The 72,089-nt window shown below is 34.6% G+C and overlaps 3 protein-coding genes, 1 long non-coding RNA gene and 1 pseudogene across 6 annotated transcripts; 3 read left to right on the forward strand and 2 right to left on the reverse strand.

Annotated features, from left to right (window-relative positions):
* The first annotated feature begins 11,778 nt into the window (after positions 1-11,778).
* Positions 11,779-13,472, forward strand: LOC121986069 (BTB/POZ and TAZ domain-containing protein 2-like). Of its 2 annotated transcripts, none has more exons than XM_042539864.1 (5): positions 11,779-12,017; positions 12,108-12,244; positions 12,332-12,662; positions 12,742-13,058; positions 13,153-13,472. In XM_042539864.1, the coding sequence occupies exons 1-5, from the start codon at positions 11,880-11,882 to the stop codon at positions 13,307-13,309; spliced, it is 1,080 nt and encodes a 359-aa protein (XP_042395798.1). In that variant the 5' UTR covers positions 11,779-11,879; the 3' UTR covers positions 13,310-13,472. The 2 variants fall into 2 exon arrangements, with proteins under 2 accessions (XP_042395798.1, XP_042395799.1); XM_042539865.1 differs by having other exon boundaries at positions 12,335-12,662.
* Positions 13,473-18,501: 5,029 nt separating this feature from the next.
* Positions 18,502-36,977, reverse strand: LOC121987058 (annotated as a pseudogene).
* A 3,999-nt stretch (positions 36,978-40,976) lies between these two features.
* LOC121986071 (trihelix transcription factor GT-1-like) lies at positions 40,977-53,098 on the forward strand. Of its 2 annotated transcripts, none has more exons than XM_042539866.1 (5): positions 40,977-41,655; positions 43,686-43,724; positions 50,044-50,172; positions 50,384-50,605; positions 52,673-53,098. In XM_042539866.1, the coding sequence occupies exons 1-5, from the start codon at positions 41,079-41,081 to the stop codon at positions 52,879-52,881; spliced, it is 1,176 nt and encodes a 391-aa protein (XP_042395800.1). In that variant the 5' UTR covers positions 40,977-41,078; the 3' UTR covers positions 52,882-53,098. The 2 variants fall into 2 exon arrangements, with proteins under 2 accessions (XP_042395800.1, XP_042395801.1); XM_042539867.1 differs by having other exon boundaries at positions 50,047-50,172.
* Positions 53,099-58,280: 5,182 nt separating this feature from the next.
* LOC121987890 lies at positions 58,281-59,175 on the reverse strand. Its single transcript, XM_042541597.1, has 2 exons — positions 58,858-59,175; positions 58,281-58,736 (listed from the first exon to the last, which is right to left on the reverse strand). Exons 1-2 carry the CDS (start codon positions 59,029-59,031, stop codon positions 58,425-58,427), a joined length of 486 nt encoding a protein of 161 aa, XP_042397531.1. The 5' UTR covers positions 59,032-59,175; the 3' UTR covers positions 58,281-58,424.
* Positions 59,176-68,119: 8,944 nt separating this feature from the next.
* LOC121987891 lies at positions 68,120-68,764 on the forward strand. Its single transcript, XR_006113758.1, has 3 exons — positions 68,120-68,242; positions 68,314-68,413; positions 68,708-68,764. It is a non-coding gene; the product is annotated as an uncharacterized LOC121987891 (long non-coding RNA).
* Positions 68,765-72,089: the final 3,325 nt, after the last annotated feature.

Genomic DNA, 72,089 nt, shown 5'->3' on the forward strand with positions numbered 1-72,089 from the left:
TCGGTCACGTGCTCGGCTAACTGTTCACAGCATTGCCGCTCTAAGCCTCGGTCCGAGCAGGCTGCCCGCTCGGCCTGGCTATCCTATTCCCTATGAGCGTCAGAAACCCGAGTCTCAGTCGGGTTGTCTTTGATTCCGCTTAAACCCCGTTCGGCCAATCGGTCCCCCCTTTTTCTAGTCGGATGTTTGACCTTTGACCTCCACGTGATGTTGACTCCCATCCAGAGGGTCCCCCGTCCAAACGGCCGGATCAATAGGTAAAGAGGTTGTCTCAATTCTAACACTAATAAATTGTGGAAAGACCAAAATACCACTTAGCCTCTTTATTTTAATTAAAAACGATTAGTTTGGAAGTATTTTGATCAACTTTAACCTAAAATTATCAAATTGGCCCTAAAAATTCAGAAAAAACTCTATAAATACTCTCAATCTCACTTCTCATTCATCATCCAAACAACTCACGTTTTCTTACTCTCAGCCTCTCAACTTGTATTCCCTCATCTCTGATTCTCTCAAGTACTCTCAACTTGCATTTGCTTAATTTTCTTACTCATCCCTCTATTTTAATTATTTACTTTATAATATCCTTAATCTTTAATCCTAATAATTCATCATTGGGATATCACTGACTTTGTAAGCATATCACCACCTAATAACCATTTCTTAGCATTGAGGTAAATTTTAATTTTAATTTTAAATTTTTATTTAAAATTTTATATCATATAAATAATTGTTAATATTTGTAAATTTTACATTAGGATATAATGGAAGGTTATAGTCGTGCTAGTGTTGGACAACATAGACACTCCAACTCTAGAATTGAAAATGTGAGATCCTCTTAGATGCATGAGTATGAATTTCAACCTATTCCCCTTTTGCCCAAATTGTTGCTCAAGTTGGTATTGGGGCAACACTCGAAGGCTAATATTACCTATTAGGGCACATGGATCGTGAGGACAATCAATATAGACAGGGTGAGTATCATTTGTGTCTGTGAATATAAAACTAATACTTCTGTTGTGATTGTAGCAAGGTCACAATAAAAATATGCAAATTTGACTTTGATCATCGACCTACTGAAACTTCTTTTGCATTTCTTCTAGTTCTCAATTCGCGATGAACTTCTTCTACCAAATATTTACTTGGCTTACCTTTCAAAGAGTTTCTAATTAGACTTTCTTTGTTGCTCTTGCAACTCATATCAAGTTCTTCTTAGAGCATCTCCAATACAATTTTTTTAACAGGTTTATAGAGTTAAAAAAGTTCAACAAAAAAACTCTAATGAATGGAGACATAAGCTTTGAGGTTTTTATTTTAAGAGCAGGTTTGATATTTCAAACCTGCTTTTTTCTCTTGAAGATGGAGCCATTAATCATTGGAAAATTAATATTGCATTTGATTTTTTTTAAAATCATTAAATATTTTATTTAATAGTTAAATTATACACTTTTCTTTTGAAAATAAATATATTTGATAAGTTAAAAAAAATACAAATGACTATAATTAAATTAAAATTCATAAGTTAATTAAATATTAAATAAAAATTATAAATTAAATTAAATTAAAAATCATAAGTTTATTAATTTATTAATTAAAAATTACAAATAAATTAATTTAAAGATGACAATTAAATAAAATATTAAGTAAAAATTATATAGAGATATTAAATGAAAAAAAAAAATAAAGATGTATTATTTGTAATGTATGATCCATAAAAAAAAGTTGTATGGAGGTTTTTTGATTGTGGAGAGAATAGTAGATTTTTCTATTTTTGATGTGACATTGATATGACATATTAAAAATTTAAAAAAAAATTATGAAGAAATTTAACTATTGAAGATGTCCTTAGCTGACACACTTGACATTAATGTGAGATACATAACAATTCCTAACTTAAATATTGTCCCAGCATTAAAACCACATGCATGCACACATGTTAGGATATGATTGTACTGATAAATATGATGGGAAGGACAAATTAAGACAACTAAATAACTCATATGTGTCTCATATGCCAATCATACATGCAAATTAAATAAATTAGGTCGATAAAAAATTTAAATTAGTTGAATGAACCTGGTGTCAAATAGGCTAGTTGGTAGCGTTAGTATTAGATTAAAATTAAATTGACTGAATTAATTAAAATTGAATAAATTAAATTTTTTTGGATTAATTGAATCGATTGAATTTTTTAATAAAAATTGAATAAATTGAATCGATAAAATATTGATTAATTTGATTAATTTAATCAAAAATTAAATTAATCAAATTTTTCAACAATGATGGGTATGATTTATCGATTAAATTAGAAATTTATATGTTCACTTATTTAAAAATTGTTTGATTAGATTTTTTATTTTGGGTTATTCGATTTATTCATGTTAACCGAATGGAGATTTTAAAATTAAAATTGAAACAAATTAATCGATATAATAAAAAAAATTAAAAATAAAATTCTAAAATAATCAAATCAAAATTTTAAATTCAGGAAAGAAAAAAAAGGAGAGTATAAATTATATAACTCAATAGAGTTGTAACTTAGAAAATAAATGTAGGCTTACTTATCAGATCTGATGTTATTTAAACGTTCCAAAACAAAAGAGAATTGGCATAATATGTCCTCCATTATTACATTATTTACTCATTATTTGCATGTGCCATCCTTTTTTAATTTTTGTTTTGATTCTATTGCACTTTCTTACCTCTTTCCTTCCTCTTGACAACAAGACAAGGGGACGCCATTATTATTTATTATTTGATATGGACGTGCAACTTTATGATGCACCACACCTTTATTTCTTATTCATTAATTACTTAATTTGTTTTATTTTATTTTCTAATAAATGATAAATTAGTGGGCATCATAATTAACAAACCGAAACAATGTAGCTAAATGTCAAGTAAAACACAAAAAAAAAAAAAAAATGGCCAAAGGGGAGATTATGGTACATTCCATCTCGAGTTAAAATTGACCAAAATTATTTTGGAATTCAATATTTGTTGCTTGAGCTAAAAATTAAATAGGCCAAATTGGTCAAATCCTTGACAAATAGTGAAGTACAATTTGGTCATAGTTGATCAAACAAAGGTTGAATATTCAATAGAGAATTATCTAAATAGGTCATAATTGATCGAATGAAGTCCAATAAAAAAAATTGACAAGAATAAATCCAAATAAATCATAGATAAATGAATCATTGGATATTTGATAATAAAAAAGTCATAATAAATCATGAAGAATGTTAGAAATATGAATTGTTAAGATCATACTTATTAGAGGGGATGAATAACCCTTTCTCATTTCATGGCATTCTTATCTACATAGCTACTATGCAATAGAATAGAAAAATATAACAAACGTAAATAAATAAGAACGCACATAGCAGTTTTAACATGTTCGGTACCCCCAGGTTCTTACTTCCTTTTCGAAGATCTTTTGACGATGGAGATACCACTTATAGATTATCACAAGCATAATAACAAAACATAAATCGATAACTAATAATAAAGAATCAAATAAATTATTGATCCTTATCCCCTATAGAAATCTTGAAAGTAAATTAAAGCACTCATCAGGAAACTTCATCGATCGCTTTAGATGGCACGGAATGACAACACTGAGTTGCATATGAGTTGATGTGATGTGTCGAACATCTCCTTTTATAATATTTTGTCCAGCTGCTGATGTCTCACCTTTTCAGTCGCTTCTGGGCACCGGAGACTATTGATTTAGCTATCGATTAAAAGTGTTAAAAAAAAATTAACAAAATTAATCGGTTCAAATCATCCAATTAAATTAAATTAGTATTTAGATTATTTTAATAATTTTATTATAATTATTAAAATATTTTTTAAAATTATTCTTAGAATTATTTATTAATTGATGAATTGACCAAGTCCTTTTTAAATATTACATATTGTATTATCCTTAGAATAAATATCAATGAACAATAGATTTCACTGCTCTCATATTATTTCTTGCTCTCTCCCTATTCTTCTTACATGGTATTAGAGTCATCTCTTTTTATCTTCCCTCAACTTCTGGAGGCAGAGATCCAATAAACGGTGAACCTTTTTTTTAGAGCAAGTCTCTTCTTCTTTCCTACGTATTTTAATTTTCTTATTTTTCTCTGTTTTCTTCCACCGCCAACCCCTTTGTTTCTCTTTCCTCTTCCTTAATATCTGTGTTTCTCTTCCAAAAAAAAAAAAGTTTCCTTAACGATTCCGTCTCTATGATTTTTCTCCACGGTCGTCGATCACAAGGTAGAAGTTCTTTCTTGTGACATCGTCCAACAACTGTCGCCGGACAAGTTATTTTTTATTTAGATGTCAAATACTCAACTACATCAAAGAGACCAAAAGCAAAGTTCAGACTGATGTCAGATTTGTCATATCATTGGTCATACTGGAAATATATGTATACCCTAAAAGATTTGATTGGTCTCGGGTAAAATATAAAATTTGTCTTGGAATTGGACATTTTAATATTCAATGTCCTAGCCCATTTGACTCAAATTTCATTGGTGGTCTTACCGCCTCAAGGCAACCATCTATTTCACAAATATATCCTAAAGTCCTCTCATCCTTGCCTACTTGTGGTAAAACCCCAGAGTCTTCATCTACTGATTGGTATATTGACACTGGAGCAACTCATCATGTCACATCAGATTATAATATCCTTACAGACGTAATGTCATATTATGACTCAAATATGGTTCAAGTAGGCGATGATTCAGGTTTACAAATTGCTAATCTTGGAAACACATATGTTTATTTATCTAATCGAACTTTTCACATGTGCAATGTCTTTTATGTTCCATCTATCACTAAAAATTTACTTTCTACACGTAAATTTTATCTTGATAACAATGTTATTTTTGAGTTTCATTATAATCATTATCTTATAAAGGATAGAGGAATAAATGATATTGTGTTTTATTGGAGAATCAAAAATGACCTCTACTATCTTTAGAGTTCTTCAATCAAAGTTTTTGTTGGTGAATGCACAAATAAATCAGCTTGGTATGCTCGACTTGGTCATCCTTCCCTTCGTATTATTTAGTCAATCATCAATAGGTATGATTTACCTACTTCCATTACCTCCTCTCCATCTCATTCATAGAGGGCCTGCATGGAATCTAAAAGTCATAAACTACCTTTCTCTTTATCTGGTCATGTTTCTAATTTTCCACTTGAAATAATTAATTCTGATGTTTGGAACCCTGCACCTATTTTGTCTAATCAAAGTTTCCAATATTATGTTACCTTCATTGATAATTTTAGTAAATATATTTGGCTCAATCTTATGAGAAAGAAATCTGATTTATTTGATATATTCTATAATTTTCAAATTCAAGTTGAACGATATTTTAATCGTAAACTACTCTCTTTTCATTCTGATTAGGGAGGCGAATATCAAGCTCTCCATCGTCATCTTGTCTCTTGTGGAATTGTTCATCGAATTTCTTAACCTCACACTCCAGAACAAAATGACTTTGCTGAGAGAAAACATAGATATATAGTTGAAACTGCCTTAGCTCTTCTTCATCATGCATTGGTTCCACGTAAATTTTGAGATGAAGCTATTAGCACTGCAGTATATCTCATAAATCGACTTCCTACTCCATTGCTCAATCATAAGTGTCCTTTTGAAAAACTTTATAATCAAACCCTTGATTACACTTTCCTTCGAATTTTTGGTTGTGCATGTTATCCATGGTTACACCCTTATTCTAAACACAAACTTGACTCTTGTTCACTACAATGTGTTTTTCTTGGTTATAACAATTTGCACCATGGTTATTGTTGCTTACATATACCAACAGGACGAATTTATATTTCACGACATGTTACTTTTGATGAGTCTCTATTCCCTTTTTCGGTAGGTTCTTCGATCTCTCCTCCAGATACAAGTAGCACCTTCATGATGTCACATAATATTGTCAGAAGTGATGACATCCTAGGTCCTGCTCTAGAACTCTCTAATAACTCCCCTATACCATCAAAATCATCTCAGGTTGCTGCTCCAATCTTGGAAGCCTCGCCGATCGAAGATAATATGCTCTCTAGTTCTGGATCCCTGGATAATGTAAGTCTGTCATCTACATCACCATGTCAGCCTACTTCCTTATATCCATCAACAAGTGATTCAAATGATAATGCTCCTCGTCGCATGCTTTCCATTAGTGACATTTATGAGTGTTGCACACCAAATGCAACTCGATATCCCCTTCCACGAGCTCTAGTGGTCTCTTCAAAATCTATTGAACCAACTTGTTTTACACAAGCAAGCAAGGATCTAAACTGGCGCAGTGCAATGGCTATAGAATTTGATGCACTTCTTCGAAATGGAACATGGAGTTTAGTTCCGTGCACTCCCTCAATGAATGTTGTGGGCTCTAAATGGGTATTCCGTCTTAAGCATCGAGTTGATGGTTCTCTTGAACGACACACAGCTTGACTTGTAGCTAAAGGATTTAGTCAACAATCAAGTATTGACTTTAATGACACTTTTAGTCCAGTCATCAAAATTACATCTGTCAGACTATTATTATCAATAGTTGTTAGTTCTAATTGGTCTGTACGACACTTGGATATTTCAAATGTGTTTCTCCATGGTCATCTTGAGGAAACTGTATTTATGGAGCAACCACCTGGTTCATTCATCTATAATTTCCATCTCATGTTTGCCAACTTAAGAAATCTTTATATGGTCTTCGACAAACTCCTCGTGCATGATTTCATCGACTATCTAATTGGTTACAAGTTCAATGATTTTCTGGATCAAAGACTGACTCGTCTCTATTTCACAAATATAATGATGGATCTATGATATTTTTTTATTTATGTGGATCACATTCTGATAACTGGCAATGATCACAAGGGTATCACAACTTTATTAAGTCTTCTCAAACAAGAATTTCCTACTCGAGATTTGGGCATTGCTCATTTTTTTCTTGGCATTGAGCTTATTCCACATGAGGATGACTATCTTCTCTCTCAGAGCAAATACATTACTGGACTTCTTCAAAGAGCCAAAATAGATGGAGCACGTCCGATCTCTACACCAACTGCTATAAACAACTCTCCAACTTCATCCTCTGCTGCTCTGTCTGATCCACAGATTTATCGAAGTATTGTTGGAGTCTTACAATATATCACTATCACATGCCCTGATATTACTTTTGCGGTAAATCGTGCTTGTCAATTCATGCATGCTCCAACTGAACAAAATTGGGATAATGTAAAAAGAATACTTCGCTATCTCAAATGTACTATTCTACATGAACTTCTTTTATATCATCAATCGTCTCGAGATTTACATGCATATAGTGATGTGGATTTGACAAGTTCTCCTGAAGATAGATGCTCTAATAGTGGATATGCAATATTTCTTGGACGAAATCTTATCTCATGGAATTCGAAAAAGCAACCTATAGTATCTCGTTCAAGCACTGAGGCAGAATATAAAGTTATAGCAAATACAACGTCAAAAATTATTTGGCTTCAATCACTTCTCTCTGAACTTCATCTTGCATCAAATATTGCACCAAAAATTTGGTGCGACAATATTGGAGCAACATATCTCACAGCAAATCCAATCTTTCATTCTCGTACAAAACATGTGGAAATTGATTTTCATTTTGTTCGTGAATATGTGGCAACTCAGCAGTTATCCGTCTCTTATATTTCTGCTGAAGATCAAATCGTTAATATCTTTACTGAGCCATTATCCAGACAATGTTTCAACATGTTAGCAAGCAAACTCAACGTCAAAGATCTCCCGTTAAGTTTGTCGGGGGGTAAAAAAGATAAAAAAATTAGCAGAATTGATCGGATTAAATCATCAAATCAAATCAAATTAGTATTTGGATTATTCTAATAATTCTGTTATAATTATTAGAATAATTTTTAGAATTATTTTTAGAATAATTCTGTTATTTATTAATTGGTAAATTGACCAAGTATGTTTTGAACATTATATATTGTATTATCCTTATGGCAAATATCAATGAACAATAGATTTTATTGCTCTCATATTATTTCTTGCTCTCTCTCTATTCTTCTTACACCGATCTTATCGTTGCAAACTTTTGATCTCACTGACTTGGTGATTCCCGGTCGCCTAAACCATCTTTGGTTGTTTAGAGGTTAGTCAACTCTGATATGTTGACTCTTATGATTAAACAATTTAAGTATCGTCCTAATGATAGGATAGTGCCCATTTTATATTTAAGGTTTGATAGATTTATTTTTAAGTTTTATCCTAAAGATCTCATACTAAAATAAATTGTTAGGATTACAAAATTAAAATATCTCTATAATAGTATAATATTATCCACTTTAGATCTAAGCTCTTATGATTTTATTTTTAGATTATATTCAAAAGGTCTCATATCAATGGAGATATCTTTCTCTTATAAGTATATGATCCTTTCTATGTGTTTTTAATCTAGGACTTTATTTGCAACCATTGCAACCCAACAGAGATATCCTTTATTTTTTAAAAGGATGATTTTTTTCATGTATTTCCAATATGAGACTTTAATTGTATTCCTAATAATCCTCCTCTCAAACGAATGACCACCATTATTCTTCTACTTCAGGCCTCTCCTTGAGCATTTGGTCACTCTTGACATACTCCGGGCCTCCCCTCAAGTATCCGGTCACTATTGACCTACTTCGAATCTCCCTTCAAGTATCTTATCACTATTGACATGCTTCTGTTCTTTAAGACTTTTTCACCACCTAGGGTTCGCTTCCCCAAGATTTCCACTAAGCATTTGGTCACTATTGTTCTACTTGGACTTTTTATTGCAATACAATGAAAATCCTACATTGAAAATACATGAAAAAAATTATGGGTTTAATTTTGAAAGATATCTGCATTGGAATAAAACTTTTTGAGTAAAACCTAAAAATAAATCATGAGGGTTTATGCCTAAAGTAAATAATATCATATCATTATGGAAATATGTGAATTCTTTTGGTTCTAACAGGTGGTATCAAAGTCATAATCCAGACCAGATGTTATGTAGGGTGGCCTTGAACATGGTCCGGGTCATGAGAGTAATGGTGATCCTTCGTTCGAAGAGACAATTGTTGGGAATTCAATCAAAGTTTCACATTAGAAATATATAAAAAAGATAATAGATTTAAAAGATGAAAATAAAAAAGATAATAGATTTAAAAGATGAAAGATATCTCCATTAAAATGATACATTTTGGTTAAAGCCCAAAAATAAATCCATAAAGGCTAAGACCCAAAATTAATTAACAATATTATATCATTGTGGAGATATATGAATTCTTTTGGTCCTAATACTTTTCATCACCTAGGGTCCACTCCCCAAGATTTCCACCAAACGCCCTTGATTTGCTTAGACTTTCACTAAGAGTTCACTCTTCTAGGAGCCCCTATCCTCGTTCGAGGTACTATTATACCCACATGGCTTAATCTAGACCATGACTCTGATGTCATTTGTTAGGACAAAAAAATTACATATCTTCATAATGGTATGATATTGTCTACTTTGGCTCTAAATCCTAATGGATATATTTTTAAGTTTTATCAAAAAGATCTTATACCAATGTAGATATCTTTCATTTTATAAACTCATAATCTTTTCTATGTGTTTTCAATTTGGGACTTTGATTATATTCCTAACATTGGCTGCCTCGCTCGAATCTTTAGATCTGGACTTAAACTTGTCTGGACCTCTATCAATCACTTGCACCTTTAGGTTAAACAGATCCCTTTCGGTCGATCATACCTTTAGGTTGACCGGACCACTTCCAGTTGCCCAATCCTTTAGGTTGACTGGACCACTTCTAGTCGCTCGAACCCTTGAATCCATGTCATTAACTCCAACTTCCTACAATACAACTTTAAACACAAACAACATACATGATATATTACCTAGTATATGATTTACTTGACCTACTAGGCTTTCTCACTTACTCTTCAATTCTAATCGCATCATTTGATCCTACCATTAATAAACAAGCATTATGTAATATAAAAAGACACCTCTCCCGCAATAGTGAAATGCTTCCATAGTTAACCAAACATTCACAGTCAATTCCTAGCAGTAGCACACTGTAGAATTAATATCCTCTTATGGAAAGACAATTCTAGAACGTCGAATGTTGAGTGACAACCTATTCGCGCTTACGGATTTATCCTAGTAATTGATGGAAAAATTTCATAGAATTAGATCAGTCATTTTTAGGATTAGTCACTTTAAAAAGATGGATACCTTATTATTTAAAAAAACAAAAAGGAAAAATCATTTAACACGAATAATACCTTAGTCTATTTATCTCATTTTTTTAAAATTTTAAACCCTTGAAACCATCCAATACTTTTGGGTGATAATTTTGAATGACAATTCAACTTCTACATGTGTCTTGAAAAGGGCGTTTAGTATGTCTATTCAGCTAGTGCGGTGATTAAAATATGGAGTATTACTATATGAGCTATTGAGGTTGAACTTTGGTGCATTCGAGCATGCTTTTCTTCATGCATTGACCACCTATACTGATGACTAGTAGTCACCTGAGATTTATCTTCTTCGTGTTAATTTAGGGACAGATTGATAGGATGTTGAGGCCAACGAGTCATCTTTTACCACTTGAAAAGGGTGCTTAGTATCCTGGTCCATGGTGTAGTAATGGGTGCCCATGTAATTTTTTAAATATTTATGGTTCGGTTTTTGTCTAGTATTTTTTTAATGAAATGATAAATATTAAATTGTTAGGCTCTTTTAAATTTAATTTAATTTCATATTTTTGAATTACCATAATTAATCGACCCAAAACGGTTGAGTGCCAATTAAAATAGAAACGAAAAGAAACGAAAGTGCGTACCAGGTGAGCGAAAAGTGGAACAGCATGAAAATATATCCGCTACATTAATTAGGGAATATAATTAATGAGAAAATAAGAATAAATATTTGGTTTAAATGGGAAGTAGAATCAGCTTAGATCATTAATTAATATTTGATGATAACATTAAAATTAATGGCTCAAATATTAAAAATAATAAGCCCCAATTAAATTAGGGGTCTGAGCATCAGCCTTGACGGTAATGTATCATATTTTTCATTCTTCATTCTGAAAATATCTTTATTTCAGTGGCTATGATATAGCTGCAGGTTTAAAAAATGAAAATAATAATTAACGGTCTTTTAATTTCTCACCAACATAAAATATCCAGCAAATTAGATAAGATAGAATATACATGATGTGACATCAGCCATTCGAAAATGTACCCCTCTAATAATAATAATAATAATAATAATAATTTATTAAAGAGCCTTAATTATTATATATGACCTCTACCTTCCACCAGAATTTTAAAAACATCAGACACGTGAGACACGTTCCGCCACCCACCGACGAAATATATATTTCTTTTTCCATTTTCAACGGCAAGGCAATATTAAATAATTCAAAAAATATATATATTTCAAAAGCACAAAGTAATATTTTTTAAAAAACATGTTTTTTTTTAATTTTATTCACCATGCCTTTTTAACGCTTCCTTAAACGCGTAAAAAAAATAAAAAAATAGAAGAAACCAAATCAAATTTGTTGTCGCTGACGAGGCACCACGTCAATCCCCTTATCATACCGCTAACTTTAGTATAAAATATTTGCACTTATTTTATTAATTTTTTAAAAAAGTATTAATTTGTGGTTATCCATTCCACTCGTTCCCAAATGCCAATGAGACTTTCCATCCATCTCGTCTATAAATAGTCAAATGCGACCTCCTTCCATCCTCTCTCCTTCCTTCCCACCTTCTTTCTCAATAATCTCCGATCCAAATTGTTTGATTAGAATTTACAGGTTGAAATAGGTTGGGGGAGATCAAAATGGGAGCTTCATCGGTTGACCAGTACGGAGTCGGAGGATTCCGGCCTCAGGCCGCCGAAAGCCGTTTCTTGCCGCCGGCCGACGTCAAGATCGTGACCTCCGACGGCCGGAGCATCCCTGCTCATTCCAGCGTATTGGTAACTATCTGTTTATATCTCTCGAGTTCTTCGAATAAATTCCTAGTTGATTGTGGAGATCATGCGGATGATTGATTGATTGTTGATCAGGCTTCGGCGTCGCCGGTGTTGGAGCGGATGCTGGACCGGTCGCGTAAAGGCGGCGACGGCGCCGGAAGGGTCATCCACATCCTCGGCGCCCCTCACGACGCCGTCCTCGTCTTTGTTCAATGCCTTTACTCTTCCAGGTGCGACGACATCTCGATCTGTGAATAGATGAAATTTGCTGCCTTTTTTATTAAACTAATTAATTGAATGCGCCGGTGTTGATTTAGAAGGCGCGGGGAGAGTTGGCGGAGGGAGGCGGCGGAGGAGGTGGCGCGGCAGGGGGTGGCGCTGCTGGCGCTGGCGCACGCGTACAGGGTCCGGTGGCTGAAGCAGCAGATCGAGGCGGCGGTGGCGGCGCGGTGGGTGAGCGCGGCGACGGCCGTGGACGGGCTGAAGCTGGCCAGGCTCTGCGACGCGCCGCGCCTCTTCCAGCGCTGCCTGGCAGTGGCGACCAAGGACTTCGCCACCCTGCAGCAGACCGAAGGGTGGCGCTTCCTGCAGAAGCACGACCCCGCCATGGAGCTCGAGATTCTCCAATTCGTCCATGAATCGGCGCGGGTAATTTCAATTTCGGAACAATCAATCAATCAATCAATTGGATCGATTAATTTGGGATCTGATGTCGCTGGATCGGCAGAGAAGGAAGCGATGGAGGAGAGAGCGGACGCACCAAGAGATGTACATGCAGTTGGCGGAAGCCATGGACAGCCTACAGCACATCTGCACGGAGGGCTGCACCGACGTCGGGCCGCGCTGCAGCGCGCCGGCGAGCAACCCCTGCACGAGTTTTAGTACGTGCGAGGGGCTGCAGCTACTCCTCCGGCACGCTGCCGCCTGCGGCGATCGGAAGGTGACTCCCAAGGGCTGCAACCACTGCAAGAGACTGTGGCAGCTCTTTCGCCTCCACTCCTCTCTCTGCGAAGACTCTGTCTCTTGCAGAGTCCCTCTCTGCAGGTACCGTGCAATCTGAAATTAAACAATCGTCAATCGAACTTATTAACGATCTATTTGTAGTTTGGTTTGATTTGGTTTGGTTTGATTTGATTAGGCAATTCAAGAAGAAGATGGAGGAGGAGAAAGAGGACAAGACGTGGAGGCGGCTGGTGGAGAAGGTGGCCACGGCTAGAGTTATGGCTACCTTGGCCAACCGGAAGGTGCCTCAGCTGGTGCAGAAATCATGGGTGAGATATAGAGGAAGAAGATAGGTCGTTGAAAATTATTGTTTGCTCATTTGTTGATTGCTCATTCTTTTTCATATACATCAAAAAAAAAAATGTATGCTTAATTAATACATCTCACTGTCTCAGTTCTAATTAAGCTCCGTATGAAGGTCTGTCTTTTTAATGTAAGGCCTGCCTGAAGTTTTAAGTTCATGGTCATGGTCATGCACGAGGACAAGTTAGTAGTCCAAGAAAAAACTTGGTAAATTTATATGTGGTCAAAATTTTTATTCATTTTCTACAATAAAAGTTGAATTTGGGGAGACTTTCAATTCTTATGCCATGAGATTTGAAAATTATAGAGAATGTTGTGTTTTTCTGGGTTGTAGATGGTACTCGAGAATCTATCACTTTAACAAATAATCATAGTCAAATTAATGGCAAATGTAGTTTTATTGAGGTATGATAACTAATAAAAATGTCGCCACTGGGTTTTTTAGGTTGGGCAAAACTGAAAGGGCAACCCAAAAAAAACAGTGCCATATTTTAATTTATTATCAAAGGGTTGTCGGGACCATAGTTTGTAAAATCGCAATCCGGATCATAGGATCGTACGATCCTACGATCCGGAAACCCAAAATCGATCTAGGATCATGCAGAATCATTTTTGCGGTAGGATCGCAGCAGGATCGGTAGGATCGGAATAGAATCGGTAGGATCGGAATAGAATCGGTAGGATCGAAGCAGGATCGGTGGAAGCTTTGAGATATCATAACTTTTGACTTGTATTGAACCACAGGGCCTATAATATATCAAATCAAAGCTCGTTCAGAGATCTTTAATAAATTTCAAAGTTTATCCTTAACCACCCTATTTCAAACCCAAAAATATCATTTAAATCATTTTCGAATGTCTAGAAGATTTTATCTTTTTTTATTATCTTTTTTCATCTTATTAGGATTTTAAATTATTTAAACATATGTTTAATTATTGTTGAGTTAGTTTTTTTTATCAATAATATTATGTCATTTCCTCCCAAAATAATGAGCTTTTGGATGCGTATTGTATGACATCAACCAGTCTTTAGAAGATTATTTCCAGCGTTCATATTTTAATCAAAGGATTCAATAGCTTATGTGTCAGGTGCTTTGTTGACTGTTAAATTGAATTATCTTATAAACCAAGGAAATATTTTCGACATTGAATGTGTTATTATTATTGTGTTAATAGAAATTTTATATTCTTTCATTTTATGATATGAAAATATAAATATTATTATTATACGAGAATGATAGTTGAATTACAAGTTAATTTAAATTTATACATGTAGTAATGTAATTTGAGGTATTGAGTGTACATGATTGCATATATATACAAAATTAATTAGTAATTTATATATAAATGAGTTTTTTAGGTATTTTTTCTAATTATTAATCATATATGTAAGATTTTAAGAGTTTTTGGTAGGATCGTACGATTCTACGATCCGATCCTGACCCTAAATCAATTCTGTGTAGGATCACGATTTTGTAAACTATGATTGGGACTATGGTACGATGATAAGTATGCAACTGGTTCCCTAAGTAATGAGAGTTTGAATCTTACTAAGGACATATTAGATCTAAGAAATTTAAATTATTTGTGATGTTGGACTATCCGCCATGACTCATCTGTGCTTTCTGTTTTATCCTAATGAACAGTAAGAAATTTTCGTGAGATAAGATTGATTATCAAAAAAATAATGATAACAATAATCATAAATTAATTTAAATTAATAAAGACCTACTATATTCAATCTATATCACAACTATAATTATTATTCTTTTATAATTATTTTATAATTACTGATATTGCATATCATATTTATTATTAGTATATGTGATAAAAAATTTTTAAATACTTGGTGACTTGGGAAATTGATGAAGTTCTTATGTAGAAAAGTCATTTTGAAAAACATAATCTCTTTATGACTACGTGGAGAAGTACAATTCAATTTTGACTTAATGAGAAATGAGAGATTAGAACATAAGATCACTTCAAAATTATAAATAGATTTTGAAATCTAATCTTGTGTTATTCAATATTGAGTGCAGAAAGAATCAAAGAGAAAGAGGGAGAGTATTAGAGACAAAAGGATTAGATTCTACTTTAGAAACAAAGGGAGTCAAATCCTCTTAATATCCTAATTTGAATCTAAAATAATAAATGAGACACTACTATCAATGCTAGAGAGAAGTTCACTTGTTTGAACCAACCAAAACAAGCACTGATATCATATCAATTATAAGATCAAGGTGAGCACTTAAGAGGGTGAAATAACGCTTTTAAAAAAAAATAAAGCTTATCAGAGATATGCAGTGGAAATAAGCTTTAGATTTTTCTAGGTTAAAATTGAATAATAATTCAAATGAGGTGCAAGAATAAAATAGACAAAAGAATTTAAAGTGACTCCATAAGCCTCAGGATCCTACTCCACAACCTAATGATTCATTAGGTAAATCACTCCTTGTTAAAATCGTTATATTTTCTCTTTTCTGGAGCCTTTCAAAGATGAATAAAACTTTTATACAATTATAGTTTAAGTAAAATGATGTAAAGTCGGATATTTAACTATCATAAAACAATAATGACAAGTTAAATAAATTATACCAAATGAAGAATTCCAAGCTGTCTGAAATTTGAGCAGTTTAATACATACAAAATGCTTTTGAACACTAAAATGGGTGCTTAAATTACTTGTATTGATTGCGATTGATGTTGTAGTGATGTTCTGGACGAGCAAGTCTCCTATTTATAAATAATTAGGAAACGTTGCATTCTTGTGGACCAACCTTATCTAAAACCAAGTTGATCTCTTTGTCATTTTATCGACTGATCCGTCTGATTAGCTACCACATGTACCGCAACATCTGAATCAGTTTGTCGACCTTGTTATCTGATAGATCAATATTGTGATCGCGTTATCGATAAATCCAGATAAAATTTATTAATTTGAGCTTATCTTCTTACTTCGTCCTCTTATCAACAAGCATTTCTTGTGGCCACATCAACACCTAATCGAGCTATTCTGGTCGACCATTGTTGTTCATGTGATCGACCAACTATGCACAACTTTTATCTGTTTGTTAGTCATTAACCTCTAGTTGACCACCTATCATCATCGGGTTAATTAACTCTGGTTGAATTTGAGTTAATAGATAGCAAACAAGCTCCTTATGAATTTGACTAAATTCTACAATTTTCTCAACTAAAAAACTATATTTTGAAATAAAACAAGTACAAAATAATATATAATTCAGTAGTAATCGAAAACTAAATTATTGTCATTTTACTAATTCAAAAGCCAAATCTAATAAAATATTTGTTATGGCTCAATTAACACTAGTGAACTGTTTAACTTTGATTTCAAAATAATTCTTGATTACTTAGTCAAGTCAATCTCCAAGATGGAAGAAACTACTCAAGTATTTTTTACCAAAAAACCATATCTTAGACTTCTTACTTTGGTTAGATACATATCATCCTTAAGAAATTAAGGTGACATTTGATTTAGAAGTTTGAGAATGAGGGAATAGATTCATTCCTAAATCTTATGTTTGGTTGATGGAAATAGAATCAAGATTTTGGAATGAAACTCAAAAATTTAGGTATGGATGAAACCCACCTCCTCCCTTGGATTTTGATAGAATGGGAATAAAAATTAAGTTTTGGACGAAAATACCCTTAGTATATTTGTTCAATTTTTCTTTCATTTCACTCTCTCTCCTTATTCTCTCTCATCATACTTTCTCTCTCCTCTTTCTATCATCACATTTTCTCTCTCAACATACTTTCTCTCTCCTTATTCTCTCTCATCACACATTCTCTACCATTTTCTCTCTATATTCTCTCTTATCACACACACTCTCATATTTTCTCTCTCTTCATTCTCTCCACATTTTTCATCATATTTTCTCTCTCATCATTCTTTCTCTCTCTTCAATCTCTCTTACCATACTCTCTCTCCATATTTTATCTCATCACACTTTCTCTCTTTTCATTCTCTTTCATCACACACTCTCTCCTCATTCTCTTTCATCACACATTCTCTACCATTTTCTCTCTATATTCTCTTTCATCACACACACTCTCTCATTATTTTCTCTCTCTTCATTCTCTCCTCATTCTCTCATCATACTTTCTCTCTCCTCAAACTCTCTTACCATACTCTCTCTCTCTCCATATTTTCCCTCATCACACTTTCTCTCTCTTCATTCTCTTCTATCACACTCTCTCTCCTTATTTTCTTTCATCACACTTTCCCTCTCTTCATTTTTTCCCATCACACTTTCTCTCTTATCACATTTTCTCATCATACTTTCTCTTCTCAATCTCTCATATTCTCTCATCACACTTTCTCTCTCTTCATTTTTTCCCATCACTCTTTCTCTCTCAACACACTTTCTCTCTCATCAAACTTTTTCTCTTCTCAATCTCTCCTATCACGCTCTCTTTCCTCATTTTCTCTCATCACACTTTCCCTGTCTTCATTTTTTTCCATCACACTTTCTCTCCCATCATACTTTTTCTCTCATCATATGTTTCTCTCACATTCAACTTTATCTTCCATCTAATTTTTTCTCTTATTTTCCTCTAAGGGTAAAAAAAAGAAATTTAAGTTGATTCCGATTAAAAATATTCAACTAACCAAATATTAATTTTAGCAATGATACCCAAGCTCATACCCATTCTCATTCCACAATACTATGATACCCATTCCCATTTCGATTCTTAGGAGAGAACCAAACGCTACCTAAGACTTCTTACCTTTACCAAATGCGCAATCCGCCTGACCTATTTAGGCTTTTTGCCTTGTCAAATGTCCAATCCACCTAGCCCATTTGAATTTCCTAACTCACCAAATGTCTGATTCCTATTTAAACATTTTGCCTTATTAAATGTCCAATCTACATGATCCATTTAGACTTCCTACACCTGTATACTTGACACATTAGATCATGTCATACATCAAAACCCCACAGATAACCAAATTAGTTCAGCACAATTCAACCCTCAAGTCTTAGCAAGTGAGTCTCAACTTCTTTCAAATAATAGTTTCTAAGACTCATGCTTATTTGCCATTACCAGTGGAAATAATCAGTGACAAACCTGTTTAAAACACAAACCCGTGGAGAAAACGCGAGGAAGCAATGAGATTACAACTAAGAAACAACTTCGCTAACCAGCTTAACCGCGAATTAATAGTCAGATGGAGTGATCACATAATCAATCTTCAATATCATTTTCACAACCTGAGTTGCGAGCAAGATCTGCTGTTGCTTTCCTATCAGCGTCTCAAATACGTTCTGCTCCTTCATGTTATTTGTCACAACATCATTGCAATCTACACCACAATGTGGATTATTCTCCTGCGCCAACCACAGGAATGCCAAAATATTAGTCTCATTTAAATCTTACATACCCTCGAAAACAACTGACAATATAATATATGAATGTTCCGCATGTACTTTATCTATGATATCATGTATAAGCCAAATCACTAGCACGTGTGAGATTAGACATAACCAGGAAACCTAAATTACAACTAAAAAATAATCATAACGGAATTAGGCACCAGGACAACTGTAAAAGATCAAAGAACTTCCATGCTTCTCTCTTTAAAGTATTCAGGAGGACTCAGAGAAATTGTAACCATCTTTATGTAAAATTTGATAATTCAACACCCCAGACTAACATTGAATGCTAAAGCATCAAACCACCCACTTCAGATCAAAAAACATAGGCATGGCATACGAGAGTAAGATGAAAGTTCACAAATTCCAAAATCAGAACAATTTGAAGCTTAAGCTTACAGCTTAATGCTTACAGCATTAATGTTATCCTTGTAGGTATGACATGCCGGTAGCATCTCTTGTTATCTCACTAATATGTTTGCAAAGCAGATGACATTATAAGTAAAAAAGAATTATTTTCACGGTTGATATACCCACAATAAAACCATAATAAACTACAGGCTAGCCCTGGGGCGCTGTCCCACGGAAATTTTCCACCAGCCACTAGGATAAATTGAGAAGCGCCCCATTTAGAGGAAAAATTCCTACAAATTCGTCATAGCTAGGAATCAAATCACGGGTGCCTCGGTGATAACTTGAATGTCCTACCGCTGCACCATAATCCCAGGGGCTATTCTAATGCTTACAGCATTAATGTTATCCTTGTAGGTATGACATGCCGGTAGCATCTCTTGTTATCTCACTACAGATGTTTGCAAAGCAGATGACATTATAAGTAAAAAAGAATTATTTTCACGGTTGATATAACCACAATAAAACCATAATAAACTACAGGCTAGCCCTGGGGCGCTGCCCCACGGAAATTTTCCACCAGCCACTAGGATAAATTGAGAAGCGCCCCATTTAGAGGAAAAATTCCTACAAATTCGTCATAGCTAGGAATCAAATCACGGGTGCCTCGGTGATAACTTGAATGTCCTACCGCTGCACCATAATCCCAGGGGTTATTCTAATGCTTACAGCATTAATGTTATCCTTGTAGGTATGACATGCCGGTAGCATCTCTTGTTATCTCACTACAGATGTTTGCAAAGCAGATGACATTATAAGTAAAAAAGAATTATTTTCACGGTTGATATAACCACAATAAAACCATAATAAACTACAGGCTAGCCCTGGGGCGCTGCCCCACGGAAATTTTCCACCAGCCACTAGGATAAATTGAGAAGCGCCCCATTTAGAGGAAAAATTCCTACAAATTCATCATAGCTAGGAATCAAATCACGGGTGCCTCGGTGATAACTTGAATGTCCTACCGCTGCACCATAATCCCAGGGGCTATTCTAATGTGAACATGTGGCAAAAAAGGCGAAATCGCTCGCCCCAGCGCCCCCGCTGCACCCGACCCAAGGTCATCACGAGGGAGGTAAATCACAGCATCCTGAGCGAGCATGTGGCAGGTGGGGTGAGTTGCACAGGGACCGGGATTTACGCCCCAACTACCCTGAGTTTCGATCCCGCGACCTCATATGGCAAGCATCCCACCACATATCAACTCAGATGACCTGTGGGATCATATTCTATTCTATTCTATTCTAATGTGAACATGTTTCTTAAACAAGGAGAGAGAGAAAGTATAACCAATTTCATTTCCCTTTATTACATTTAGGAAATGTGAACACTTAGCGAGCACTCAGCAGTATAGCATCAGTGGGTAAAGATTACCTTAATTTGCTGAGATTTAACTGCTGTAAGAGTATCAATAGGTGGGAGACCACTATTCTCTGCAAGAGCCATTGGGATAGCATCTAAAGCTTCAGCAAAGGACCTGATAGCATACTGAAGCAAGAAGCAAAAGGAGCAATTTCAGGTTTGGTGTTTAAATAACTGACTGACAGTGACTCAGAAGTTTAGATCTTTGCACCTGCTCAACCCCTGGAAATTTATCTGCAGCAGCTTCCACTGCAATTGAACAAGATATTTCAGCAGAACCACCACCATAAACAATAGAATTGTTGCAGATCAGATTCCTCGCCACACAGTGCATCATGAAGACTACGCTTTGTTTCCTCTATCATCATTCTGTTACCTGAAGTAGTGTGATTAAAGAATCACATATATAATAATTCCCCTACTTCATATTGTTACCAAAATGGTATAATTTATGAGAGGCATCTCGGTCAAATCTAAGATTTTAAAGGGGCCTTCCATGCTACAGGCTATTTGCTCGCTGCCAAGGGCATAAGCAGGCACCTAGACAATCAACACTAAAATATTAAAATAAGAAGGAAAATAAATTAAAATAAAGATGATGATACATGATAATATTACTAATCAATCAAAATAAAATTTAAAATCACAAATGAACTGTTTATAATTGAGAAGTATTACAAACAAAAACAATGAAGCATTTTATATTTCACATTGTAACAAAAAAAAATCACACCTAAATTAAAAAATATCGGTCAAAATTCGAAAAACAAATAGCTAATTTATAATTAGTGTTATGCTATAATATTAAAATATAAATAAGATAACTATGTTAAATGAACAAACTTACATTTTTTTTCTTAGACTTGTGTGGCCCACTTTGGCTGTCTAAACTAAGTTGCCTAGGCCAGTTTTTAAAGGGCTCACCTAACGAAGGCTACCTAAGTTGCCCTTTGGCGAAGCCACCTAGGCAACCGCCCAGATGGACTTTTAAAACTGATTGAATCAGAACCATACGTATACATAAATTCGCACGGGAAACAGATTCGATCAAAGATGGAACTTGGAAGAAGCACCATTAGTAATCAGATAAAGATGTAACGTTAGAGCATCCATACTAATTTTTCTATTCAAAATGTATAATTTAAGGTAAAAAAATTATTTTATTAAATTTAGATATTCACTTTTCAATACACCATATATCAATTTTCCTATTTCTTCTCAGGGAATGAAATCCATTCACTAAATTTAGAAAAGTATTGTTCATAAATGCATAATTTAGGGAATGAATAAAGTAACTGATGCAAAAAATTTTTAACTATCCCATCTAAAATTTAAGATAAAACCTTTAAATAAGACATCTGATGTGGATGCTCTTACAATTCATGAATCAATTTTACCTCTACTGACTCACTAACTTTCACAAAGTTACCTACTCTATTTCTCTCCTCTCTCCCAGAATAATTAAAAGTGTACTTACTGTCTTTATCTAGTATGTCAAAATAAGGATAAACATGCTTTTACATTTTACTAAAGGACTTCCAATCATATAATCTACGTGGTCTTGTGTACGAGAGCACTAATCAATAGTAAATTGCATCAAAATAATAAACATGCAATAAACAGGTAAATAGATGAGTAAGGTTAAGAAATTGGTATCTTCGGTTGAAGCGTCGGCGTGCCGACTGTCTTTAGAGAATTTATTACCGCTCACAGTGCAGAGGCTCTCCGGCAAAATTCCCCCAAGATCCGACAACCGCTCATATCGTCCGTAGGTGCACTCCAAAACGAACGGCGCACTCGAACTCAACCTCAGATCGCGGAACCAAACATCAGAACAAGGGAAAACTCGGAAAAGAGGAAGAAGGTAGTGCACGCACTAGAGAGGGAAGAATGCTATGCTTTGAGAGTGTGTCTAAACGAGGAACCGAGGCAGTGTATTTATACACTCTGAAGCAGTGCTTTGCCAGCGAACCGGGCAGGTGCGTCGCTTCTTCACGCGTAGACAGGGGCAGGTGCGCTGCTTCCTCACGCGCGGACAGCTGATCAAATCAGAGACTGGCAAAAACGAACCAGATTGGCAAAAACGAACTAGGCCGCCTGCAAGTGCGAGGCCCACGAGCTAGGGATTTGCACCCCCTTTGCGCGCAATGATCGCGTGCGTCGCACCCGGTTTATGGAGTGCTTTGCCAGCGAACCGGGCAGGTGCGTCGCTTCTTCACGCGCGGACAGGGGCAGGTGCGCTGCTTCCTCACGCGCGGACAGCTGATCAAATCAGAGACTAGCAAAAACGAACCAGATTGGCAAAAACGAACTAGGCCGCCTGCAAGTGCGAGGCCCACGAGCTAGGGATTTGCACCCCCTTTGCGCGCAATGATCGCGTGCGTCGCACCCGGTTTATGGAGTGCTTTGCCAGCGAACCGGGCAGGTGCGTCGCTTCTTCACGCGCGGACAGGGGCAGGTGCGCTGCTTCCTCACGCGCGGACAGCTGATCAAATCAGAGACTAGCAAAAACGAACCAGATTGGCAAAAACGAACTAGGCCGCCTGCAAGTGCGAGGCCCACGAGCTAGGGATTTGCACCCCCTTTGCGCGCAATGATCGCGTGCGTCGCACCCGGTTTATGGATTTTCGGCTCGAACCCCCCCCCCCCTGAAACCACCTGATTTGGGCTCGGCCTGCGCATGCGTGTAGACCCTCTTAACATTGCTAAGCAAGGATGAAAGGACTCCATATATAAGCTCTTCCAACCTTCTTGACTTAGCAATGTGAGACTAAATGCATACACATATGCATTACCAAAAAACAAAAAGAATACTTTGAATTAAAACTCAACATTATGATCATACAGGTATAAATCTCCAGAACAGTTATCATCCTAAGCTCAATAGACCCCTACCCCAATCATCCAGTCCCAAGCATCTAAAACCTTTTGCTAATAATTTTCAACACTATTCACAGTTTGGAGATTCTCATTCATCAAATAAGCATATTGCAAAGTGCCAGATCCAATGAAAAGATGATGAATGGGCAGACGAATATTTTTATAAGTTCTCATTTTGTCTGTTCATTTGCTTAAATGGATCATTGAAATGATCCGTCCATTTACATAATCAATTGCAATGTTAAGTCAAAGAACGGATTAACAAAATTGGAAAAATAATAATATCCTCCACTCTGTAACTCCTTTCCTCTCTTATCTCACATTCCATTTGGTCAACCTTCAAACCTTCCCTTATTCCAATTGTAAGAAAGACAAAGATCTCAAATCAGACATGGAAGGCGACCATTTGAGCTATACAAATGAATTAGAAAGGAGCCATCTGAAACAGAAAGCATATGAAAATATATTATGTTGATTAGCAGCCTTGGATTATGCTCATTCTGGCTGCTAGTTCTGAGCCTAAAAGAGATTCCCTGCCCACTAGCTTGAATAATATAGTTTCTCGAACTAACTTTATGAGAATAATGATAAGTCAAGGTACATTGAGGCATGTTTATCATGCCTTCCTTAGAAAGAATGAATGCCCAGGCCACTGAGGGTCTATAGGGATGCCGAGCACAAAAAAACTAATGATGGGTCCCAAAGGCCAATATTCTAAGATTGTGAATATAATGTAGGAAGAGGTGTTTTTCCTCCCTTATGTGAGGCCAGATCCCCATCTACAAAAAAGTGGATTAGGGGATAGACTATTTGTAATTGTGGTTGGATCGTGGTCGCAATCCGGTCGCAATTGGTTGCGATCCCTCTATGGGTTTACCGTCCCCCCAAGTTATAGTTTGGATCGGGACGGATGGTTGGAGGTCGCCTCCCACTCAGCGCTTGGCAGCCTGGCCACTTGCCCACTGTCGGTGGCTTCCGGCCACCCGTCCCGACCCAAACTATAATCTGAGGAGATGGTGAACCCGGGAGAAATCATAACCAATTGTGACCGGATCGCGGCCATAATCCGACCGGTCTCCCCTTATGTGCACCTATGGATAATCTATGGGGAAAAAATTAACTCCTAAAGGAGCATGTTTTGTATGACCTGAGTGAATTCCAATTTTTCTCAAAGTCAGATCAGCATGCAGCATATTCAGGCTATATTCCTCTGTTTCTAAAACCTTAGCAGCTGATAGCTTCAAACAGCCTATCAATTAAGGTTGACTTCTGCAGAAAGCAGTTAAAAGTGAAAAACGCTTCCCTGAACCAGTAGGGAGAAGGAATCTAAAGACAATCTTCAGTTTGCCAAATTATTAGGGGCTCCAACAGAAGCCCGTCTTAAACACTTCCCTGACTACCAACCAGATAGGAATCCATACCTAATGGTTTTCCATAAGGAGCCAAATTGGGAGATTAATCTTCCCCATTGTAAGATACAGGGCCTTGTACATCAATCAAAGTGAGATTTCTTTTTGGTATAGGAATATATGGCTCTAATGAACCCACATTGGAGTTCATAAAATCAGCTGACCATTCAATCCTATGGCAATAGAGATAATATATATTTTGGATTCCTTATTGCCTATTGCCATCAAATTGAAAAGAACTTGGTTACCTAATATCTATGGATAAGCACATTTACATGTACAAGTCATGCTAGAATAGAATCTTATTAGAAATAGGAGCATATGGACTTAATCAAATCAATATGGAATTTTAATGTCAAGCTTGACCTAACTAGATCATTGATACTCAGACTCTTTATCTATCATCTCCATACTCATGTCACATACTTGACACACTCTAAGTGACATTTAATACATCTATTGATCAGACGTAAAAGATTCTAGAGATGGCCTGCCACTCGAAAACTGATACTCTAAGTGACATTTAATATTTATATTGGTTAAATGTAAAAAAATATATCTAGAAATAGCTATGTAAGACATTCGAAGTCAGATATTCGTATGCAAGTTCGAGGAATATAGAACTAGAATGGATAGTCAAGCAATTCAAATTAAGAAGATAACTCGATGCCTTTGGCTAATCAAAATTCGAGCCATGAGGCTCTACCCACTTATTCACTAGACCAAGCTATAAATTTAAATTTGTTTTATCGATTCCCCTTCCAAGACGCATTGCAAGAATTAGGCGAGGATACTCAAAATTCCATTCTCATTTTAATTTGAAAATTTTAAATTGGATTAAAAATTGAATTTACTTTTTATAGTCCTTAAATTTTATTTTTTTTTAAAGTACAATATATTGTTTTTTCATTCACTACACTTGAAGATTGGTCCTTTCCTTATAGGCTCTACCAATAGTCAGGAAAAGAGGGAACTTGTGAAGAAGGGAAAAAGCATTTTAGCAATCTCCTCTCTTTCTGAGCCTTACTATATTCTTTTTTTAAGTAAATATCCGCAGGTTTGTCAAGGGCATAAATACACATAATGCCCAATCTGATACTGGGTTTTCAATTTATGTAATCAATAAATGCCTAAGCTTTTGGTAGGTCTTAAGTACACCCCTTAGCTCTTCTTTTGTTTGTTAACGAAATGTTAGCTTTCCTCAACGCATGCAGATTTGATCCTCGACTCCACTATGGTTTGCACCTTATTGGCTATTCAGCATATTTTTTTTAATATGATACCAACACAATCCCCAACTCCACTACAACTTTCTCTTTAATGCCTTTTAACCAATAGGACATTGTAGAGCAGTTTTTGCTAAAACTCAAGCACTTTCGTAAAAGCTTTCTTCTAATATGAAACTTTTGAGCATTCAAAAATGCCAAAGTGCATGGCTTTAAGATTGCACTATAAGAGATTGCTTCATCCAAAGTGCATGGCTTTGTTTAGTACAATCCAATTTTCTGGATGAAAAGGCATTAGATATTCCATCTTCTAAAACCAACACTTAAGGCCTAGTTCCTTGGAGAAATGGTCAGTTAAAAGGATGGCTATACAGAAAAGTAAAGCTGAAGGATGGATGTATAAAAAAAGTTGGAAAGCTAACAGGGAGGATGGCAAGAAAATATTCATTGAGTTGTCTCTTTGAATGATTGTAAATGAAGAGGGTGGATCACTTTTATATGATCACAAGTGGTAATTAGTCTACCATTTGATTTTGGGTGGATGAGTTCCAAGAATATATAATGGTTTTAAATCTCCTATTGTGACAGGCAGCACGGTCAAAATATATCATTCCAATAAATTACTAAAGCTCAATACCACGCATTGTTATCTCAATAATGTCAATGAGAACTGTGTCGTTCTAACTATCAACTCTCTTTTACATGCTATAAAATGTGTCAACATGAATTGAAAGTGTTTATTATATTTTTAGCTTTGTCCATGCGATACAATATCAAAAAAATATTCCATTTTATATGGGAGTTGGGTATATAGTTGTGTTCTCTTCTTATCCAGCTTTTTCATATCCTTCCACCTTTCCCATCTCCACCAACACCATACATTAAACCACCAATACACTAACGGAACAATATTGTTTCAGTCAAAGTCTGAGACTTCAGTAGGATTTGAGATTTTGAATCTTGGAATAGATTCTTAAATTTATTAATTCAAAAATTTATCTTTCCTCTCTATTCATTAAAAAAAGCAAGAGTTAGATGATTCTTCCTTCAATTTATGTGTCAACTTTAATTCATCCTTTAACTTAGGTCTTCAAGAAGACAATCCTTTAATGTTGCTTAATGTCAAATACCTTTGCTCTTACTAGACAAGGCTCATATAAACAGTCCCCATTACATTCCACAATGTAAATTAAAAGGCTATCTCAAACATCGGCATCTAAAGAGTGCCAGAGTGAATTGATAAAGTTGAATTTTAACAAAGATTCATTGGTCATTACAATAAAATTCAAATTATTAACATTTTGTATTACAATAAAGTTGAAATCCATAGTTTCCTCATCGCTAAAAGCAAGTCCTTTTCCCCTTGACTCAATCTCGTATAAAAATGTTCTTCATTCCTTACACTCGAGATAAAAATATGGGTAAAGAAAACCAATCTAGAATTCACATTTTAGTGATTTAATAGGTTAAAACATTTCAACATTTGTTTTCAGTGCGTTAATTTGCATTTTCCCTTCATTTCCTTTCATAGAAGAAAGGGAGAGAAGTAAAAGAATTTTTTTTCGGTTTACTCTCATTCGATTTAGGCAGAAAACTCAAATTAGCAAGCAAGGGAGCTCAAATTCAAACTTCGAGAATTTCAAAATATTTTTTTTTCAAATATATTTTCCATTAATGTTTTTATATGCTTTTAATAACAAAATAGTTTCCTACACTCTTTCCTTCCTTGTAGGAAGATGTCAGGTACTTTAGACCATCACTTTTCTTTTTTCTAGTAGTACAAATACAATTCCATTATTTTCATATCTTTTCCCATGTATAGAAAGAAAGCCAAAGTCACTATCTTCAAATTATGTAGAAGGGACTCCAAGTACATTTATAATCCCATCAATATCCCCCCAACAAATATTCTATGTACTAAACCTAAGATCGTGTAGACCAAGTGCTTTCTCTCCCTTCAAGAAAAGATATGCAAAACAAACTAAAGTCTGCAACAACAACAACCAAGCTTTATCCCACTAGGTGGGATCGACTATATGATTCTTTTATGTCATTGAGCTCTATCTCCTGCTATATCATTATCTATACTTAAATAAATTTTATTTTGTTTTATTGTTGCTAACCAAGTCTTTTTTTGATCTTCCTCTTCCTCGCTTGATATGTATGTTTGTCATAGTTTTACATCGTCTAACTGGAGCATTTATTGGGCGTCAGTACATGCCTGTACTATCTTAAACATGTCTCTCGGAGTTTTTCCTCAATAGATGCAACTCCGACTTTCTTTTAATGCTTTCATTTCTTATTCTGTCTATTCTCGTATGTCCACACATCCATCTTAACATCCTCATCTCTGTAACTCTCATCTTCTGCTCATGTGCTCGAGTATAACCCAACATTCAGCTCTATATAACATAGCAGATCTAACTGCGGTTTTGTAGAACTTTCCTTTAAGTTTTGGAGGTACTTTACGGTCATATAAAACACTCGACGCTCTCCTTCATTTCAACCATCCTGCTTGTATTCTATGTAAGACATCTCTCTCAATCTCTCTATCATTTTACAAAAATGATCCTAAATATCTAAAGCTATCAGTTTCGGGCAACTCTTTATCATCTATCTTAACAATTGTCTCATTATATCTAATATTGCTAAACTTAATTCTATATATTCTGTCTTTATTCTATTAAGCATAAAACCTTTCTCTTCTAGTGTTTCCCGCCAAAATTCTAGTTTAGCATTTACTCCTTCACGTGTTTTATCTACCAAAATAATATCATCTGCAAATAACATGCACCACGATACTGTGTCTTGAATGTGTGCAATAAGTTCGTCCATAATTAGTACTAAAAGATAGGGACTTAGAGCTGATCTGATGTAACCCTATTTTTATTAGAAATGCTTCAATTACTCTGCTTGAAGTCTTTACTCTAGTCATTGCATCCTCGTACATATCATTAATTAGTTCAATATATGTTACAATAATACTTTTTTTTTCTAGAATTCTTTATATAATTTCTCTTGGTCTCTATCATAAGTTTTTTCTAAGTCAATCAATACCGTGTGTAGATCTTGTTTTTGCTCCTGATATTTTTTAATTAATTGTCTAAGAAGATCTATAGCTTCTATTGCCGATCTTCCAGGCATGAACCCAAATTGATTTTTGGTCACCGTTGTCTCCTTCTTTAATCTTTTTTCTATTACTTTTTCCTAAAGTTTAATGGTATGACTCATTAGTTTAATACCCCTACAGTTTGTACAATTTTGTATGTTTCCTTTGTTTTTATATAAAGGAACCAGAGTACTTATCCTCCATTGATCGGACATTTTTTCTATTTTCAATATCATATTAAATAATTTTGTAAGTCATTCAATACCTTATTTCCTTATACCTTGTTTCCCTAGACACTTCCATACTTTATCGGAATATCATCTGGTCTAACAGCTTTTCTATTGTACATCCTATTTAAAACTTGTTCTACTTCTGAAGTTTGAATTCTACGATAAAAATTTAAATTTCTATACTCATTTGACCTACTTAAATTACCTAAGTTAAGTTGGTCACCTAAACTTTCATTAAAAAGTTGATGAAAATACCTCTTCTACCACTCTTTTATTTCTCCTTCATTTACTAGTACTCTATTACATTCATCTTTAATACATTTTATTTGGATAAAATCTCTTGTCTTCCTTTCTCTCACTTTAGCTATTATATAAATGTCTCTTTCCCCTTCTTTAGTATCCAATTTTTGATATAATCGTTCAAAAATTTCATTCTTTGCTTTATTCATTACGCTCTTAACTTCTTTCTTGACTATTGCATATTTTTTTAAGTTTTTCTCGTTCTTACAAATATATAATTCCTTATAAGTTATTCGCTTTTCCTTCATTTTCTCTTATACTTTCTCATTCCACCATCAAGATTTCTTACTTAGTGGTGCATGCTCCTTTAACTCACCGAGTACACTTTTAGCTACTATTTGCCACCAATGCCTAAAGGAAATATTTTGTTCAACCTAATAGTGAGGTCAACATGGCTAAGGTTTATGATTGATGTTGTTAGCAAATTGGGTGATGTAATATCATAAAGTCAGCTGAGATTACAGAAAATTATAACATGAACAAATAAATAATCCACTACATAACAACCAAACATAGTAATAATAAGAGCTCAACATATAAACTTCAAAGATATAGTGAAGTAATAATGCTGGATGGTAAAAGACCAAATAATGTTTGCATGTGCTCTTTGGAGCTTGTACAACTCGAGATCCTTTATCAATTATCTTTAAAATGTTTGAAAAAGGTCACTATTAGCAGTTGTGGTAAGATGGCATCCACACCTATCTATCAACATTTTATAGTTCATAGATAAAATTGCTAGTCAGATGAGCCAAGTTCACCGTTCAAGATACTTGATCAGGATCGAGTAATGTGGTGTGTCATGAATAATAATCTAATAAAGGCAAAAGAAGAAAACTCTAGGTGACAAAGAGGTGATTTTCTTCTTTTGAAGAGGAACTTCAGCAATATCAGATATGTAGTAAAAAAGTAACACTCGAGAGAACAATGTTCTGAACAAGAATGAAACCTAAGAAAGTTCAGACAAACGACATCTTTCAGAAGAAAGTACCAATATATAAATTTAATCTCGTCAAAGAAACAAAATTATTAATTAACAAATTCTCACAAAATTAACATTTGTGTGAAGTGAGAACAAATTAGATTTACATTTACAGAGTTAAACAACGAAGAATCAATATACCTCCACGAATGAAAATGGTTACAGCTCTGGAGTTAGCACAATGCTCAATATATAACATTCGATCTTTGGTAGTTCCAAATGATTTCTCTCTAACTAATCCAGCCTAACCAAGTAAAGGACCAGATTAATTACCTTTAGCAAAAGTGATGCATGGAAAAATGAAAAGCAACATCAAAATATCAGTCATTTAATTTGAGAAAAAACATGGAAAGGAAATCTAAAAAAAACTTCGAATGTTTCATTAGACAAAAACAGGAATTTCTATATACACATGGAAAGGTGACATTCAAATTTCCATATAAGATTGGTGGAGAAGGTTTCATTATACATCAAAATCAAGTGCTAAAATCGTTCAAATCCTTGAGCAAAAATGTCGAAATTTAATTAATATCAAGAGCAAAAATAGTGATAAAAAAGAAAGCAAAGAACATTTTATCATGCTCCAACTTTTACCAATTAACCAAGGAGAAATTGTTTCAAAGAGAACTAATAAAGTACTAAGTACAAAGGCATATTCTAGTTGCATTTAGAAACTAAGGTCCTATTTACTAAAGAAATAGAAATTACATATAGACAACAGTGGAGAGTTAGAGAAGAGGAGGAAAATAGAAAATCACACACAAAAAAAATCTTCCCACTTGTTTCATTGAAAAGATGGAAAGATGAAGAAAAAATTCTTCCAGTTATTACTAATTCAATTCTATCATTTTCTCTAATCTTTTTATTTCCTTACGCTTCTAGAATTGAGTTTTTCCTTTTCCACTAACCATGAGAGACAAAGAGTGTGTGTTTCAAAGCAAGGATAAAATAGAGAAGAATTTTCTTCCCAGTTCTGGTAACATAAGATAGGAAAGAAAAAAATCCACTTTGATCGATCTGCACTTTTACTTTCCAAGTATGCAACATCTTGTAAATGATCTTACCACTGCTCTAAGGAAGCATTGCAACCATGCTTGGCATGAAGCCTCTAAATAACTACTAAATTGTTGTAGTACCAAGAAACACAGCAATCACTAAGTAGAAAACCAAAAACTCAAGGTGCGAAAAATGTTAGTAATTGAAAGATGAAATGACAAGAGGGACTAGTGTTCTTTTCAAGGACCTAAACATAACCAATTTTCCTTAAAACATAGCAAAAATTAATCCATTCCTGAACTTAAGTAAACTTAGAAATAAATACCATATGCTCTCGATAACTTATTCCAAAAAAAAAAAAATACATTAACCAAAATAAAGTTGCAATTTTTAAAACCAATAAAATTCAAACTTCCTAATCTGAACTGCATCACTTGTGTCCTCAGATGAAATTCATGCAACGATGATTTTCTACTTAAGAACAAATCTAAGCAAATCAAATGTTATTTAAGCGGTAAAGGCATTGCAGCAAAAACAAGCAAAATGCACCACTATTGGGACCACTGAAATGTAGTCAGGTCAGCCTATGTCAAAAACCAAATTTTCTTAGAAATCTACCGTGCCTAAAATGCACAATGAGCAATAGTTAGATTTGCAAGTTTCAAATAGAAATTTACCAAAGATCAAATACTTAGGGATTTGGCTTTACAAAATACTTAATCTAGATTTTCAATAATAGGTGCCCTCTCAATGCCCTTGAGTTGTTAGAGTAGAAAATTTCACGTCACAATTTAGTCTCACACAAATAGTTCACAAACTAGTGATAGCAAACAAGTTGGATCTGGTCCAGCTTGATTCGACATGATCTAAGTCATCTCACACAAATATGCATGAACTAGTGATGGCAAATAAGTCACGTTACCCACAGCCCACCATGACCCAACACAGTATAGGTCGTGCCCCACACAATCTGTCAAAATTTGATTGAATCTTGTTAAGCCCTTTCTAGTGGGTCAAGCAATGCAGTAGGGGCTCAACCCATGTACAGGACCAAGCATGGCACGCATGCGTAGTAGGACCCGTGTAGGTTATATTAAGGGTTAGTCCAAATGTAAAAAAGACCAAAATACCCTATTTTTTTTTTAAAAAAATGTATATTTTAGTGGACTTAAACTCATGGATTAAAATATTGTGTCGAGCCAGTCGAAACGGGCGAAACATTTCGTTCCGCCCATCGATTAGCACGACCCGACAACAGGCCCCACAGTAATCGTGCAGATGTCATGCGACCCCAGGAGCCATGCCGAAGGGGTCGTTCGATCCTATGGCCACACCAGAGAGGTCAACTGGTCATGCGGATGAGTTTTTTAATTAAAATTGAGATCATATGTGTTAATTATGTGATAGGAATAGTCTAAAGAGACTTAATTAAACCCTAATAAAATTATCTAATTAATTATATATTTTATTTATTTTAATTCTAAAAATATACAATATTTTTTATTTATCTCCATATTTTGTTCCTTTTTAAACAATTTTTTTAAATATTTTATTTTATATTTAAAAAGTACCGTGGATGAGTCGCACGACTCCCTCGGAGGGGTCCTGTGAGGGGGCTAAGGGGTTTTAATTAAAATTTAAGTTGATCATCTTAATCAATTCTTAACTATGATAGGGATAAAAAAACTTAATTAAACCCTAATAAAATTATCTAATTAACTATATATTTTATTTATTTTAATCTAAAAATATATAATAAAAAATTTATTTATCTCTATATTTTTTATTTTTAAAAATATATATATTTTTTATTTTTAAATATTTATGTTAAATATTTTTTTAGTTAATATATTTTATATTTAAAAAATATCGAAATCATATTGACGCTATACAATATTATACTGAAATTGTATTATTCAAGTCATATGTAGTTTGCTGAAGATTTTAAACCATACTAATTAAAGTACCTCGTAGAAAAACTCACCCCTTATGTCTCATCTAAAAGACTCACAATCTCTTATTTTCATTCTCTAAACTCATATTCCCTCGTCCCTCATTTTCTTACCTCACATTTTCTAATTTTCTTATTTTTTATTTTTATTATTTATTTTATAATATTTTTAAACTTTATATTAGGATACGATGGATGGCCATCATCATACTTCTAGTGTTGTACAAACTAAACCCTCCTTTGTGGTTGGAAATGTTTGATCCTTTTACAACCATGAATATAGATCTCAACCTATTTTGTATATGTGCCCCAAGGGATCCAACAATCACCATTCAATCCATGGGTCAATGTCCCCTAGAGTTGCTACTCAAGTTGAACAAGGGCAAGGCTTAAAGGCTACCATTACCAACAAGACTAGTGTTGGCGTGATCCAATATTCATCCACATATGATTGACACATCAGCACAAAAACATGTCAAGTAGCATAAGTTTCAAAAATGTATTAAAATGGTACATTTCCACCATGTTCGGGTATGATATGAGATTTCAAATCATAATCTACTTCATTGTCACTTTTTAACTATAGTTGCATTCATTAAAAAAACAACACTTCCAAAGGCAGTTTTACATTAAACAGAATAAATTTCTGCATATAAAAGTCATAAAAACTCTACAATAAAGTAGTCCAAGCATAAGTTGATTGACTAAGCACTTATCTCCAAATCTCAAATTGTTAGGAAAGACAATTTCTATTTTTAACGCTTCTGCTTCATGCTTCATGTGTGGTGAGGATACTTAAACGAATAGCCCAAACTCAATATATTAACTAATGAAAATGAAATAACTACAAGAAAAAAGGGTAGAAATTTTTTATAAATCAGCTCTCAAATATTGAATTATCAACAAACAAATTGGCCAACAATCAGAGTGCAGAAATTTCTAGTACTTATCAAAATCTTAGAGCACTTGGTACCAAACTCAATTAATTGTTTGATAAGAAGAAAACTAATTAACATGCAGCATATATACCTTGCATTTTTGAACCATATCATCAAAGTATTTCTGCTTCTGCAGATGTAAGGTCTGAAAATTTTCCACAGTGTCAATGTCAATCTTATGCTTTGTCTTTGGCTTGGCTGGCTCAAATGGACATGTCAGAATAGCAATTTTAGCATCCTCAATTCTTTTAGGCATTTGAGGATGGCTCATATCTTTATCAACCACAATACCATAAATAAGTTCTGTGTCTTCCAATTTTCCACCAACTTTCCCTTCAACCTTGATCAATTCCAAATTAACATCTTTCCTCTCTAGATCTGCAACAGCGAGAACTGCCTTAACAGCAATCTCAGCTAATTCACGCTTGCAGCGGTTAACACTGTATCATGAACATGTAAGGTTAGGCATTAGATAAGCATATGATAGTGTTGGAAATTTGAATGGAATAAAGAGGTGGAGATGAAGAGATTTTATTGTATATGAGTTTAGTTCCACATTAGAAGTCTCTTGGTTTTATTGTTGGTTTAAATTATGACACATGCATTGATGTTGTAAATATATGCATGGAGAGAGACTCTCTCACGGGTGGGTGCAAATCTAGGGCCCGGATTATACTGAACCAAGGTTGACTCGTGTTACTTTATTCCAAAATCTACCAATAGAGAGCTGATTTGAGATAGGATATCAGCCATACATAATTAAATCAACAGAACAACAAACAAGGTCTTCCAGAGAAAACGATAATTCAGTGTCAAGTATTTAAGAACCTACGCGTCCTAAGAAAATACACATCCTGTTATACTATACAACCTTGTCCTTCATTGTATGCTCAAGTATTTTAGATCACTTCTCTTTGATAAATCTACTCTTAATGATATACCATCTACAGTCGTCTACAATTATCATACACTCATCAATGAAATTTTTTCTTGCAACTTGATAACAATTATTAGCAATAATATTAGTCCCATACTCAAAAAATTCAAATAACAAAGGAATGACTCATGCGGAATGAGTATGAGCAGAACACATCCATGATCTTGCATGGACATGATGTGATATTAGCCTATATACCCATATTTTATGCATGCAATGACCAAGTTAAAGAACAAGAAGAGAGAGGTAACAAGCTTGTACCTCCCTTGCAACCCCTTAGATCCCGCCCACTATTTAACTGAAAACTGCAAAGTTGGAACTGAATAGAAAGGTTAAATTGCTGGGGCCAGTTTACAAACTTGACCACATAACTTTGATGCACTAAGATACACAGCATCAGAAATAAAAATGTGCAAGGTAATAACAAGATTTCATTAGAGTAATTGAACCATTCATGGACATGACTAAGTGAAATATATCATCAGATTATGTTCATTCTTTAAAGTGCAAAAGATGTCCAAAAAAAAAGGCATTAAAAAACAAGTTGAAGTAATCAACAGAATGCTCGGGTCGTTAAGGTAATAACACGTGCCACCAACAGACAACATGATCGGCGGCATAGTCAGGCAGTGGATCGTACGACGGAAGTTTCCACAGTCATGTCAGAGATATGCTCGGGTTGTTAAGGTATGTTGTCAGGAACACTTTCCTGACATGTCTTTTCAGAGGGAGCTTTGAGAAGCGTGCACACTTCGAGGAGTGTGTACGGGTATCCCCGGAGCACTATATAAAGGGCCCAAGCTTCAACGGAGGTATGCGGGGTCGGCCCCTTGGGCAGCTCAACTGGCGGCCCAACTGGCGGCCCAACTGGCGGCCCAACTGGCGACCCCTTATGTCGTCGACCGACGACCCTCGGTCGTGCCGTTACTCACTAGGTCTTCCCACCCCTGGCCAGTGGATTTTTACATTCCCCAGGATTCGAACTCTAGACCTCCAGGCTAAGTACTAGAGTTTATGAATCCTAGTAGCCAAGTGAGCGACCTTTTTATTGCAACGACCCGACCCCTCGGCCCCTTGGGCGGCCCAACTGGCAGCCCATTTGGCGACCCTTTGGCTGCCCCTTAGGCAGTCTAACTGGCGGCCCAACTGGCGACCCCTTATGTCATCGACCGACGATCCTCGACCGTGCCGTTACTCACTAGGTCTTCCCACCCTTGGGCAGTGAATTTTTTGCCTTCCCCAGATTCGAACTCTAGACCTCCAAGCTAAATACTAGAGTTTATGAATCCTAGTAGCCAAGTGAGTGACCGCTCACTTGGCTACCAGGATTCATAAACTCTAGTACTTAGCCTGGAGATTTAAAGTTCGAATCCTGGGGAAGGCAAAAATTCACTGGTCAGGGATGGAAAGACCTTGTGAGTAACGACATACGCCTGAGGGTCGTCGGTCGACGACATAAGGGGCCACCAAATGGACCGCCAGTTGGGCCGCCCAAGGGGCCAAGGGGTCGGGTTGTTATAGCGCCACATCCCCAGCATCCATCGCCTCGACTCTCAGACATGATCAATAATGTGTATCCTGCTTGTTCCTGTTTAATTATAGCAATCCATTCGATAAGTTTATGTGACTAAAAAAATTAATCAATTGAGACATTATAGTAGTGATTAAAATTTTTTAAAAAATGATTAAAAGTTTTATGATCAAAATTTGATGTTCTTAATATAATCTACTCAATTGATATTTGAGAGTGTAAATATAATTAGGAGAACTCGACGAACACACAGGACATGATTTTATGTCATTCCGAGCTCTCTAGGTTCATCAATAAATTTTGGTCAAAATCGGCTAATGAACTAGATAACTCAAAATGATATGAAACAAGATTTTATGTGCTCGTCTAGTTCTCTTATTTATTTACATGCTCTTAAGTATCAATTCGATACATCATACTGAGAGCAACAAATATTTTAATACAAATCAAATTTTTGTTTAGCCAAAATGAATTAATGGATCTAGAGAGCGCATAATGAGTTATTCTCAGTATATTTATGTCCTTAAATACCAATTTGATATAATTTATTAAGAGTTTAATTTGGAGAGCAAAAGTGAACCGGCAAAGGGGTTAATTTAAATATTTTTAAAATTACCTATGCGAATTTAAACCACTTGATTTAGTAATTTTAATTGTTTGCTAAACTAGTGTACTATTTAATCCAAAATTCAAGCTCTTTTTCTCGAGTTTTGACGCATTTATATTCGTAAGACTCGCACAGCAATAATTCAATCAATATTTTGATATAAAGAACGGTTTGAGGTTAGTATCACGTTGACATTGTGACGGTGGCTAGTATTTTTGGTGAAATCTATCAGAAATTGGACAGATGAAATTTCAATATATAAGGATGTCCGGTTTGACATATGAAAAATTTCAGTAGACAAGACGATCAGATATGAGATACCAAACAAACAGATAAGAAATCCCAATAAATTAGTTAGATTAGACATTGAGCATTTAAGAAATTATGATAGAGCTAGCAAGATAATCGAATGCAGATAGATGGTTGTAAAAGGTAATTTACTTATAAATTAAGTAGATAAAGCAAGTTAATTTATTACGAGTTCCAAAATCAATTATCAAAAAGATAGCTCGATAGAATATCAAATTAGCAATGGATAACAAACTAATTAATTACAGTCGAATGATAACAAAGTTAATGAAGTAATTGGTCAAAGGATTAAAAATTCAAATCTAATTGACTGATAAAATTTTTTTAGCAGTTGACATTTTTTTATCAAACCCGTTCGGTCACACCAAATTCTTGGTCAATTCAGATCCTAGGTCATATGAGTTAGGTCTGTGCTTCGTGTGTATTCCAGTCGTCTGGAACCGATTTCAATCATTCGGACCTCTCGAATAGTTCGACTCTAAACCTGTTTAGAGATAAATATTACAAGTGCATAGGCCGACTAGATCCATTCTGATCGCTTGAAGCTCTGACTTAAGTCAACTACGACGTAGGATCAATTATTTTTTGTTTCCAATTTATTTCATCTTTCTAAACTCCTACAATGTTCTTGTTGACGACAATTTCTAAGAATTTGAGCGTCGGTCAAATTTCTTGTAACTTACTAGCTAGATTTGGAACCAAAGATATATTGAATAGATGTAAAATGCTACATTTAGGTGAGAATTTATAAATATGTTTTCTTATTTCTATACGTAACTCTATTGATTTTAATTGTTGTTCTATTGATTTTAATTGTTGTTGATGGAAAATAAGTGTGTATAAATAAGAGTGTTTAGATAATTGAAAACAGGAGATTTTAAGTACTATTTTAAATTTGGAAGAATTATGTAAAAAGGTTGCTAAGCAGCTCAAAAGAGCCCGGTAAAGTAGAAATAGAAGTGGATGAGTATCAAATGAATAGATACTTTAACAATTAAAATAGAATGAGAAAAAGTAAATTGATTAATGTCACTAGTGAGTAGTGATAGTTTAGAATAATTAGAAAATTATAAAAATGAAACATTTCATTTTGAAAAAAATGATTAATCAGGTTTGACAATGAATTTTCCAACAAGTCTTATAATATAAGAAGCTTGAATACTTACTTGAATATTGAGTTACATTTCCATATGATCCATGCTAATATTCGTATTTTCATAATCATGCAAAAAATAACGGATTAACCTTAGTTCTTAATTTAGGCATTATTTTTTCCTTCCTAAAAAGAATAAAGAAACGCTAATGATAAGCCTTTGAGCCAATGAAATTAGTAATATTATCCATAAACGTATTGAACAATATACTAGAGAAGTAAAGATTGTGAATATCAATATTGTACTTCAAGTAGGCGATGGAATTACTCGTATTCATGGTCTTGATGAAATAATGGCAGGTGAATTAGTATAGTCTTAAGAGAGTACAATAGGCATTGCTTTGAATTTGGAATCAAATCATGTTGGCATTGTATTAATAAATGATAGTTTGATGATATAAGAGGGAAGTTTCGTAAAAGCAATAGGACTAATTACTTAGATATCCATGAATAAGAGTTACTTGGGTCGTGTTATAAATGTTCTGACTAAACCTATTAATGGGAGAGGTGAAATTTCAACTTTTGAATCTCAATTAATTGAATCTTCTGTCCCAAGTATTATTTTGAGATGTTCTGTATATGAGTCTATTCAAACACGACTTATTACTATTAATTATGATCCCTGTACACATCCCAATTGTACCAATTCCCTAAGGTTGATATTCAAATCGTCTCCAAACCTTTTGGCACATTTCATAACTCAATCTACACTATCAAATAAAACCCATTTGTCATAGGTGCCAACTTGACTCTTAGAGCTTCCCATAGAGCTCTTAACCTTAACCACCTTCCTAGGTGACTCAAAAGAGCCCGGACTTATGTAAAGTGGAAATAGAAATAAATGAGTATCAAATGAATAGATACTTTAAAATAGAACGAGAAAAAGTAAATTTGATTAATGCCGCCGGTGATAGTTTAGAAAAATTATAAAAATGAAACGCTTCAATTTGAACAAAAAAAAGTGATTAATCAGGTCCGACAACGAGTTTTCCAACAAGCCTTACATGGAGCTTTAGAAACTTTGAATAGTTACTTACATTTCCGTATGATCCTAATATTTGCATTCTCAGAGTCATGTAAAAAATAACGGATTAACCTTAGTTCCTAATTTAGGCATTTTTTTTTCTTCCTAAAAAAAATAAAGAAATACTAATGGTAACCCTTTGAGCCGATGAAATTAATAATATTATCCATGAATGTATTGAACAATATACTAGAGAAGTAAAAATTATGAATATTGGTACTGTACTTCAAGTAGGCGATGAAATTGTTCGTATTCATGGTCATGATGAAATAATGACAAGTGAATTAGTAGAGCTTGAAGAGGGTACAATAGACATTGCTTTGAATTTGGAATCAAATCATGTTGGCATTGTATTAATGGGTGATAGTTTGATGATACAAGAGGGAAGTTTCGTTAAATTTCAACTTTTGAATCTCGATTAATTGAATCTTCTATCCCAAATATTATTTTGAGATGTTCTGTATATGAGTCTATTCAAACAAGACTTATTACTATTGATTTTATGATCCCTATAAGAGATGGTCAGTGAGTATTAATTATTGGGATATATAGATTGGTAAAATAATAATAATCATAGATACAATTCTTAATAAAAATGTCAAAATATAATATGTATTTATGTAGCTATTGGTAAAATAGGTTATCTTCCGTGACTCAGATAGTCACTACTTAGCGGCACGGAGCTGCCGGAGATTTAATTTTTAGGATTTAGATTTAAATATTTATAGCTTATATATTTTTGTTGGACCTGTGACCAGACGGGTAAGGTGAGGGTCATACAGGCCGTATTAGATCTGGCCCAACATACCGTACCGGGTCGCAGTCGAACCCATCGGCCCGACACAACTAAATCCACTATTTTCCTGCCGTTGTTTTTCTCTTTCTGTTTTTTTTGTTCTTTCAATTTCAGTACGAATTGTTTGTTGTATTGAGATCAAAGATCCCCAAACCTGTACTTTCTCCTCCCCTTCTCTTTCTCAGGCATGGGGTTTGAACCACCTCGCAGATGCATCTCCTTACCCTAGACCGATCCCTCGCCGAATTCACTCGAGCTCATCCCACCATTATCGCAAGCGTGGCAGCGGCGAAGCCCACAAACACCATGTACTTGGCCGAGAAGCCCCGCGGCGTCGATTTCTACAACAACAGTGGCTTGCCGTCACCTCCGCAGCCGCAGCAGCAGATGATTTTGGGCGACAGCAGCGGCGACGATCATGAGGTCAAGGCGCCAAAGAAGCGCGCCGAGACGTGGATCCAAGAGGAGACGAGGAGCCTCATCGCCTTCCGTCGAGAGATCGATGGGTTCTTCAATACCTCCAAGTCGAACAAACACCTGTGGGAGCAGATCTCCGCTAAGATGCGGGAGAAAGGCTTCGACAGGTCGCCGACTATGTGCACGGATAAGTGGAGAAACTTACTAAAGGAGTTCAAGAAGGCGAAGCACCAGTCCAAAGGAAGCGGTTCGGCCAAGATGTCATACTACAAGGAGTTGGATGAATTGCTCAAAGAGAGGAGCAAGAAAGCCAGCTTCAAGAGCTCTTCGGTGTCAAAGGTTGACACATACCTTCAGTTTCCTGATAAAGGTGCATTTTTTCTCCTGGTTATTACAATCTGAGATTCTACTTATCTTCTGATTAAGTTGTTAACAAATTAATAATCTGGAATTAGCATTTGATTGTGTTTAAGCTGTTTACATGCTTACAATTTGGAATTCACAATTTTGTTAAAATTGTCCATGAGTTCTGAGTCTGGAATTAGCATTTTCTTATGTTTCCATGCTTGATGGTGAAGCTATATAGTTGAATTTCACTTGAAGCATTCAACATTTTACTTCTCCTTTTGTTTTGAATCATAAATCGTATAACTGTCACCATTTAACTCACATTAATGCTTTCCAATTTCCAGAGAGAGTTGTGCAATTTTTTTTTTCATGACACAGTATGATGATTGATGAATTCAATAAAAAAGTTGTGCTCTTGTAGTCCGTTATTTAAAAAGATACCCTATTGCTAGAAAAATTACTTATTTATATTAATAGCTATTAATAAGGTACTCTTTGGTGCAAGTCAAATAAAAAATACAACCATGCTTGCTTTTTAGATAGAAAAGGAGAAACAAATATAAATGACAACTAATTTTTTTTTTTTTTGCCTCTCTTTTTTTTTTGGGATTTATGAAAAAAATCCATTCTACAATGCCATCATAATAATCTTTTAATTCTCATTTCTTGAACTTTTACAGGATTTGAAAATAAATCCATTGTGCAATTCCATGATAATCATAACTTGCCATAACTTGCCCGTTTGTTATTCATCCTTCATCGAACAGACAAATTTTGTTTTTCATTCACTTACTTAGGCATGTATACTAGGCTTCTTCTTTGGATTTCTTAGTTTTGGAATAATCTTGCAACATTATGCTTAACTATGCCAATTTGTCTACTTATATTGTTCAACTATTAATTTACTTTTACATTAAATAAATTTCCCTAATTCCCTTGACTGAATAGTGTGTTATGATTTGAAATTTCATACTGTGCCGGGATGGTTGTAATGTATACTTTCTATAAGTTATCAAAACTCGATAGTACTTGACATATGTAATTTATCTTGTGTCATTATGTTAATCATGTTGACAAGTATCATCTCATGCCGACATTCGACACCCCTTCAATTCACATCCTCACCATACATCGAAATAACGACACTATACTGAAACAATATCATTCCAAGCAAAGACTTAAACTCCTGTATGGTTTGAGATTTTGAATCTTGTACTGAGCTATGCATTATCTTTTAAGTATTGATGAATTTATGTCCTCTTTGCTCCTTTGGATTATGAAACATAATGATACTATGCTCCTGGAATCAAATCATGGTCGCTCAAGTCACAAGGAGAAACCTACTATTTTACTGGTGTTGTTCTCTATTATCACACTGGTAGCATATAAGGGATATCGTGACATTCTAAATCATTAAGACTGCATATTGATATAATAAGTAGGATAAGGTATTTTATTCTTTACATGACCATGTATATTTAATAATTATTTATTGGCTAAACTGAAATCATATTTTTGTTCTCCAATGTGTATTCCAGCCAGAAGTCTACTCATTGCTAGTCTGACCAATAAAGAGATATTTTGTTTATGCCTATTCCTTAACTAGTCTATAAAAATTGTGGTCTAATGATTTATTCATGCAACTCATATAATCATTTGGCCAAAATTACCTTGTTCATCTACCTTTTTTTATGAGGCTAGTAGGCTACACATCAATGCTTTTTTAATCATTTGAGTTTTATGTTCTGCCAATGATAAAGGTTCTCTTTTATTATTCTTGTGTTGAGTAATTTATATGATTTGCATTTAATTGCATTACAGTCATACATTTAGTTGCATTTTCCTTGACTATCCTGTAAAAATTGTGGTACAGTACCTTTTGTTTTATGTTCTGCATATGATTAATTTTTTGTTGGTTTTTTATTGTGATTTATTTTGGTGCATTATAATTGTACATTCATGAATAGGGTACTTTGAGGATTTGGTTCTATGACAGTTGTTTTATCTTCCTGCCTCTCATTACTTGTCATTAATTCATACATTTCCTTGTAGGTCTTGAAGATGCAAACACTCCTTTTGGATCTGTCGAAGGTATTAGCATGTTATTCTAAACTTTCTTCTTATACTTTTTTTCTTTATATGGTTGCTATGTCATGAAATAGTTTTATCTCCCCGTCTCATCTTTGCATGGGTGAACTTTTAATTATTTATGCAAATACTATTCTTTTATTGTCTACTTTAACTGATATCAAGCACTATTTTGTATTTTCATTTGATCAAACACTTGTATTCTAGTTTGTTAATATAATATGAAGATGTTTGAATAATTTGGTTCTTGGATTAGCAAAACCAAAAGGGGATTGCTTTGTGAATTCATAAAAATCGAGGTTAGGCGTGATCATAACATTCTCATGTTTGTTCAACATATTCAAGAATCTAAGGGACCGTTTGGAAATTGAAAATCTTCCAATTTTTACTTTTCATTTTTATGGAAACAAAAACTATTGGTCACTCAGTAGCAATTTTACCGTCACACCAATGCTCCCCTTATGCTCATTTCAATTCATATATTTTTATAATTTTCATATTCACCTTTAAAATTTTATTCTGTGGCATAAAAGTTATGTTTTGTTTTTAAAATTTTTAAAATTTACAAATACTTTTAAGATTTAAAAGTATTTGTTGCATACTCCAACAAATATTCTGTTGAATATTTCAACAAATATTCTGTTGAATATTCCAACAAAAACAATAAAACTCTAGTTACCTGATCAACTCACCCATTCAGGTGGATTCACTTGAATTTTATGTTTATTTATAACATGTTTATTTATGTTCTCACTTATGCGGGCTTGCCTATTGCCTAGTCACTAGGTGGTGGATTGACTACCTGCCACCTAAAATTGCCTTTTAAAACCTTGATTATTATGAATGCCAAAATTGCAACATAGGTGCTGTTGGAAGATTGAAAATTTGCTTAGCTTCATTTGGGACTAAAGTGATTTCTTGAGAGAACTTATCTTCCACATTTGTGGGCTTTTTTAAAATCTTAGACTTTTTTATTTTATTTTTATATATCCTAGTTTTCATCTGAGTAATATACCCTTGAAGTTGCTCAATCTAAACTTGCTGCCTTGTGGAATGACATTTAGACATCATCTAAAACACCTGTAAACTCTTTTTTACTGCAAGAGAGAAGAGTGCATAGATTGGTTTGAGATGAGTTATAGAGAAAACTTTCTTAAAGTAATGTACATTTTTGGTCTACATGTATCTATTCTTTTGTAACTAGTCATAATCTATAATGATTAATTTGATCAAATTCATTTGCTAGATATATGTAGAGTCAAGGGTGAAAGAACAAGTTCCTTTGCTACTTGTGATTGAAGATTAGACATCTTCCATCCTTAGCTTAATTTTAATAGGGGATTGCCTAGAGCTTTGTGGTGTGACTCGAAAATGTTCACAGAAGATAAGGGCATGAGTAACTTACAGAAAGATGAACTTAAAGTTTTAAAGGAAATAAAGTTGGTAATAGTGCTTAATTTTAATAGGGGATTGTCTAGAGCTTTGTGGTGTGACTCAAAAATGTTCACAGAAGATAAGGGCATGAGAAAGTTACAGAAAGATGAACTTAAAGTTTTAAAGGAAATAAAGTTGGTAATACAAATATATAATTCCTTATAAGCTATTCGTTTTTTCCTTCACTTTCTCTTGTACTTTTTCATTCCACCACCAAGATTCTTTATTTAGTGGTGCATGTCCCTTTGACTCACCGAGTACACTCGTAGCTATTATTTTCAATTTTGATACCATCTTATCCTATGTCGTATTAGAATCACCGTATATTTCACTTAATGGTTGTACTCCTACCTTTTCCTTAAATATATTTTGCTTCCTATCCTTTAACTTCCACCACTTAATTCTAGGAGTCATATATATTTTCTTTCTATTGATACTATGCTTGAGGCGTATATCCAACACTACTAACATATGTTGGGTAGTTAAGCTTTCTAGGAATGATCTTGCAATCTTTACAAATCTTTCTATTTTTCTTCCTAAATAATTATAAGGCTTCAAAATAACGAAATCTAGTTACTAAATTAGGGCTAGGGCTCCACCTCCACATCATTCAGAGTTAGGCCAAAGGGAGAAAAAGCAAGCTCATAATTAGTACAACAATCCTAGTGATGTTACAAAACTGAAATGTTTCACACTGAAATTTGATTAGTGAGGGTAGAAGACTTATAACATATTTTGTTTTAGACTAATGATGACCAAGTTGACAATGCCATTGGTATGAAGCAATGCTAGTGGTAGTAAGAGCTCTGGAGGAGAGTTGTCTGTCTAAGTAGTCTAATTCATCAGATTCATGTTTTTTTTTTGTTTAGAAATGCTTAAAAAACAATAAGAAGGATAAGAAGGTACACAACAAATCAACAATATGTGAGAGTACCAATGAATAATAAGTAAACTTTGGAATAAAAGTTTTTTATCCAAGAGTAATGAGGAGGTATGTAAAACTTTGTCCATTTATATGAATGTGAGAACCATCAACATGGAGATAGATGGTAGAGTGGAAAGATGAAGAGTGTAAAGCAAGTCACAATTGTCTGTCAAATGTGCAGATGCATCAAAATCTAGTCACTAGTGGAGTCTTGAATTTTACTGAGGAAGTTACTAAAAGTAGAAGTAATTGCAACAAATTTAGATAAACAAAAGGAGTTATGGAGCAATTCCTGTAATTATTCATATCTGAAAGAGCTGATAATTGCTGTTGTGCATGCTGGTGCGAAGTCCAAAGATGATAAAGTGTGTTGGCTTATATAGCAAGCTATAAAGTTGGTGATCTTTCGAACTCCCAATAACAATTCAATTGATGGTTGTACAATCATAGTGAATGCAAGGTGGATATGAACTACATCTGCATCCACAACTGTGCCTGCCACCTCTACAACCTTGTGGAGCAGTTAGAGCTACTTCTTCATATGGAGGCAAAGTGGTAGTTGAGGGCACAAGGGCAGTACAAAGTACTCCAGCCATGTATTTGATAAAAGATGGTGCTATGCCATCTACAAGTAATTGTGAGTGAATGCTGCTGTATGAGTTACCTAGGCTGGCCATAAATTTCCTTTGGACTAAATCACTTTTTCTTCTTCTATGCATAGATGTATGGAAAATAAAGAATATGTAGTATCAGCTAGTAATTTGCTACCTTGTGCTTTACTTCTTTTAACTTTTTTTTTTCTCCATTTTATGAATGGATGATCATGAATAAATAAATAGCCGTATTAGCTATAGGATTGCATGTTGTTCACAATTTTCTATGGGGATGATCCATAAATTTAAAAAAAAATACTATTAACGTTCATGGAAACATTGATATGATATCTTTTGATCTCATGAATGAGATTATAATCTTTTTAGGCATATTGAATTATTATTGCAAATGCTTTAATACTGTTTCTCAAAGAAGATAAATGCTTCAATATTGTGTTTAATAGTTAAATTAATTGTCTTGTGCTTGTGATGCAAACTATGTGACATGCTCATATATTTATGATCCTGTATCAAAAACAATATTATATTCATAAATTTCAACATTACATTTAATGTACATAGTGGGGCAAGATAATTATTTTATCATGAATTTTCAAACAAATATATTTGTAATGTTTATTTTTTTGTCCAAATTGATACAAAAAATATTTAAATTATTTCAAATATGGAAGCACCTTTTTGATTTGCCACCAGCCAATCAGTTGTATTTCTAAAACTAGTTCTCTGATTGACCAAACACTCCAAGTCTTCTCAACTCTTGCCCAAATACCCATTCATTCCATGCCCCTTTATCTCTTTGCCCAGATAGTATGTGATTTGAAAAAGGGAAATACTGACCAATGGTCAAGATTGGTTGGACTATGTTGATTGCACACATTAGGCCCATAAAAGTGTGCTGCTTTTCCGTGCAGTAATTGTGAATGAGAAAGGAGAAAACTTCACATTCTTCATCCTGAGCAAATTCTGTGACTAAAGCATTTCAAGAGATGATCTCCCTATAGTGCATTTCATAAGAAACCTTGCTTGTGTCTTCCATGGGTCTCAGATCATCATAAATTGCTTTAAGATTGATATCAAATACTAGACTAAATCTGGCACTGAGCTGACTGACTGATTGTTTGTCCTTTCTTCAAAAGGTGCTTAGTTGATATCCGATATTAATTAATCAAAAGTTTTCTCATTTGGTTGGACACCCTTAAACTCATTTCATTCAAGAGAGGTATTACATTTCATCATAGTCACGGATGAGATAATATACCTTTAGTTCATATTCTCAAAAATCACCCTTTCACCTTCTTGGAAGATTAGATACTCGGTACATATAGAACATAGACGCAAGTGCAAAAAAGATAAGACATGGACCTAAAGTCCTTGCCTTTATTTCATATTCACTTAGCCTTTGAACTTTCTTTGTAAGACAATACTTCATTACGACATGCTGGTATCGCAGTGGCAACTCTCCCACAATTAGGTCAATCACACAGGCAAGACTTGTGTTAACTGATGACAAATTGATAATGGATAGATTAGGAAAAATTTAGATAACTTAAATACCTATATTGATACCATATATATATATATATATATATATATATATATATATATATAAAAGATAAGATGATATAACAACCAAAGTTCAGGATAAATAATTAACACCTAATGTATAAAATATATTTATTGTGATAACAAATACTTGCATTGTTTGATATTGAAATAGACATCTGCATGAATGCTTCATGCATATAAGGAGAGTATTGAATAGTTTTTATTAAAAAATTAATTTAAAGCAATATTTTGCTTTGCCAAATGAATATGCTAGTTTCAATATATGATAATAATATCACAGGTGAGCTATACATACTAATTTCACTTGTCTCTGAACTAATTAGTAGGAATCACTTGTCTGCCAATGTGATGCCATATTATATTACATGAATCAAATATCCACTTACTTAATAATATCTTTGGGAATTTAAGGTTCCATGCATCTGACAAGAATGGATGTTCTGAAGAATTGCACCTTAGTTATATTGGACGCTGAAATAATAAGAAAAAATATAACAGATTTTCATTTTAGCTGTCGTTTCTCTTCAAGAAGTTCAATTGCATTAATTGTTTTATGCTATGATAGCATTGACAAGCTTAAATGTGCTTGTTTGAGTTACTAATTTTTATAGCCTGTCACATAAATCCTAAGATCTCCTTTCCTACCAAGGAAGGAAATGACTAGGAAAGAAAGAGCATAGGAAAAATACTCAAAAATGAAATAATTGTTTTATGCTATGATAACATTGACAAGCTTAGTGTTTGTTTGAGTTACTAATTTTTATAGCCTGCCACATAAATCCTACGATTTCCTTTCCTAGTTCCTACAAAGGAAGGAAACGTCTAGGAAAGAAAGAGCATAGGAAAAAACTCAAAAAATAAATTGTAAAATATTTTTCCTTTTTCTTAAATTTCAAAATTTTATTTGTCAAAAACAAAAAATATTTTTTAAAGTTTTTTTCCAGGTTTTTTAATTCGGAGTTGAGCTCCATTGCACGCGAAATTAGTTGTCAGTCCAAATTGGACAGCAACAATATAGACGAAGACTGGAGAAAAATTCCCTCTCTTTTTTCCTTCTCTCCAGCCTTTTCTGCTTAAAGAAACACAGGGAGAGTGTCATCTGCGAAAGTCTTTGTCAGTTTTCTTCCCTCATAGGAAGCACACAGCTTATGTGAATGCCAACATTTATTCTTCCAGTAGCATGTAAAATGCCAAAGCTGAACATGGATGACGGAAAATTTGGCTGAAAGAAGTATTTGGGGTTGTATTAGAACTCTTTTCCAAAAGGCGAATAGTGTTAGATTTTCTGTAACTAGCATTAGCCTTTCCAGTTGATAAACTGGAATTGTGAATCTCATGAACTCCTTTGTGCTTTTATCAGAAATAATGGACTTTAGTTTTGTGTACAAGGTTTTTTTCAATGGCAGATTTAATATCTCTCAAATCCACCAATCTTTCCCTTGCAAGTGAAGGGGTGTATTCTGGGAACTGGCTACATTGATTGGCTTGTCCATTTTTTATCTTTAATGATTCTTTTTTAGCTACTGAATTTTGCACTCAAACTAGATATTTTCCAATTGCTATTAAGATTCATGTAAAGAGAAAATTTGTTTTGTTCAAATTTTTTGTTAGAGTACTTCCGTGTAGAATCACCCTTTAATTTTTTTAAAATATATTTAATAGTGATAAGCTTCCTTGTCATCCTATTGATGGAAATTAAATGTTTACCTACATGTTCCTGAGTAAATTTTCTCATCCAAGCTTGTTGCAATAAAGTGTAAGATTCTAAGTAATCTTCTAACAGGTGGTAGGTCACCACTCAACCTTGACAGAACACTAGAGCATGACAGACATCCACTTGCTATAACGGCAGCTGATGCTGTTGCTGCTAATAGTGTTCCCCCATGGAACTGGAGAGATGCTTCTGTGAATGGTAATGAACTTTTTAACCATATTAGAAATATATTCTTGGATATTCATTGATTCCATCTTGGATGCCCATCTGGAAAATGGAAATATTGCATCTATTGTCTGCTTCAAAACATTTTATTTGTGTTGCTAACCTAAACATATATTATTATCTTATAAAGGGCAAGTGTCTCCTTTCTCACAATATGCTTAATTGATTTTTTTTTTATATGTAGATAATAGTGCCTCTTATGTTGGAAGAGTCATTTTAGTCAAATGGGGTGATTTCTCGAGAAAACTTGGCGTTGATGGCACTGCAGACGCGATCAAGGAAGCCATCAAGTCTGCATTTGGTTTAAGAACAAAAAGGGCTTTTTGGTTAGAGGATGAAGACAATGTGGTTCGTAGCTTTGACAGAGAAATGCCTCTTGGTTCCTATACTCTGCATCTTGACGAGGGTAACAATAATGCTTTTACATCTATTTCAAGTACTGGACTCTTTATGTCGAAAGTTCAAGATTTCTGTGTCCTAGTCTTTCTCCTGTCATTTGTTCTTAAATTCCAGAGTGCTAATTTTAACACTTATTTGCCTCTTACTTTCAATAAGAACTTGTGTTTGATTAAATTATTATTTTTCTCAGTACTTCATAAAACCTTATTGCGAGTTGAAGTGGGCGTGCTTGGTGTTTTTTTGACTTGAAGTGTATGCAATAACAAATAGAATTTAAGTCTAAGAGTGTTTCTTTGACCATTCATCTGGAATATAACTACAGTAAATTGTGACTGATATGAGAGCAAGAAATCAATAAATGGTTTTTAATTCAGGAATGAACAAGTGACTTCGATATTGAGGTTACAACTGGTTGTCACAATTTAGATACATTAGATTGATATTGCAGCTTTGGTTGTATCTGTCAAATTAATTTAAGGATTAATAGGCAATTTTCGTGAAACAAGTGTTATTATCTGTCTACACTATTGTGTTCCGGGCGCCTCACATGGCTGCCCCACAACCATATGTAGAGAGGTAAATTAGGAAATCAAACATACCACCACATGGGAGGATATTTCTACTGGCTTCGATGGAAATCGATTCTTGCTCAATTATGCAAATCTACCACATGGTGGACAACTCAGCTATATATGCCCTGGGGGCATGTCTACACTATTCTATTCTGGATTTGATAGTTTGATACAAACTCATCCACTACATGAATGATTTCATTTTGTCCTGTGATGCCTACCCAAGATTCTAGGTTATGGAACCATGGAACACAGAGAAATCTGTCTCACCACTTAACACTTCCTGGAGAAGTATATCTGCCAATTTTCTCTCTCCCTGCCTTTCGTCTAGTCAGGCAATTGGAAGTTAAACCAGTAGGGCTGGACATCTAAATATGCCTGCATAATGTCTGTCCATTGGTTGACAATTGCGTAGCAGTACCCAATGAGAGTGTGTAAATTACTTGTTTGTGCCACATTTATTGGAATGGATATCAACCGATCAAGCTCCAGCTCACTAAATCACTAGTTAGAGTAGTTCATTCTACATGCCAATTGAGACATCAACTTGATTGAGCATCTAATTTGATAGACCTGGATCGACTGAACAAACCATATATTTATGAAAAAGATACTTTAAATTATTCATCTTAATAATAAATAATATTGAAATAACATTTATAGATCTTCATAATTTATTTACTAATGAAACTAAATTTGAAGATTATACTAAAAATGTTTAAAATAACATGCATATGTGACTATTTATATTTTGCACACAACTGTAAATAACTAAATATTAAGATTACAGTTTGTAAGTTTTGGAAAAAACCAGTTGACTGCAAGTTTTTGGAAAAAAAAACAATTTGGGTCTACTGTGTTTAATTCAATGGAAAGTCAGATAGTGGAGAGAAAAGATCACAAAATTACACAGGGAGCTCCATCAATAATGTATATCTTTCGTGTCACTTTACCTCCTCCCCTTGCTCCCAGGTATGATAAACATGTTATGTGTTCTTGAATGTTTAGGTATTTTCCTTTGATGGGTAGGCAAGTTGTAGATGTTTCAGTATTACTGAATCCAGTGTTCTATAGTTAGTGTAGCACCATAGCACTCTTCCTGCTGCTATCAAATGTATTGTTATCTTTGTAGTTTCACGAGGACCATGTGTTTCAGTAATTGAATCCTAATATCTTCATTTGAAATAGTCTATTTGTTTCCCTGTTGATTGACACCAGTGACAATTTGGTGTTGCTTGTTATAATCATCTAAATTTAGCAGATAGCTTGTCATGTTTTTATAAGGTTTATTAGAAAGAGTGAATTGCACTGAACAATTGCACTTGGATCATGTCTTAGATCCGGTACTTTGTGAGGTCGACTTGTAACTATTATTGGACACTCTTGTTACCAATGAATGCAATGATACTATAGTTTTCATTTAGCGAAGAAAATTATTTCTCGTACTATTTTCTCATAGCGTTGCTCTTTAATTACTAACAACGGTTTACTTATTTTGTCAGGTGTAACTATAAAAGTTTGTATTTACGATGACACTGGTCCAGTTCGTACTGAAGAAAAAACACTGTACACTGAGGATGATTTCCATGATTTCCTTTCTCACCGCGGTTGGATGGGCCTCAGGGAGTTGAGCAGCTTTAAAAATGTGGATTCTCTCAATGAACTTCATCCGGGTGCGATGTATCAGGGAGTTAGATTGCTTAGTGATTAATTAGATGTAATGTTCTTGCGAAGTGTGGGAGTCATGCTTTGTGCGTCTATAGTTTAAGTGAGTCATGCTGCATGTGCTTGTTTTAGAGATCCTTGTGCAGTAGCAGGGCAAGTTGTGGCGATGGTATAGCTCTATGAAACCTGTAGATATAAACAAGAGAAATTGATAGGAACATTTTAGTACTATTTTATGCTACAAAGTGGCTAGTTGGAACTAATTGTGGTTCAATTCATTGAAATCCTTCTTTAGCTTCCAATTTCTTACACGAAAGGTACAGGTTCTCATTCTTCAAGGTCCTTTAGGATGAGTGAAGAAGCACAGGATTGACTAAGTTGTACTATATTCTGTTTGGGAGAAACTTGTTGATTGATCATTCCCATCATGCAGCTATAAGTTCTTCCCAGCTCTGCTAGCGTACCTGTTCATGATCAATTGGCAATTCGAGGAAAGAAGACCGAAGTTGGAATCGATTAAAGCATGAAATTGCTTCCTCATCTCAACACAATGCTGCTACACTAACAGCAATCAGAAATTGATCAGACACTCCTACACATAAGACTGAATGAATCACTCATATAAGAGTTTAAGTCAGATTCACATGCATGTGTTTCTAATGTGCACATGGAGTAGTGCAGAGACTTGGTAGCATAGAGTTTGTGGAGTTTTACTTAGTGTGACCAAATTGATAATTGGCTAGATGACTTGAGGTTGGTTGGAGATCGAAGAGTACTATGAGACATTCGAAGGATCATCATAAGACGGGGAGCATTGAGGTGCTAGCTCAGATGGAGGAGGCAATGTGTATGGGAAGAATGAAAGATACTACGTGAAATAAGTTGAGGCTTGGTGTATTCGAAGGACTTATGACCTGATCGAAAATGAGCTTGACAGTCAAGCTCTAAAGGTAAACTCCTAAGTGAGTTGTAAAGACAAGAAACCTGTGACTTGGGTTAGTGTAGATCTTGACATGACAAAGACTTATCATTAAATTAGTAATAGTCATTGATCCAATCAATTAAAAGGTGTTCCCAATTGACAAGTGTATTGGGTTGACTCAGGATGGATGACTCATGAATAAAATATTTTCATTCAACACTCAATGGACTTGGTAGTAGTAGATTGGATTTACGACTCAACCTATCCAATCGACTGCCTAGTCGATTAGGTAGTTGACTAAATCTCTAACAAGAGTAAAAAAGATCATTGATCAAGTAGAGGAAAGTTGGAGTTATTAGATCACCTACACAATAAAATGACTTAGTTAATTGAAGCCTAGGTGAGTCAACTTAAGTAGTTATTGGCTGGCCAAGAATTTGATAGATGTTGGTTGGAGTCAATTGAGAGATTCATTCATAGATTAAAAAATGTAGTGGTTTTCTTAGGTATTTAAGGATCAAGTCAGTTTCAATGAATTGATAGATGAATTTATCTTAATAGATGATTAATCTAAGAACACTAGACTGATGAGTCATCTCTTGCGAGCGTTTTCGGATTTATCTTGATAGTTGATGGATAATTAACATGGGATCAAGTCGATCATCCTAGGATTATTCAACGTAAATTAGATATCTAATATCAACTAAAAAAACTAAAGTAATTACAAAAACAGTCGACTGAAAATGCAATCTGTCAATTGGCATACATCTGTGAGCTCTCTCATTGTAATCCTAGACTCAGTTATGCATCTTGTTTTTACTTGTTCTCATTCATTATAAGAAGATACTTGTAAAAGGATTAGCCACCTTCAAAAGATCAGAGAATGAGAAAGCTAATGAGGATTGACAGTAACTCATTAAGAGTCATAAATCATAGAGTAGAAATTGAGGGTTCTAAACCATTTGTATTTTCATGCTCTTTACTTTCTACTACACTAACGTTGTTTGATTGACCTTGCTAGAACATTAACAAGAATAAGAATCATAAATTGTAAGTTAACTGCTATTCGCCCGTTTAGCCATCTGACGGCCTTCCTAATGGACTTTTGTATAAATTGCTAACTCTATTGGATTTCCAATGTTAAGTATCTTGTCAATCTTAACACTTGGACTTTTCTACTATTTAACTTATCTGAACACTTTACTTAAAATCAAATTGCTGAAACATCAGAACACAAATCTTGATCAATTTGACCATACATATGCTGATTGCACCAACAAAGTGAGTTAACATCTCTTCTTACGCGTATATGAACTTTGACATTGTAAAACCTTCCGGTGGATCCCCCTCTAAGTCTTCAAACTACTAGGCATGCTAACTCTGAGAGTCCTTCGGGTACAACAAATCAATTTACGTGGTTCGCAACTCTCAGTTTCTACTTCACATTCTAAAGTTTTAGTAATAGCACCACTATGTCTTCTTTTTCTCGGATACCTTTCGAAGGCAAAGAAGACTTGTACCATCTTTGTTCTTACAAATAATACAACAATAATAGAAAGATATGAAAGTAAACAACTTTATAAGAATCTCATTTTGATTATTTTCTTGTTGCTTTGGATTTCCTTTTGATGGTTTGGAAATGCATAAACACTCTTTTCCAAAACCTCCAAGAATTGGCAATGAATCCTCCATGAAATCCTACCTTTGTAGCCTTCAGTTCGGGATTTATTTTCGTCTAATAGTTGATTGATAGCGTCCATTAGTCACAACTGAGTTCGGAACATTCTTTTCGCTATAACGTACAATCGATTGTTTCACATTATCAATTGATTTATTACCATCAATCAAGTTGAGCAACTGAATTACAAATATTCTGTTTGCTACGATAGTGTCATTAGTCGATTGCTCAAATCTATCACTCGATTAATCATGCAATAAACCACCTTAAACCTTGAATTCGGGGTTTAGAGGTTCATCAATCGATCGCTACACCCTAACAATTGACTGATATATTTGTTTCAGTCTTACTAAGGCTGAATTCTCTCTTTGCCTAATGTTTGATTGATCAATCTATCAGGACTTTTTTTTTTTCAATATCTGGTCAATTTTGATTAGTTAAGATTTTTTTGCTTTGCATCAGGTCAACCCATCGTATTTTATGGAATAGTCATTAGGTTTTAGTCATCCACAATTTCTAATACATTTCTATTAAAAAAGTATCGTCAACATGGTTTCATTGTCTAACCACTTGGCTACATATATAAGGATTTTATGATTCTAAGATAGATTCATCTCTTTTCTATAGATGTGCCATCAACTTCATGATATACATCATCATCATTATTTACGTGGATGATACTCTAATAGTTGGGATGGTACAAAATATGTAAATCATAGGTTCCACCAGCTCAGTCAAGAATTTTCCATTCTAACGCTCAGTTTTTCCTTAATAGTGGATTTATTCCACATCTAAAAGGATGTAGCCTCTTTGAAAGCAAATATAGCTTTGGGCTGTTTGAAATGAATGGGTCACATCCTTTCTACACACGAATTGCAGTAACTACTCGATACCTTCTATAGTCATGTCTACCTCATCCATAGTGGAGCATTGTTACAGCACTGCAATATGTCACCATAAAGCAATCTGATATTACATTCGCATTCAATTTTACCTACCCCATTTATGTCTACATCCACTTAACAAAATTGTGAAGGCATTTAAAACAAATACTTCAATACCTTAAATGTAAATATGTTACATTAACAATCTCTTTAGTATCGGTCTTATGGATATAGAAAGAGATATATGTAGATACATAGGTGTTAGGCGTATGATGGGATAAACCTCATGTCGTCAGTTCCTGAGAATCGACCCCTAGTCATTATGTCAGAAATGCCATGCACCACCGTCTGTATAATGTCCTGGGGGCTACTTCAATACCTTAAAAAATACTATTCTATGTGGATTTTTTTATATTAAAACTCATCACGAGAAGTATACGTTTATAGTGATGCAAACTGAATTGGTTATTTGTAGATAGATCACACACTACTAGTAGATTTACTATAGGACAACAATAAAAAAAAGAAGTCCTATAAATTAAAATTAAGAGAAACATCGATGTCCATTTAGAAAAAAAAAAAAAAATCAAAAGGACATTCTTTCAATATTTTTATCTTTTAAATATCTCTTGATCTAGCGCTATTGTAGAAGTTATTGAGTAGTTGTTACAATATGTCGAAGTTACCAAGTAACTACTGCAATGTATTTAGGATGAGTTTAAGATTTATAATTTAGAGTTTACACCGTGTAAAAGCTAACGAGCAGTTACTACAATGTGTTCAGGGTGAGTTTAAGATTTAAGATTTATGATTTATACTATGTAAAGCTATTAAGTAGCTGTTACAACATGTTTAGGGTGCGTCTAATTAAGGTATAAGATTTAGGGTCTTTGAATACTATTATATTAAAATATTATTTATGAATTTGGTCAAATTTATTTAAACTTTATCAAAATCATTTTGAAACGATTGTAGAAGCTATTATGTAATTACTAAGATCATAGACCTTGAATTCACCCTGAACACATTGTAGCAGCTACTATGCAATTTCCACATGTTGTAGCAGCTGTTTCATAACTTCTACATGATGTAAATCCTAAATCCGAAATTCACCTTAAACACGTTGTAGCAACTATTGGATACCTTCATCAGGTAGCAGTAGCTACCCGGTAGCTTCGACACGTAGCAAGAATTATTTGGTAGCTTCTATAACAACGCTGGGTTAAAAGGTATTTTTGGGATAAAATATTGAAAGGGGGCCTTTTTTGTTTTTTATTTTTTTTTTGAAAAAGAGCCGCCTTTTGCCTTTTACTATATTTCTGGGGATAGACCTAATTTCATGCCCCCACCAAAAGGCAACATGTAGTTTCTTTTTCTAGTGCCAAAATAGAATACATAGGTATTGCTAATGCAACATTTGAAGTTATCTAGAACCAATTCTACTCTTTGAGTTGTGCTTATCTATAACCATTGCACCTAAAATTTGGTGGGATAATATTAGGGCAAATTATTTTATGTAAAGCCTACCTTTCATGTGATTTTCACCTTTTTTTTTTTAGAATGCAAGACTAGCCAACAATTATATAGGCCTTAGATCTTCACAAATAAGTAGATCGCAAGTCAATATGTTTACAAACCACTTGACACAATAATGGTTCCAACAGCTAACATTCAAACTCAATGTTCATTAACTCCCATTGAATTTGTAGGCACGATACAATATAATTGAAAATAATCAAACAAAATAGCTAGGAATTAAGTTAATTTTAATTAATTAAATAAATTTGGCAATGAATTCATGTTCTCTATTTTAGATGTATTATATTAATTTCTTGCATATAATAACTAGCATGCACACTCAACCTTTCTAATAATATATTCTCTTCTTCTTCTATAATTTGATTTTTATGTCTATAACACCTGCATCGATCCTAGTTTTATCATGTTTTCCAACAAATAAATAAAAAAAGTTATAATTAAATTAATGAACAATGATATTGCTACATAGCAGTACTACTTCATGCTCTCATTGAAAAACAAATTAGATTCCTGATTGATCACCATGCATCCATATACATCGATCCACACGTACGCATCTCTCTGCCCTAATGGAGAAGGCTCAGGGTTTTCAAGGTCTTGGCAGGAGCAGCGAGACGACCGCTTTGGCTTGCAGTGCTCTGGGAATTATTGATGCGCTTGCAATTGGGACAGCAAGGAGAAGACCTGCAGATCATGACCAGGAGATGGCAGTGTACGCAAACAACTGCAACCATGTTGTAATTCCCTGCAGATGAATCATCATCTTGTGTTGCTGATACCTTCTCTGTGACGTTGAGGTCTAGCTCGAGCTTTTGCTCCTTGGGCCTGCTCCAGCTCCTCTTCAGCTTCTGCCTGTTCAAGTAATACATTCTTCCAGACTGCAATATATATATATTTAAAAACAATTCTAAAATTAATTAAACACATCAAATAAATGTAAAGTAATGCGAAAAGATCATATATATATATATATATATATATATGAATGAATATTATTACTTGTAGGTCTAGGCATTGCTCCCAATCAAGCGGCAGAGGGTCATTGAGGCGGAGCAGGTCGATGGCAGCAGGATGAGCCATGACCTCCTGAAGTGCTATTTGCTTCCTCTTCTTCCTCGAAACCATATCAGACTCACTGCTTAACAGGGCGAGAGAAAGGTCTAGCTCATCCATGCCCTGAATTCACTAGCTCGATCGCTCGCTCTCTAATTAAACGAAGGAAGGAAGATGGAGATCAAGAAGCTAGCTAATTAAGGGAGATCGAGTGGTAGTAGCTAGCTAGCTATAGCGCTGTGGTGATATGGGGTCCTTTCTATGTGTGTGTGTATATATAACACAAGTATATATGAGAGAGGAAGGGGATCTTAAATAGGCTTCATCCAACTCCATTAAGAGCACAGGCCGAGCATTCAAAGTCGATAATAAGTGACTTAAATGCCTCCAGTTAAAGCCTCTCTACCTGAACGCAGATATGGTTGGCTAACCGTGCTATAATAATTAATAACTTATAACTAAATCAGTAACACATGAGCATTTTTTTTATTGATATATTACATGCAACAGTGTGTTTGTTTTTCCCTGAAACTATCCTTTTTTGGCACTATTATAGTGGTTAATTAATTGCATAGTTCATGTAAAGTATTACAATAGCACAAAAAACATAAAGATAATTTTTAAAAATAAAATGGGTGGATGTGGAAAGAGACGTTGTTTTATTAAATAAAAGACTATTTTACGATTAATAAATAAAAAAAACGTACTTTTACTTTTACCCGCAATTAATATATATAATGCCTTAAAATGAAACCTAACAAGTTCACAAAGGCGATCGAGCTGCACCACTGCATTAATTAGCTAGGCCTAGCAATTAATCAAGTTAAATTTAAAACATACATGCATAGGGTGGGATATATATAGCTCGTGACTGGTAATTAAGCTTGAAATTAATTAAAACGTACGCACAGTTGCACAAAATTTATGAAGTGCGATAGAGCTAGGTCGTTGTGGGTGGGCATTCATGGCCATGCACCACAGCACTAGCGTAAGTGTAGCTACTAGCTAGTAATTTAAGAGGGCATGCAGCAGTCGTACCGTCCTGGAAGAGAGGTGAGAAGTGAGAGATGATGTAGGAATTAATTAATTAATTAATTATGGAATTAATTAAGCCAGCGGCGTGCAGTAATTAATATAAGTAATTAGATAGGGGGAAGGCGGGCAGGGCAGGGCAGGGCAGGGCAGGGCAGGCATGCATGCAATAAATTATATTGAGATGGCCGCGTACGTCCACACTCACACCGTAGTTATTGTTAATTAAGTCGCCATGCATGCAGGCGCGCAGAAGCAGCGGGCAGCCCAAATTCCGGCACTCATCTTAATTGGGTCGTTGGGATATGAAAACATGGATTCAATGACTTGCCTATATTATGGCCCCATCGTATATATTCAAAGAGGGATTTAGAAAATGTCCAAATCTCTAATCTCTATATCTCAAATAATTAAGATATTTAATTATTGTTTTATTATTTATCTTTTTTTACTCTTGTAATTAACTATTTTTTCATTTTGGCTTAAGGTTTCAAATTTGAAAAAAAAAATATGAATAGGTTTAGGGGACCATCAAGAGTGAAAATACATGCAAGTGAATCTGAGCTCTTTGAGACCGTAAATGATCTAAAAGGTTTTTTTTTTTTCAAAAAAATGAATAGATTTAGGGAACATTAGGATTATTAAGAGTGCAACAATAAAGTTAATTTGGCATACATTTATTTATTTTTATTGATGAAAGTATTTTTTTTTTGATAAAATAACTAAGTTTTTAATTTTATTGTTGGGTTTTTCAATTGAATAGTGCTAAATTAATAACTAGAATCTGAGCCAGAATATATTTTGTAAATTATTATCAAGGACATTTTAGTAAATATAATATTTATATATTAATTATATGCACGTATATGCATGCATTACCATGCATTTTTAGCTAGCGCCAATAAAATTTTCTGTTTCCAATTACCAATTGACTGTTGACCTTGACTTTGACCAACTCTATGGTTGAGTTTGCTTATTTGCACTTGAAATTCGAATTCTTTATGATCACACAAAACTCAACAACTTTATGCTCATCTCTATAATTCCTTAATTTATGGGCAATCACACATTAATGGAGACTTATGTGCAAGCTCTCTCCTTAGTTTAGGTGGACAATATTCACATGTTTCTTGATCCATCCGCCTCATCCTCTCTATCACCAAAACAATTTACTTTGATAATTGAAACTTGTCAATTGATCTGTTTATGAGTTCCAAATTTCAATTTGTAGTTTCCAAACGTTTGTCCAAAAGTTTTCAAGTATGAATGCATTCTTCAATGGCCTTGATGGCCGACTCAGGCTGTCAGGAATGGTGGCAGACTCGATCATGATGGGGATAGTGAACTCTGCCATGGAGGACGCTTATAAGAGGAGTTGTACAAAGGAAGGAGACATCGCAAGGTTGATCCATAAATCACGATTTTGTGAATTGGCAATTATGCAACTCGAATGGTGCTTAAAGTATGTCCAAGATGAGATGAACAATGAATCAGTCGAGCACATTGACGACCGCGAGAAGCTATTGTGTGATCTATTGGAGACAAGGAACCGCATCCATTATAGGCTCGAAGAGACCAAGATTGCGATAGATGACAAGGACATAGAAATTGCAAGGAGGAAGGAGAGTGAGATGAAGCTTCGATTGACTTTGGATTTAAAGGGAGAAGAAGTGAAATCACTCCATAATACACTTGGGCTTAATGAAAGAGTGAGGAATGACAATGCAAATGCAAGCAAAATTTACGGTCATGTCTTCGATGAATTAGAATGTTATGTGGACAAACAATTGCTGAAAATTAGGAACAAATTGGAGTTTGGCAAGCAAATTTTGTCAGACCAGATGTATAATATGACTACTGATCATACTGATCAGAATAAACATAATGATGGTTTCAAGCCACTGCATGAGCTTCATGACATAGCACAACTAATGTTGGATTTTGATGAGATGGCCACTACCATTGACGCCGTTAATGAAGAAGTTCGATCATCATTCGAGACAATTGCAAGCTCAATATCTCAGTTCAAAATGACCACAGAAGAACAATGTTGGTCTTGGAATATGGAGAGAGATGTAACTAATCTCATGATTGGAAGATTTCTAGGAGATATTCAATCTAAATATGTTTTCAAATCTCATGAAGAAATGGAAACCAATTTAGTCTCTCAGGAGAAAATGGATAACTCTCCCGAGTCATATGAAAAGAGTGTAAAACTAGAGGAAGATAAGGATGACATGGAAATTAAAGCTAAGAGATGTGAAAGGGCTTGTGTTGAACAAAATGATTTAGAGTGCATGATAAACCCTATAGGAAGCTTGTCAGAGATGGTTGTTAATTTTGGTCTCCAAACATGTGAAAAGATAAGCACAAACATTACCAGGTACCTCTCCAGATTGAGCATTTAGGTCTAGAACATTCAATTTTGAATTGGAAAAATGATAAAAATTCTGTTAAAATATATGCAGATTGGATGATCTTAAACAACTACTTAATCCCATATCTGAGCATGTAAATCAGATCAAGAAAAATGAATTACTCTATCACAAGGCTTTCACTAGAAGATGTTTGAATCTTCAAATTGCTGAAGAAGAGGTCAGAACAATTTCAATTTCTTGTTTATTTGTTTATGGGATACTATTCATTTCGTGCAAAAATTACTTCAATATTATTTTACTTTTAAATTATTATTGAGGAGTTTGGCATTTTGTAGTAGCACATTTTGAGATACTCTAGCAAATTTAATTTCACATTATGTATTTATGAAGGTTTATCTGAATTAATAAGTGTGTTAATGCTAATTTAGATTTGGCGATTTTAATTTAGTTTTATATATATTATTAGAAAGAAGAATTATAATAACTATATAATACTCAGATTTCATGAATTTCAAAGCCAAAACTTTGATTTTGATTCTTAGGACATCTCCAATCGTTAAAACTCTAAATAAGCTTTTTTATGATTTCAATATGCTACATCAACATTATTAAAACCCCCCAATGGTTAAAGCTCTAAGGGCATCTCCAATGCAAGGTTTATGAGAGGTTTGTCAAATTTAAAAAGCTGAATAAAAGTCTTGAACCATTGTAGAAGTGAGGTTTGAGGTTTGCGGTTTGAGATTTGAGGTTTGTAGTTTAAGGGCATCTCCAATGATTAGAGTTCTACAAAAGCTTTTTTTATGATCCCAATATGCCACATCATTATTCTACAAATCTATTGAAACATCTCCAATAGTTAGAGTTCTAAATGATTTTTGTGTGGTCTAATTAATAACATGTAATTGCATGGCTATATGCATATTACATCAATTTTAAGACAAAAAAGTAGCTTTAAAATTTCACTACTGCTCTTGAAATATAAAGTTCAAACCTTGCACCCACAATGGTTGGAACTTTTTTGTTCAGCTTTTTTATTTTGCAAACCTCTTTAAAAATTTTGCATTGGAGATGCCCTAAGAACATTAGTGGAAATTCAAACCTACTTTTTTTTGTCTCTAAATTGATGTAATATGCATGAAACCATGCAACCCATGCTATGAATTGGATCACAAAAAAAACTTATTTATAGTTCTAACCATTGGAGATGTTTCAATAAATATTGTTGATGTGACATATTGGGATAAAAAAAAAACTCATTTAGAGCTCTAACTATTGAAGATGCCCTAAGTAAGCTTTTTTATGATCTAATTCATAATATGTAGTTGCATGACTCCATGTTCTAACCATTGATTTGAGTTTTTGCTACCGCTCTTAAACTATAAATCTCAAACCTCACATCTATAATGGTTCAAGTTTTTTTATTCAGTGTTTTTTTTTATTTTTTTAGAAACCTCTCACAAACCTTGCATTCAAGATGCCCTTAGAGTTCTTACCAACTACTCTAGTTGTCATTCTTTATTTTAGATTTATAGTTGATCCTAATCTTAGATGAATTGTAACATTTTGAGAGAAATATTTGCTTAAGTTAGTTACATATGAAAAATCACAGCATTATACAAAACAAATAAACATATTATGGCACCTCTTAATTTAGTCACATATGATGAGCTAAAAAATGGTAGAGGTATAGTTACAAACCTTGGTAACCTAACATATTCATATTGAAGCTAACCAAAACTAAATCAAACATTATTTTTTAACAAAATAGACATCAATTATATGTACTTAATTAATATTGCGGTATAATATTTAGGGAAAATGCTCTAAAAAGGCTCCTATTTTTTTTTTAGTTTTAGCCGGAAATCTCATTTAATTCAACTATTTTTTTTTTCCTAAAACCCCTTCACTCAATTAAATTTTGGCTAAAACTTGATTGAGTGTCAAAATAAAAGAAGAAAAGGTAATGAATCTTTTGTTTATGTAAGAGATAGGATATGATTTTTAAAATAATATATAATATATTTTAACACCCAACTATGTTTTAGCTACTTTTTGTGTTTGGTGGAGGTTACAAGCATCCAAACATTTTTTGATACTAGATGTTAATCAATTTTTAATACATACATACATACATACATACATACATACATACATATACACACACACACACACACACATATATATATATATATATCATGTTTGTTGAGAATTTACACATTATATATTTATATTTTGACATTAATTGAGCAATATTTTAACTAAATTTTAATTAAGTGTGAAAACATATTATATAATATTTAAAAAATACTTCATGACTCCTAAATAACTAAATTTTACTCATCAATTTTTTCTTTGTCTTCAATGTTAGCTCTTTGAAAGATCTCCTTTGTTTTGATGCATGATCAGGTGGATTTGCTAGGAGATCAAGTGGACCAACTTCATGGAGTGCTCTCAAAGGTTTATATAGCATTAGATAGCTATTCATTGGTTTTCCAACATTACCCTGAGGTAACTACTTCAATTGATAATTTTGTAAGGAAATAGATGTTTTTGGCATATATTTAGAATTTCTTAATATTTATATTTTAAGAAAAACTTGTAATCACAACACTAGAAAGCACAATAATGCAAATCATATTTTTCTTGCAAAACTTTATAATTTAATCTCAAATAAAATTAATTAGTCACTTAACATTAACAATATAAAGTATGAATTTTCATCAAATATTTAGGAGTTTGAAAAATATTACATTAGAACCTATTCATTGCAAAATGTGTTCATTCAAAGTCAAATTATGAATGAACTTTTTTTTAGAAGATTGTATGAATTCATTCCATTTTGACATCTAAAGCCCATTTTTCTTTGTAGATAATTGAAGTGATAAGATTGATACAAAGAGAAATTAGAGAAGAAGTGTGATGAAAGAGAGATAATAACACCTTTGGTTGGAAGGCTTTTAGTAAGCCTAGCTAAGCCAAAGAGCTTCAAATCCCAAGTTTTGGATGGAAGCTATATGGATTCAACTCCACTATACCAAACCATTAGTGATAGTATAACATCAATTTTGAATGTTAATAATAACAAACAATCCAATAGCTTTGATATACACTCAAAGTTTATTTATTTATATGTTTAAAATAAGTTTCCATAATATCTATTCAATTTGTTTTATTGTTGACATTCAAATGTTGTGCTTGATAATTTCTTTATGGGAAAAAATGTTAGGACATGTAGAGAGCTAGAGAGGAAGGGGGGATGTGAATAGCTTTGATCACTTATTGAACTTGATTTGCAGGGGAAAACTTGAAGCAACGCTAAGACCTCTTATTTTATTTGGTATCTACCTCCTTAAGTTGACTAATCCAATGATTCACTCCTTAGTCTCATAGATGCACTATGAAAACCTCCTTCCTGAAGGTAAAGAAGCCTCATACAAGCTCAAGTACCAAAATACAAAACGAGAACTCGAGAATACAACAAGAACAAGGAAATAAATACAAATACAATTAATAGCTTGCTCTTAATCTCTTGTTGCTTGGAAATGTCTTTTGCTGACTCAAATATGCAGCAACACTTCGCTCTAGAATCACTAAGAATTGGCAGCTCAAACACTTCGCAAAAACCCTTTTCTAGGATTTCTCTCAACTTGAAAAATGCCTCCTAATCGACTCTTAATCGATTAGACTTTCCTCTAATCAACTACCACGTTATCTGACCGTTCAAAACCTACAAAATGCTTCTTTTTGTCCATCTAATTGATTGGTAAGTCATACTAATTGATTCGACAACTTCTAATCGATTGAGCCAATCGATTTTGAAGCTTCTATTCTCACGAGAAAATACTCCTAATTGATTAGCCCAATCGATTAACCCATGTTGAATCGATTAGCCCAATCGATTCAACAATCTTCTATTTACTTGTGAAAATCTCCCTAATAGATTATCTTAATCGATTGGCATGTTGAATCAATTAGCCAATCAATTTCAATACTTTCTATGCTCTCACGAAAACACTGTCTAATCGATTGACCCAATTGATTGACCTTAGGGTAATTGATTATTTAATCGATTCAGAACCTTACTGTGCTTTGCGAAGACCTTCCAATCGATTGTCCTAATCAATTAGCTTAGGGCTAATCGATTGCCTAACGCTAACACCCGAAATCATAATTTAGGGTTTCTTTATCAAAATTTAGTTAACCGTGACTCATTGAGACTTCTCATTGCTAGCATCAGGTTAATCTTGACTTCTCAGGACTTTTTTTATCAAGTGTTCGGTCCTTCTTGACCCACTTAGACTTTTCCTTGACAACTTTCTATTAGACTTTCAATCACCAAGTGCTCGGTCAACTTTTGATCCACTTGGATTTTTCCCTTGCCTAGCCACGTTAGGACTTCCACTGCCTAGTTCTCAACTAGGTCTTCACTGCCTAGCTTCGCTAGGACTTCTACTACCTAGCTTCACTTTGTTAGGGCATGTATGAGCTAGAGCGGGGTGAATAACTCACTTCGCTTCTTTGAACTTGATTTACAGTAGAAAACTTAAAGCAAAGCTAACACCTCGATTTACTTGGTTTCCACCTCTTTTAGGTGGCTAATCCAAGGGTCTACACCAATACAATCTCATCCACTATGAAATCCCTCCTTCTCGAAAACTTTTTGAAGGTAGAGAAACCTTGTACAATAGTCTTACAATACAATACAAGACTGAGATGAAGCAATAAGAGATTATTATGATTTCTTGAGTAGATGTTGGCTTCTTCTTCAAATCTTGCACTAAAGATGGAGGTTGAGCTCAAGCACTTCTCAGCATTTAGATAGCAAGAAAAACCTTGGCTTGGAATGAGAGCTATGTTATTTCAAATGTTCTCCTTTTCTTTTATATGAATACTTGAGTCAAAACCTTTATTTTAGACATCAGACGACTATTACATAACATTAGTCGACTGATATGGTTTTTTGACAACTATTCATGCCGTTGAACATCCACTGATGCATCTAAAATTCTATCTGGTTTGTCTAAATTTAAAATATCAATCGACTGATATCCTACATCAATATATTGATATCCATCAGTCGAATGGAGCACATGAGTCCCACTCACTTTTGTGCACTCTAATTTGTTATCAATCGCCTGATGTCCCACATCAGTCGACGATGACCATCAGTTGAGTGGAGCAGGCGGGTCTCATTTGTTTTTGTGCTCTTCAATTCGACGTTAGTCTACTGATGTCCCATATCAGTCGACTGATCTTACAGTCGAATTGTAAAATACCGAAAAATAGGCGAATATTAATAAGAGAATTTTCCAGAATTTTTGGGAATTTTTCGGGAATTTTTCGGAGCTCGTACGGACGAGTTAACGGGGATAAAAACGGGGCTCGGAAAAGCCTGTTTAGACTACCCTGTTTTAATGAGGAAAAGTTTTATTATTATTTTTCCTTTATCTTTTCTTTTTCTCTTATTTTTTTCCCCGTGCTCGACACCTTCTCCGCCCGTTCCTTTTCTCCTTCTTCCTCGCGCCGGTTTCCTCTCCCAAACCCGATCTTCTCCTCATCTCTCTCGCGTGCGCACACTCTCCCCTCTGCCGCCGGCGACGAGAGCCGCCTCTCCTCTACTCTGCACAGTGTCGACGCCGGACGGAAGTGCTGCCGGTCTTCCGTGCGTGTCCTAACTTCCTTCCCTGATCCCGAGCGGTTTTTCCTTCTACTCCTCTGCCGCCGGTGACTAGGGCCATAGTCGACTCCCTGTTGCCCTGGCCGCGGAGAGATCGAGCACAGGACTACGACCGATCAAGCCCCCAGCCCGATTCTCTCCTCTTTGCTCCAAGCCGTGCCCTAGTTAGGGTACACAGCCGTCGGTGGCCACAGATTTCACTTCCTCCCTTCTCTGTGTCGTGCCCTAGGTCATAGCCAACAAGGTGAGGTTCTTGTTCCATTGGTGTGTCATTGGATTGATTGATCTGCTATTGATCCGTTTTGATTGCAGCAGTGAGGTTGTGTGCTGTGAGGCTTGCTTGTTCTTGGTTCCGGCAGCCTTCTTTCCAACAGCTACTTGTTGGTTGCGGATCTAGAGCAGTGTGTGAATTGAGGTACGTATAGAGTGATTGATTAGTGTAATTTGATACTTGAGTATGCTGTAGATGAGTTTAGTTTGGAACATGTAGTAAGACATGTTTTTAGTTTAAAGGTTGTAGTTGAATGTTGAGTGTGATTAGAATGTCATTAATTGAAACATGTTGATACAAGATTAGTGTAAGGTTGTATGCATGGATTATTAGTTATTGATTAGGGTTTTGCCCTAATTCAATTTTAGAGATTTGTTTATTTAGGTATTCAGTAGGATTTAGCTAAATAAAAAATATATATTTGTTTGTTTAACACAGGATCTTGACGCGAGACGAGTATCTCGGAGTCGGATTTGGACCACTTTATTGGAGGCGGGTACTTTGACTTATGTCTTTTGATATGCATGATAATATGTTTAACATATAACAATAATTGTGTTATCTGTTTGTTTCGGTTGGTCGCTACATGATTAGTTACATGTTTGTTTGTTTATTTATGCTGCACTGCATATTATCTACCTGATCACATATGTCTTAGGTAGTGACCTAACCACATGCTCTGTTATATTCTGGATCTAGGGTTTATTTGATACCCTCTTCGATTTGTGTACCTTCTATTTGATACGTCTTCTTGTGGTACACACTTTGTATCTATTTATATGGATCATGCCATGTTATTCATGAGATTGCCATGTTCAGTATCATGCATCATGATTGCATGCTGTGCGATTGTCGGCTCTACTTTGGTTGAGCTCATCGCCAGTTACATGTACTGCACACATCACCCATGGATTTGTATATCTGGCTGGTGTGTGGCGGTTCTGCTGTTTGGCTCCGTTGGTCAGGCGACTCAGCGTGGTAGCCGGCAGTCAGTTCCGCTCTGTTTGGCTCCGTTGGCATTTAGGGTAGCAGCGTGGTAGCCGGCAGATGGTGGACTTTGTTTGGCTCCGTTGGTCAGGAGACTCAGCGTGGTAGCCGGCAGAGATATCCTCCCCGTCATTGTGTACCGGGAGATGAGAGCATTGAGCTCCCCCATTTATGATTTGGGGTCACAGGACAGGAGTACTCCGACAACATCCCGTTTACTCTGTCATTGCACAGGAGCATTGATTTCAGAGTATGGGGTTGACATATGCATTTATTGCATTTTTATTTGCTTGTGATTGCTGCACTTATATGCTGCATTTGTTTGGATGCATTGATTGACATGCATACAGGATTATGACTCACTCGGTCTGACGACCTGTTACCTTTATACTTTGATCCGGTCAGTACAGTTATCTTCTGATTTCATTTCAGTTGCATTTATCCTCCTCATATTCAGGAGACTGTACACATGATTAGTGTTGTCTGTTATTTGTTTTATTATGCATATCAGTTGTACCTGCTGAGTGTTGGACTCACCCGTCTCCATTGTTGAGGTTGTCCGGAGGAGTTCCAGTCGCTGGCCCCCCATCTGCACGTAGAGCTAGTTCTCTACTAGGTTGTTGTTTGCTTTATTTTGGTTTTTCTTCCATCAGACTATGTTTTAGTTTTGTTTTGGATTTTATTTATGGATATTGTACGGATTGTTACCGTTTGATGGACTTTTGGATGGTTTGGTTTTTATTCTACTATATGCCTGCCTGGACGGCAGAAGAGGTGAGTTCGTTGGATTTGAGCTTTACGAGTGTAGTGGAGTAGGGTGGATTTCGAGTCAGAGTCCTACTATGATTGATTACTATTATTAACTGCGTGGTTGTGACAGCCAGAGGCTGAATATCTTTATAAACTGCGTGGTGTTTGTTTTTATTTTTGTTATCATTCCAGCCGCCTGTGGCTGAAGTATATGTGATATGTAGAAAGTTTCATATTGTCCGCCGTACAGGGGAGATGCTGCCGAAATTTCTTCGGACAGAGACTCCTCTGGGGCGTGACACGAATGGAATAAGCAAATTTGACTCACTTCTATTCAGTTTCTAAGGTCATTAGTCGATTGATCAAAACCATCACTCGACTAATTCCATCAATTGAGTCTAGCAACTAAATCGACTTGCTTCTGTTTGGTTGCTAAAACTATCAGTTGATTGATCAATTCTATTAGTTGACTAATACCTCATTTTGACAAACATAGATCTCTGAACGAGTTTTTTTTTTACAACAAAAATTATCTCATTCTGATATCTGAGTCAAAAGTTATAACCTTCGAAAGTTTTCTATATCGAAACTTTCTCGTTGCATGTCAACTTCATATTGGACTTCCGACGGGCAAGTATCTAGTTAACTGTAACTCACTTGGACTTTCCATCTTATACCAAGTGTTCAACTCCTAGCTAACCCACTTTAGACTTAACCTAATTTCCAACTAGGTTTGCCTATTTCCTAATTAGGTTTTCCAACGCCCAATCCGGCTAGAACTATCATTGCCTAGTTTTCAACTAGGTCTTCCACTGCTTAGCCTCTCTAAGACTTCCATTGCTAGTTTCTAACTAGGTCTTCCACTGCTTAGCTTCACTAGAACTTCCATTGCCTAGTTTCTAACTAGGTCTTCTACTGCCTAGCCTCACTAGGACTTCCATTGCCTAGTTCTCAATCAGGACTTTCATTGCCCAGTTCTCAACTAGGTCTTCTATTTCCTAGACCCACTAGAATTTCCATTACCTATTTTCCAACTAGGTCTTCCATCGTCTAGCCCTGCTAGGACTTTCATTTGCCTAGTCCCACTAGGAATTTTCTCTTATCAACTTCTCGTTACACTTCTAACTTCGTTAAGTATCTGATCAACTATGACTTACTTAACATCTTACTAAAATATTATCAAATATTGAAACCCAAACTCTAGTCAACCCGAGTTTGGTCAATCTAGTCAACATTGACCTGAGGTTGATTATACAAACAATCTTCCCCTTATTGATGTTTGATAATATATTTAAGTTAGGCTAACTCATTAGCTCAACTTCTTTTTTCTCATGCCAAAGTATGAATGAGAGTTTTTAAACTTAAACTTTATATTTTCCCCCTTTGACACACATCAAAAATATTTTCTCAAGATCCATTCAAGTTATTTCCAACATCACAATGGAGGTTCCCTACCTTCCATTGTCTCCAGATCTCCCCATTTCATATATAATTGATGCTTTTAAAGTGGACCTCCCCCTTAAATCATACTCCAACTTCTATCATTGCACCAATAATGATTTGGAGTTCTTAAACCTTTAGAAAATTTCAAAATTTAAGTTATGCGGTTAAAGATTTAATCTTGAATCTCCTCAATTTTTTCAATTTTTTCCTTTTAATTTTCCTTTCTCATTTTCACCAAGAAAATCACATTTGAATGCTTATCCAAGTATATCAAAGGGTTAGGATAGTTAAGGTGTTTGGAGTTAGCTTAAAACGATTGAAATAACCTATTTTAGCCAAAAACATAATCATCATTCGATTGATGCTCTGCATCAGCCGACTGCTACTCTAAAAAATTGTATTTTAATTTTCAGACTGAATTTCAGAAATGCATAAGTAATTCTATATTTTTTGAAAAACTATAAAATTTTATATAGACATTACTTATGTCATACACTATCAAAGGAAAAAATAATTTTTTTTTATGAAAATATATCTCATTTTCAAAGAATGATATGAAATTGGAAACCATTGAAAACTTCAATATTCCACTCTAACTTTGTATCTAACTAATCAATAGTGATTCCTATCAACAAATAAA

Source organism: Zingiber officinale, chromosome 5B (genome assembly GCF_018446385.1).
Source record: "Zingiber officinale cultivar Zhangliang chromosome 5B, Zo_v1.1, whole genome shotgun sequence".
Classification (NCBI taxonomy): Eukaryota; Viridiplantae; Streptophyta; class Magnoliopsida; order Zingiberales; family Zingiberaceae; genus Zingiber; species Zingiber officinale.

Coding starts and splice junctions, on each gene's coding strand:
- LOC121986069 (XM_042539864.1), top strand. CDS start 11,880: ATGGGAGCTTCATCGGTTGACCAGTACGGAGTCGGAGGATTCCGGCCT. Junction 12,018..12,107: donor CTGCTCATTCCAGCGTATTG/GTAACTATCTGT, acceptor ATTGTTGATCAG/GCTTCGGCGTCGCCGGTGTT. Junction 13,059..13,152: donor TGCAGAGTCCCTCTCTGCAG/GTACCGTGCAAT, acceptor TGATTTGATTAG/GCAATTCAAGAAGAAGATGG.
- LOC121986071 (XM_042539866.1), top strand. CDS start 41,079: ATGCATCTCCTTACCCTAGACCGATCCCTCGCCGAATTCACTCGAGCT. Junction 41,656..43,685: donor CCTTCAGTTTCCTGATAAAG/GTGCATTTTTTC, acceptor ATTTCCTTGTAG/GTCTTGAAGATGCAAACACT. Junction 50,606..52,672: donor TACTCTGCATCTTGACGAGG/GTAACAATAATG, acceptor TTATTTTGTCAG/GTGTAACTATAAAAGTTTGT.
- LOC121987890 (XM_042541597.1), bottom strand. CDS start 59,031: ATGGATGAGCTAGACCTTTCTCTCGCCCTGTTAAGCAGTGAGTCTGAT. Junction 58,737..58,857: donor AGCAATGCCTAGACCTACAA/GTAATAATATTC, acceptor TATATATTGCAG/TCTGGAAGAATGTATTACTT.